We start from the raw sequence: 72,089 nt of genomic DNA, 5'->3' as shown, positions 1-72,089 counted from the left end.
CATGCAAATGCATGCAGCTAATAGACTATTATTGATGTTTGTGGCTGTAGAGTATTTGCATTTGTATGCGTTAATTCCTCACCCATATGCTTGCCTGTTTATAGTGCAGTGCTGGGTGATTTAATACAAGAGGAGCAACTTTGAAATGCCTAAGGTATGCTAGACCATCCTTTGTTTGCTGCCCATTATAACAGTCGTGCTTCCCGCTTGAGAAAGGTCAAGCCATATGTCTGACATCCAGCCGAGGATGTGCGGCGCTGTAACTCACACAACACACAACTTGTGACATTTTCTCATGACATATTAGAAAAGCATTAATACCTGTTTTTTTTTTTTTTTCATGAAAGCAAGCCTTCTTCAGTTCTGTCATGCACCTGCTCATTGCTAGGTTCGGCTTTAATATGTGCATTAACAAATATTTTTATTTGTTTAGATATTCAGAAATGTTTTACAGTTGGATTCAGTGAAATGAGCAGTTTAAATGTTCATTCAGACCTATGCTGGCAATTGCTATGAATGTTACAAGTGTGGGTGCACTACCTTACTGAGAGTGTGAAAAATCTCTTGGCTCTAATTAGGATATGACAGATTGTACTGCAATCCAGGTTCAATCTTGAAATAGTTTTTTTTTTTTTTGTAATATTCAATTTCTAGTGTTATTTTCATCAATAAATAAAAGCGGGTAAGAGGATTGATTCAGCCTTTCCTTATCAAAATCTCAGCTGATACACTTTTAAGGCCTGTTTAATCCTTTAATGCATGATGTTCAATACGGTAGAGGATCTTTAAAAGGCATTTTAGCCATTCAGAGTGTGATTATGTTATATCTAAATCTCACGGGTGAGATTACCTTGACCATTAATCATAATTCCATGTGTCTGTCCTCATTATGTGTTTTTTGTTTATGACATTTACAATGGCTAAGGAGAATGGTGGTGATGTGCCAGATCTTTACAGCAGTACTCTATGGCGGTGAGATGCGTAATTCTCTCAAGACATATCAAGTGAGCAAAAAATATATAAACAAAAATAAAAGGGGTAATAAAAAAGTTGAATATTTTCATCTTGTTTTTAAACATTACAAGTTTATCCCTTTACAGTTTAATAATTCATGCATGTTTTCCTATCCTAGTTTAATATGCAGAGACAACTACTGTATAAGTGAACCACTTATATTTTGATTTCCCCTGTGGTGCTTTTCACATGCTTTGTTGCACTTTTGAAATGTCCCTTTAACAGTATGACACAGCTACATTTGCTGAACCAGTTTTGTTGTTTCTGTAGCTCAACTGGTAATGTTTTAGCAGTGCAACTGTCATAGTTCAATCCAGCACTGTCAGAAAAAAAAAGGTTAAAATATCTACCACAGCTGTCACTGTCTCAATACCTTTAAGCTTTGTACCTAAAGAGTATTAATTAGTACCACGGAGCTACATATTGGTACCAAATGTATACACATCTACCTATGGTAAATATTAAGGCCTTTTGTACTGTGGGAACCTTTTCATAGTACTGAAATTATTTGTGGAACAACCTGATTTTATGAAAATCCATGTTACAGTAACAGAAAATTGTATGACTTTATTCAGCTTTTTTCCGTGACGGGGACCACGGATGTCTTTTCCGTGTCACTCCCACGGATTTCTAGTGTCGTTCTCATAGTTTTTCCCTACTTTCTTACCATTGTCACTTGGGGTTAGGGTTGGAATCACTTTCTGTTACATTTTTAGACATCCTTACCCAAACCCAAAGTGGAAGAAAGACATGTAGAAACCAATACATAAAAGTACATCCTAACGCAAATCCCACATCTAACCCTAACTCCAAGCGACAATGATTTGAAAATAGGAAAAAACAATGAGAAAACAATACATAAAATAACATCTGTGGTCCTGTCATGGAAAAAAGCTGAATCAAATTTTCCGTGACTATTATATACAGATTTCCATGAGATCATGTTGTTGTGGAATTATCTGCTTTTTATTATGTTTGCACCACATGAAAAATGTTTAACATTGTACTGTTGTATTATGGTAAATAAATAAATAATATAATATAATATAAATATTAAATAAAATTAAAATAAAATATTTGGGATTGGCCAATTGCATAAATGGTACGGCACTGAGTATGTCACTTCAGAGTCCCGACTGGTGGTGCAAATGCGCTGAAAGCGCCTTTTAGGACCTTTTTAAAAGGGTACTGCCCTAGTGACAGCTGGGGTACATATTTTGACCATTTTTATTTTATTTTATTTTGACCAACAGTGCAGCTATGCGTATGAATAAAAATGCATAGATTGTGTAAGTCGTTTTATAGTCAAGAAAATTTTGATTCATTGCTTTGTGTCCTAGCACGAAATTCTTTTTTTCATGTCTTGAGCACAAATTTATTTTTCGTGTCAATCGCATACATTTTTATAAATACCTTTTCATGTGCATTGCACAAGTTTTTTTTTTCCGTGTAATTTTATGTATTGTTTTCTTATAGTTTTTTCCTATTTTCTTATCATTATCGCTTGGGGTTGAGGTTAGAATCACTTCCTGTTACATTTTTAGACATCCTAACCCAAACCCCAACTCAAACCTCAACTCCAGGTGAAAATATTTTTAAAAGCGGAAGAAAAACATGTAGAAACTAATACATAAAAGAACATCCTAACCCAAACTCCAAATCTTACCCCAACCCCAAGCGACAATGATTAAAAAATAGAATAAAACATTTAGAAAACAATACGTAAAATGACACGAAAAAGAAAGTCAACTATTTTTAGAAATTTGTGCGAGTGACACGACAAATACATTTGTGCTCAATGCATGGAAAATGCTGAATTTCGTCAAATTAATCAAATTTTTCGTGACTATAACACAACTTTCCATGAGATCATGTTGGTCACTTTGTATAAAAGCATCTGGGAAATGTGTAAAAGTAAAATAAATGTCAAACAAAGGTATTTGGGGGACGGGATAAATCTTTATACAACCAGCGTAAAATCAAGGACTGTTTGAAAACAATCACTATTTATGCTAATGATGATGCAAGTAGTGCTAGCGCTATGCTAAAGTTTCTGACTGAGATAAATGACTTGTTGTCAAACTAAAGCCGCTTTGATGTATTTGACGAACACAAAGGTGAAACTTTATTGCAGCCCTCATTAGTGTTAGTAACCCTTAGCTAAATGGGCTAAGGTCAAAACCCTTTTAGTTTCTGAAAATGTATTGAGGGTGTGGCCTCGCCATCAGCCATACTTGGTGATTGAAGAGAAGAAAGAGAACTTGCTTAATTAGTTTCATCTGAGGAATTATTAAGCTCTAAAATAATGGCGTGATTCATCTCTCTCACCATCTGGTCCATGAGAAGTACTCCGCTGGTGCTGATTGCTTTCTCTGGTTGCTGTGTGGAGGTAATAGGCTGTTCAAAGCCACTCCACTGTGGACAGCTGAATAGAGGTGGGGCTCGAGCATCTGGGCTTTAGGTTGTCAACAGCTGCACGTTATGCAAGTTCCTACTAGCAAGATGATATCTATCAATATAAAACAATCATTACGTCTTTAGAGGAGTGTCGGATAGAAAGTAAGACGGATGGCTTCAAGATACTGATCCCTTTTCTTGTAGTTTCTGAATATTCGTTTTTAACCCGCTATGATTCAATCTAAGCACTTTGTATGTTTTACCTATTTGGGAATATGCTTTATTTTTGCACTGTCAGTCATGTCCTCTTCCAAGTTTTTTGACAAGGAGCTACTTTGTGTCAAAGAGATGTTTAGAAGAAATCCCATCAACTGTTCATCAGTGTCTGACAGCAGAGTCAGAGTAATAACAAGAATGACTCAAAGGGCAGCGAGTTTTATGTTCTTGCCCGATGAGCCCTTATTTCCCGATGCTTGTCATGAGAATCTTGATGTCTAATTTTAGAGCTCAAAATAATTATAGAGTCTGGATGACATTTTGTGGATGACGTGTGGTCTCGGCCAACTCACCTCTTTGGCTCAGGCTGTCCCCTTCACAATTATATGAAGTGCGGTTCACGAACAGTGTCTGTCTTCATGCAAACAAAATATCTAACGCGAGTCTTGTTCTTTTAAACTTGTGATGCATGGAAAGCATTACCTTGCAGTCTCAATTTAAAGTCCCAATTAAAACTGAACAGGGCTTGATCTTCATTACTGGACTCCAGGCGATGTTCGGGTCATTAAGCTCTACCTGTATCTGTGGAAATGTTTTAGAGGTGAACATTTGGAGGATATGAGACGGACCATAAAATGAAATGCTTCTGCGTTTTGTCTTTGCACCTTTGTCCAGAATGGCGAAAGATAATGAAAGTAATGTCATGTGATTAGGATCTTGCCTGCATTTTTGCTTATCAAACAGATGCACACAATTCATCATCTTTTAGTTTAATGTTAATAGCATAAGGAGGCTTCCTTTAAATGCCCTTAAATTTTTGCACATCCTGTGATATTACCTTATATAGATGTTACCTTATATACCTGTAAGTATTCTTTAAATATAATATTTAAAAGACATCCCAAGCAGTCGCTTTAACATAAAGCCTTTATATATGACTTCCTCTGAGTCTATGACACAAGGTAAAACATATTTTATCAAACAAAGAAAATATTATTTTTAAGCATTCATCTGTAACTTTTTAATCCTGTGTAGGATATGATTCACAATAAGAAATTCCCATGAATTTTTTAAGACTGTGTAAAGATAATGACGTAAGCAGTTAATGTGGGCAGAGTTTGTTTTATGAATATTTGTAACAGGTTGTGTGGGAGGGGTTTGACGTTTGAAAATGTTATTGTAAATGTGAAACGTTTCAGCAGTGACTGCGATACATTTCTACAGGTCTTACATAGCTTCAAGGACTGTATAAATGTATGTCTTTAATTCATGTTGTTTGAATAATTTAGGGGTTCAACAATGTTAAATGTCCTTATACTAGTAGATCCAGTTGCTGTTAAAGTTCCCCTCAGGCTGACTTTAAGGAGCTTTCATTGATCAATATTTTTTTAAGCAGAGGTAGAGACAAAATGTGTATTAATTATTAATTCAGCACTTTCTAAAACTACTGAGGCAGAATTAGAAGTAAATTGAAAAATTAATAAATATTAACTTGGGTCAGACTTTATCCTTGCCAGCAGTTTTTAATCCTGAGAGCTGAAACTGCATGCATAAAAAGACACTCTTTTATGATTTATGGAAGCTCATGTAGTCAATCATTTAATATTCACTTTCACTTTTTCAAAGCAATTTAGATTAATATTCAATATAATATAGGAAAGAATATGTAGAATTGCTTTTAGTTCAGATCATTATGGCTGATAATCGAGTTATCTGTCCTAGAGATGTGGTCACATTCCACTTTTTTGCTTTGACACAGCATCTTAATAAAGGAATGCTTTGTGTTGTTTAATGGAATAACTGGCTGCATAAAGTACACATGAAAAGGACCAACACCAAAATCATTCTCAACAGTGAAAAATAAAATCCCAGAGTTCTTTAGACGCCGGCAGCCTATTGGAGACTAACCTAATAACAGCAACAAGATGAGTCAAGGTTGCCATCTTGTGGAAGGCTGATATCCAGTGACAAGATCAACTTACTTATGAAAGATCTTGCAGTTATTTATAGAAATCTGAACAAATAAATATATCTATTTAAACACAGTAAATGTGAGAAGCAACCCACTCATGATTAGCAAGATTGACAGAATGTATAACAAAGTCATTTGTGTAATTATAAACAAATGTTTAGGGGAGTTTTACACATTATGACAAGATTCAAAACATACTGCATAATCTACATTATATATATAAACTGTACAAAATTACTTATAAACTATAAATGAGTGCTGTCCCTAGCAACCTGTTTTCTTCATGGCTGTTCATAGTCTTATGTATGACATGATCTGCTCCTCTTTGTCTTTAATAATCTGAATTTAAATTTACATTTCATGTCTATTTATTTACTTGTTTGTGAAAGAACTATATAATTATTTTTATAATATATTTTCAGTCTCAACATTATCGCAAAATAACCTTACTCGGGGTGATACGAGACCCCATTTGCAGCAGGGTTGCGATCACCCCGTTTGGGTTCATTTCTCAATACTGATCAGCTGACTGCACATTATCACTTACTTAAAGGGGTCCTTGATTATGATTTTACTTTTTTAACTTCAGTTAGTCTGTAATGTTTGAGCATAAACAACATCTGCAAAGTTACAACGCTCAAAGTTAAAATGCAATGGGAGATATTTTCTTAAACAGAAATCAGTTAGTGACATCACAAACCCTGCACCAGGAACACATAACAAAGGGGGTGAGGCCATGTCAGACTGCTTTTTATGTTGTAACAAGGATGTAAACGAATGCTGTTTGGCTCTGCTAGCCAGTTAGCTAAATGCTAATTCATACTAATTCATACTTGCAAACTTATTTTTAAATCCACCAGCGAACTTTAAATGTTGCCATTCGTGTGATTAGTGTAAATTATAATTTTTTTAGTGTTTAATTACATACTTCTATAGTTATAGGCACGCTAAACATGGTTCTGTGTTTTGTTTGGCCTGTGTAGTGAAGCCATGTAGTGGCTTTGTTTGGCCTTGTAGTGTTTGCGACATACAATCACCTAAAGGATTATTAGGAACACCATACTAATACTGTGTTTAACCCCTTTTCACCTTCAGAACTGCCTTAATTCTACGTGGCATTAATTCAACAAGGTGCAGAAAGCATTCTTTAGAAATGTTGGCCCATATTGATACGATAGCATCTTGCAGTTGATGGAGATTTGTGGGATGCACATCCAGGGAACGAAGCTCCTGTTCCACCACATCCCAAAGATGCTCTATTGGGTTGAGATCTGGTGACTGTGGGGGCAATTTTAGTACAGTGAACTCATTGTCATGTTCAAGAAACCAATTTGAAATTATTCGAGCTTTGTGACATGGTGCATTATCCTGCTGGACGTATCCATCAGAGGATGGGTACATGGTGGTCATAAAGGGATGGACATGGTCAGAAACAATGCTCAGGTAGGCCATGGCATTTAAATGATGCCCAATTGGCACTTAAGGGCCTAAACTGTGCCAAGAAAACATCCCTCACACCATTACACCACCAGCCTGCACAGTGGTAACAAGGCATGTTCTCATTCTGTTTACAAAACGAGACTCATCAGACCAGGCAACATTTAGTGAGCTTGTGCAAATTGTAGCCTCTTTTTCCTTTTTGAAGTGGAGATGAGTGGTACCCGGTGGGGTCTTCTGCTGTTGTAGCCCATCCGCCTCAAGGTTGTGCGTGTTGTGGCTTCACAAATGCTTTGCTGCATACCTCGGTTGTAACGAGTGGTTATTTCAGTCAAAGTTGCTCTTCTATTAGCTTAAATCAGTCGGTCCATTCTCCTCTATCCTCTAGCACCAACAAGGCATTCTTGCCCACAGGATTGCCACATACTGGATTTTCTTCCCTTTTGTGAATTTTTTTGTGAAATACTCAGGCCCTTGTGGCACCAACAACCATGCCACGCTCAAAATTGCTTAAATCACCTTTCTTTCCCATTCTGACATTTAGTTTGGAGTTCAGGAGATTGTCTTGACCAGGACCACACCCCTAAATGCACTGAAGCAACTCCCATGCGATTGGCTTAGATAATTGCATTAATGAGAAAATACCAACAAAAATAAACAACATTTTGAAACGTCCCGTAAGTTCCATGATTGCACAGGTTTTGCCCAATACTCTTCACTATTCATTGTGTTTGATTCGGGCTCAAATTTATATGACAATATAAATGCCACTGTTTACAATACACCAGAGCACATGCAACTACCCATAATGGTAAGGGGCGTGATGTTTCCGGACAATGTGTTAGCAAATCACAACGAATCTGAGCATATTGCGTATTTCTGAGCAATAGGCTTCATAGAACCAGACACTCAACTGCCTGTTTTAGAAGAATGGAAACAGCGAAGAATAAAGATAAAATATGTAAAAAATAATGCAAAACTTCAAAAACAGCCGGTTTCCCACCCCTTCAAACAGCATGAGAAACTCCAGTCTTGACTGCTAAAGTAAAAAATAAACTTTCAGCACATCCAATTGCCTTTGGTTTGCCTTATGGAGCTGCTGTAATGATCACACTCACTGCTGTTGTAAGTCTGCAGCACGGAGAGTTTTTAAAGCCTCTCTTGTTTCTGTGACCATCGTCAAACACTATTTAGAGTCTCGCTAGAGATTTGGATGGTGCTTGTTGCATTCAAGATCATCCACAGTAATCAGCTCCTTTGAGTCTGTCCTTCTAAGCCGAAGTGCGTCTTGCTCTGTCTTTATGTTACATCATTCTCCACATGGCACATTATTAAGCTTATGGGAGCCTGTTGGAAGAAAGCCTTGCTCTCAGATTTGTCGTTGCATTGAGACTCAGCTGTTGCAGCTCGCCGGCAGATGGATCGCCCGCCGTCTGACTCGGCGCAAGCAGTTGATGTAATTTATGCGCATTACTGGAGGACGTTTTCAACGTTGACATGACTCACGTCGCTGCGATGCCTTTGAATATGATATTAATGACACGATTTGGCATGATTTCTAACCAAAGGAGATGGTGTGTCACTGCTTTGCACCTATTATAATATACTTATAAATCCAACCAGCTGCAGGGTCATAATGATGACTTGATATGCAGCTGTGTGTTTTGTTTGTGCTATGGCAGATTATCAGAGCTTAACGTGCCATACTGCACATTCACCTTTCATGCAGTATATTCTCCTAGTGGCTATGTTCTAGGTTTTTCTGGAAATAGCATGAAGGACATGTTTTGCGAGAGCATTAGAGCTTGAAACACAATAAAAGTGAGGTTTTTGTTGGTTGCTTTTTGCTCAACTCCCTGCGATTGGACGGTAACTGCAAAGCTCAAAGGCTTTGGCAGGAAATCCCCCATTGGCAGGCACAACTTGCCTTTGAAATCGTCCCTCTGTACTCTACATCATACCTAATAATTCTCTTTTAAATTAATTGCATCTTCTAATGCCTTTCTTTTTTATTGCAGGCATGGTTTTCAGTGGATTATACACCACTTGGATTAGTAAGTTAAAGGGGCCCTTGAGTCAAACTTTTCTATTATACTGATGTGTGTAAAATCTCTTTCATTTTCCAAAATGATTCACTTTAGAGCAACTTTTCTTTTAACTGTAATTGACCATCTTAAACATACTGATATTACAGATGCAGAGGAAGGTAAAGTGAAATTCCTTATCATGCCAAAATTATTTCACATAGCCTCATTCAAAATCCAACACAAGTGGATACAGCAAGCTGACAAAATAATTTTTTTTCCAGTATAAGTCTGTGGACATTTATTATGAAATATTAGCACACACCCTAGGGTTTCTGTAGGTCTTAAATAGTCTTAATTCACCTTGACATCTGCCCAACATTGGGTATTGACTTGAAAATCCATGAAAAACAATCTGATGTCAAGAGACAACGTTGGCCTGACTTCAAGGACAAACCTTGGCCTGACGTCAAAATCCAATGTTGATCTGATGTCAAGACCAAACGCTGATCTGATGTCAGAATCCAACGTTGATCCGTCGTTGTGATTCGACGTTGATCCGAGGCCAGGGTCTGCCATTGATCCGACGTCGGATCAACGTCGAAAACTGATTTCTGATCAATGTTGGATCAACGTCGGATCATGACGTTGAATCAAAGTCGGATTTTGATGTCTGATCAAGGTCAGATCCTGACGTCGGATCAACGTCGAATTTTGTCGTCGTAATACGACGTTGATTTGACATCAGGATTTGATGTTGATCCAGCGTAAGGATTTGACATTGATCTGACGTCAAAATTCGACATTTGTTGCATTCACAGGTATATTCATTACATTACCTCAGTTTTTGATTTGATCAGCTGAATTAGTAATTTGGTAGTTTGCTTTTGTATTTCGGTGGGTAATGATTTGCTCTCTGTCTTCTAAAATTACCAACAATTTAACAAGCAAACAGGTACGTCTGTTAGATGTCTGCTAAAGAGCTGTTTAACATACATTGTAAATCAAAGACTTCTTCAATATGTCCATATGACATCTTTTAGGAGACGTCTCAGAGACGTATTGCAGATGAGCAAAGAATCGAAAAACAACATCTTGCAGACATCAAATGGAGATATCGAATAGATATCTCAGAGTTGTATGTGTGCTATCAGTAACAACTAAATATTCACATTCTTAGAATTGAAATGCTTGTCTTATCAAATTAAAATACCCAATCATAAATATCACCAAATTTGTGATTGTTGGCACACTTTTTAGACAAAAAAAAATTGCCTTCACAAATAAGAAGACAGAGTGGAAAGGGAGGCTACTAAAGGCAGTTCAACATTGCAAACATGGATTCAAAGCTCCAGCAAGCCAGCAGGTAAATCATATTGAATATTTAGCAGTTTGTCATACTTTAATTCTTGTTATTAAGTATATTATAATCACAAATCTTAGTTGCTACTAGTAATCTATAATAATAATAATATTTGATTAAAATCATATTAATAGTACTACCCCCCCTAGTGCCCCTTTTTTTTAGTTTGGGCCACTGCTCCACAAAATGTCTGTGGACGGCCTTTTTAATGACTGAATATACAATGTAAGACCCAGATGTAACATTTTTGTTGTTTTGATGAAGGTTCTACAGACTTTGCCCTATTCAAAGAGTTTTTCTCAGTCTGTTATAGGGCTACCAGAAAGGGTATTTTGTGTGGGGCGAAAGATTAATGTGTGTACATGTTTGCGTTTTGCCAAGGGCAATGAATGGGTTAAGGTTGGGGGAGACTCAAGCAGTGAGATGTTTTATCAAGGTCATGTGGGAACCATGCAGGGGAGTTCACATTCAAGGACGTACCTGTATGAAGTTACAACATGTTAAGAAAACATTGGAACACCCTGTACATGAAATACATAGATATTGTGTGTTAACATAAGTGTCATTATTATACCGTATTTTTGTTGTGTTGAGATTTGCTTTATTTTCTTATGTTTGGGGGTCCCAGAGACCAATAGAATCTCATGACAATTTGTACATATTGTACGAGGTGGCTAATTTGTAACTTGCTTTCGCTCCTGCATTGTTTTGTTTTTTTAAATAATCATATATTTAGATGTATTTTCATTCTTTAAATATGCATCTTGGTCCTTATCAAGAGAAATATATTATTGAAACATCTAAAATGGAATATGTAGGAGTAAAACATTGCTTTTGTTTAGGGTTGGTTTAGGAAAAATGCAATAAAACAAATTTAAATAGACTATCTGCAGGAATTAAATACCATAGATTGTAACGGGTGGTTATGGTGAACTGGATAAGACACACGCAGATTATACATTATGGGGCAGTTTCCTAGACAGGGTTTGGATTTACCCAGGACTAGGCCTTAGTTATATGAGAACATTTAAGTCGTTTTTACAAACATACCTTACAAAAACATGGTGTGCATCTTGAGACAAAACAGTGACACTCACATATGTTAATATATGTCAGTGCAAGATGTTTTTTTACCCTCAAGCAATCCAACATACATATGTCCATCCTCTTTCAGACAAACACATTTGGAGTTATTTCAGTAAATGTCCTTCCAAGGTTTATATTGGTAGAAAACAAGGATCAGGGAACAACGTCTGACTTTAAACCCCAAAAATGTGCATCTATCCTTCACATGAGTAATCCAGATGACTCCAAGGGGTTAATAAAGGTCTTCTGCTGGAAATCGATGTAATTTTTGTAAGGAAATATCCATATTTCAAACTTTATATAAACTATAACACGCTTTTGGTAACGATGCCATATTGTTAAACGTCATTTCATAACGTTCCCATGGCAACAGGGGACATGGCTGCTCTTGTGTGAGGTTAATGCAAAATTTTTCAACTTTCTGCTAACATATATGTGATTTTTGCTAGGAAAATGCAGGGATTAAGAAATCATGCAAGGCCAGCATATTTTGCGCACGAAAATCTGCAATTTATGATGGAAAAGTGCAGCGTATTTGAAAAAAATGCGTCCCCCACATAAATATGCAGACTTTGGCTGATTATGCGTTAAATCATGTGAACGGATAATCGCGTTATTCTGGAAGGACTGCCATGACAACAAACGCTTACTTCGCTAAAACTCTCTCAGGAATCATGTTAGTCCAAGATGTCATTGTTATTGGATTGTTATTGCAGTGATTTTTGTTTGTTTGTTTGAAATATGGATATTTTTCTTACAAAATCACATTGATTACCCACAAAAGACCTTTATTAACTCTTTCACCGACAGTGACAAGTTAACTCGTCAATTTAGAGAAAATGCTTCTCTGCCAATGACCCAACTTATAATGACCCTTAGGAATACTTTCATTTGTTATATTGTATGTTTATATATTTAAAGAAGAACATTTTCTGGAAGCCATACATTTTTTGAAAATCATAAAAAATGCTGGTGCTAGCTAGCAATAAAAAAAAATGCTGGCGGGGAAGAGTTAACCCATTAAAGCCATGTGGATTACTTCTGGGAAGAATGGATGAACTTTTTGGGGTGGTTTAAAGTCAGAAGTTGTTCCCTGATCTCTGTTTTGGAAAAGCAAGGACATTTTTTTTAAATAACTCAAAATGTGTTTGTTTGAAAGAATATGGACATATGTATCTCGGATTGGTTGAGGGTGAGTAAATCAAAGGGTAATATTTAATTTAGCTGGAGTATTCCTTTAACTGTAGTAATTCTGACGATTCAAAGAGATGATAACTGCTTTCGCTAAACTACATATATTGAACAAAATGGGAAAACAGGAAAGCTTGAGAAACCACAGAAAGCTGGAAGCCACTGAATAGGATGCATGGATTTAAACAAAATTATAATTACAATTTCTAGCTTTGAATATCCACGCGATGGCTTGCTTCTCCAAAAAAATGTAAAGCTTGTTATACACATTAAAAAAGACAAGTTTGGAAAGACTCTCTAGGGCTGAAATGAAAAAGAATCTGCCTTCTAAAATTCTCAAGCTGAAGGCAATACTATGTTAACTTATGCAAAACACAGCGGCGCTTGTGAAATGCACGGTAAGATCAAATTAATCTTTTGAAGTTGTTAACAGCATAGGCTCAAATCCAGAGTCAAAACCCTGGATCAGGCAGGTGCAGTATGTGCAGCCGAGGGCAGACCTTCTAGCAGTGTGTGTGAGGTTTGGCCATACATAATGTGAATCCGAGGTCCCACACGGTAAAGCCACCTACACAATGCTCCAAAAGTGATTAAATTAACTCAGTGTGCTTCACTGTGCGTCCCCTGGCTTGCAGCTATAGATCATGACCCTAAGTTTAAGCTCTGCCACCTCTGCCCTGGTTTCTGTGTTTATCGTTGGAATACTTTGGGACATTAGCTGATGTGAATGTAAGTAGCTGATGTGAATGTAAGTGGCCTGCTGTGAACTTAACCATGGAAGTGTACAGTACTCATGAGAGCACTGGATAAGACTCTACTGAGATTGCACCACATACACTCACCTAAAGGATTATTAGGAACACCATACTCATTCTGTGTTTGACCCCCTTTCACCTTCAGAACTGCCTTAATTCTGTTCCATTGATTCAACAAGGTCCTGAAAGCATTCTTTAAAAATTTTGGCCCATATTGATAGGATAGCATCTTGCAGTTGATAGAGATTTGTGGGATGCACATCCAGGGCACGAAGCTCCTGTATCACCACATCCCAAAGATGCTCTATTGGGTTGAGATCTGGTGACTGTGGGGGCCATTTTAGTACAGTGAACTCATTGTCATGTCCAAGAAACCAATTTGAAATGATTCGAGCTTTGTGACATGGTGCATTATCCTGCTAGACGTAGCCATCAGAGGATGGGTACATGGTGGTCATAAAGGGATGGACATGGTCAGAAACAATGCTCAGGTAGGCCGTGGCATTAAAAGGAGGGGCCTAAAGTGTGCCAAGAAAACATCCCTCACACCATTACACCACCACCAGCAGCCTGCACAGTGGTAACAAGGCATGACAGATCCATGTTCTCATTCTGTTTACGCCAAATTCTGACTCTAAGATCTGAATGTCTCAACAGAAATTGAGACTCATCAGACCAGGCAACATTTTTCCAGTCTTCAACTGTCCAATTTTGGTGAGCTCGTGCAAATTATAGCCTCTTTTTCCTATTTGTAGGGGATATGAGTGGTACCCGGTGGGGTCTTCTGCTGCTGTAGCCCATCCACCTCAAGGTTGTGCATGTTGTGGCTTCACAAATGCTTTGCTGCATACCTCGGTTGTAACGAGTGGTTATTTTAGTCAAAGTTGCTCTTCTATCAGCTTGAATCAGTCGGCTCATTCTCCTCTGACCTCTAGCATCAACAAGGCATTTTCACCCACAGGACTGCCACATACTGGATGTTTTCCCCTTTCACACCATTCTTTGTAAACACTAGAAATTGTTGTGCGTGAAAATCCCAGTAACTGAGCAGATCGTGAAATACTCAGACCGGCCTGCTGGCACCAACAACCATGCCACGCTCAAAATTGCTTAAAATGCTTTCCATTTCTGACATTCAGTTTGGAGTTCAGGAGATTGTCTTGACCAGGACCACACCCCTAAATGCACTGAAGCAACTGCCATGTGATTGGTTGGTTAGATAATTGAATTAATGAGAAATTGAACAGGTGTTCCTAATAATCCTTTAGGTGAGTGTTAGTGGTGTTCATTTATACTTTTTCCTTTATAATGTTTGCATCACTTTTTTAGATAAACCTGCCACTAAACAGCATTTAATATGACTTTAGTTGGTTCTTGACCAGAATGAACTCACTGTACTAAACCAACAACATGAACAAACTGGGCCAGACTTCGTGCAAATAGTCTGGCTAAACGTAACTTAGAGGAGAATAACTCCAGAATATCTTTGGGAATTGACGAGGGACTCGATTTACTCAGCCGGAGGTTATTTAGTGCGGTTAGGCATTGCGGGTAACCATTTATTCAAGCAAAGTAATGGCCTGGAACTTTAATTGTCATGGGTTGTTCATCTTCAGCAACAAAAACAACCAACAATGAGGTCTCGGTAGAGTGCCTATGATCACCTACACTGCTGATTAAGCTCTCTCTTAACATGTTGATCCATCAACTCGTTAAATAATTGATAAGCTAATATTTAATTAATACTTTATGTGATTCTAGCATTGCTTATCCTTCAGTGTCCTTGATTCATAAGTCATTATATTTGTCTTGAGACGCCAGCTCATTAAATGTGTTTAATTGTAAAACTTGCGCAACGTGTTCTAGTTTTCTTTTTACCTTAGACTTTGACCTGATGGCGGAAAATAGATTTTGTTTGCTTGTCTCTTTTTTGAGTTATGTATATTTTTAGTTGCTGTGAAAGCATGAGGTTGAGACGTATTATCCTTGAACACTGCTCTTTACTGTGTCTAAAACTGGAGCAAAATCCAGAAATAGATGATTTCAAAAGACGTTCAATTAATAATAGCCGTTTCATGACTCATTCTCAGCTTGAGGATCAATGCTGTTGCCACTGCAGCCATTCTTAATGATATTAATCAAAGCTGTTAGTGTTTTTAGTGTTAGGGATTTTTTTAGGGATGCACCAATACAAGATTTTTGTGCCGATACCGATATTCGCTTGGTACTTAAGGGCTTGTTATAGTTGTGCGTAGGTCGACGTTGGTTTTTATTTTTACTTTTGCGTCGTCATCCGCGTTGAGGTGCAAATACACGCGCAGACCGCTGGTAGGCAGTATTCACGCATGTAGCCATAGTAGCAGGGCAACGTCAATGAAAAAGCAGCTTGCCAAGTTAAACCCCAAATGAAGAAGAAACAGCAACTTGTTGTGTATGATTTGAGAAGACCAGCAATGATGGAAGTAAATAAACAGCGACTTCTGTTGGAACAGTTTGAAGTTAATCGTTCCTCAACTTGGCCCATCGTTGTTTTCACCTTCGCAAACGGAAATACCCATGACGCAGTTTTTTTACCTGACGGGAGGGGTTCTGGTGGACCAATCACAATGCTTGCGGTCCGCGTAGAACTGACGCGCTGTTAAAAATTTTGTGAGGTGCACGTCAGCCTACGCATGGCTACGCACAGGCTATGGTTAACCTATGGCAGAGCTATGGCGTAGAGCTTTAAATCGGGCTTTAGAATGACATCTACTGATACTGGTTGTTAGTTTTGCTTTTAGTAGAGATGCACGGTTTTAATAATCGGTATCGGACGATAAAAGCAATTTTTTACAAAAGGGGCCAATAAAAACTGTTGATAATCAGGGCTAATATATAGCCTGTCAATCAAAAGAGAACAGGAAAATGCAATGATTTTGAAATCTGTGTATGAAACATCTAAAGAAACTTCACTAATTTAATGTTCAATATTAATGGTCATAATATAAATGAACAACATTTAAAAAAATGTAATCTTCGGAATTTAGTTAATGCAACTTAATATAACCACCAAACTATCAGAATCGACATTGCTATCGGCAGATATCAGTCTGAATATTTGACTATCGGTATCTGTGGATTTTTTTATATTGGTGCATTTCCACTTTTTAGTCCTTGTTTCAAAGTATTATGCCATTAAATCCTAGAAGTGCACAACATTGAGATTGTAATTCGCCCCTCTTGGTTGCCAGTATATAATCTTCCCTGTTTTTAAACTATCAGCCGATCTCATTCAGCCAAGGTTTTTTCACTCATAGCTGAAGTGTGATTGTGCTTTTCCATAAATGCATGAAAACCCTGGTTTGCTGTGATTTATAGATACTGTATGTGAAGTTTCCTGCAAGTGCGCTGTCATTAATATACCTCTGTTAAAAGTTCAGTTGCCAGTGTGCCTTGGAAATTGGCATTCATTTTTGAGGAGGTTGAGTTTTTGTTGTGTTGGTTACAGTGACTCAGTGCATGTCATCGCTGGAAGTTGAAGCCCATTAAAATGATAGATTGCGTTGTGTCGTAGTTTATGCTTAGGGACAGTTTACACCCACAAAGCAGTTTAATTGCATTCATTCCGGAGGAAAATCCACAAACGTCGAAGCTCGGCTCTCGGGCGAGTTGGCAACAGTCTACCTGACAACTTCCTCCGAGGGAGAATGCGAATGTAAATTTTGACAGAAGACAGGGTCTATAACATCTGCAGTCAGTGGACAAGCCTGGCATGCATAATTTCAAATACAGCACAGACTAACAATGAACGGGTTCGTTTCTTCTGTAATAACGCTTGTTGATCTGCACGTTCCTTCTGTCGTCTTGTTAAAGTGAATGACAGAACCGTCATTTCAGCCTCCAAGACAACGTTACTATTTCTCATTTCTGCCTTAAAAACTGATGAACGTTGCAAGCCTGCGGTTTCCTGTAATGTAGCGTGTTGTTTTTTGGCACTGCATCTGAGAAAATGTTTAAAAAGCAATTAAGATATTTTTAAATGATGCACTATTGACAAGGAAATTATTTTTCCTGTTTTTTTTTCTCTAATGTGTACACTTTATCTTTTATGTATTGCAGACAAAATGGTTAAAAAATGGTTCCAAGTGTCCAAGGTACTAAGGCAGTACCCTTTAAAGATGTCCTTATATGTTCTATTTAGGTACAGAGATGTACGTCTGGGGTACCAATATGAACTTTTAAAAGGGTACTGCCACAGTGACATCTAGAGACCATTGTTTTACTTTTTCTTTTTACTAGTAGTACAATCTTACAATACTCTGACAAAAAAAATATGAAAATGTGGTTATTATAGACTCACATTTATATCATGCCAAACTGTGTGTTGTAATACTTCCAATGGAACGCAGAAATTGAAATGTTTCACAGCCACAAGGATGTTATGTGTCAAACACAAAATAATAATAATAATAATAATAATAATAACATTGCAAAACCAATGTTTAACCTGACCACACTTTACGGATCATTGGAAAAAATGACATCATTATTCATTATGATTATTCCTTATTTGAGCAAATCTGCACTATGGATGCCTAAAAAATCCAAAATAGTCAAGCTGTAAACCTAGGTGTTTTTATTCTTTCAAAAAAAAAAATGTAACATGAGTTGTCAGGTGAGAAGCAGGGGGTGGAAACGTTTATTTATGTATATGTATAATTTCCTTATATTTCATCAGCCTGCATCAATAATTATGCAGCATTATTCTAATTATTTGTCCTTGACCCAGTTGATGCAGGTTGACATTCATTGTTCATAGCAGGAATGGGGAGCAGGCCTTTCATTTTTTTATTTTTATTAACAGGTAACAGGACTAGTAGTGCAACAGCACCATCTGCTGTAAATACATATTATGCATGCACATCAAAATGTAAAGCCGTGTTTAGTATTCAATCCATCTCACTGTAAGGTATGGGGCAGATATATCTGGATGTAGTCCAGGCTGTTTTGCATATGTTGAATTCTTATTGGAACTCGGCAATCATTTTTAGTAAAGTAATATGATGGGTGATATCAACAGGGATGTATGCGTATAGAATTCCAAAGGAAAAATGACATAGGTTGTTTTATAACAACATCTTGTGAGTAACTACTATCAGTTGTATTTTAGTAAAATGATAAAACGTTTTGTGCTTGTAAATTTTAATAAACTATAGAAAATCATCAAGAAGAAGTCTTTAATAAAATAGCTTTAATGTTAAATATTTTGTGTGCGTGTGTGTGTATGTGTGTGTTATATAAATCCTCACTTTAAGGTATATTGATTTCTTAGTTGTAGGTTGGACGTAGACACAGCTTTCCTTGAAGGCCCGTAGGTCAGGTAATTTCAGATGTCTTTTCAGATATTGCCATTTTCAACATCTGGAGGGACTAAAACAACACCTGCACTCCTCTTGCCCTTTTGTACAGGCTCTCCACTCCCCTTCTGATGTGCTGCATCAATTGTGTTGCATTATAATCAATTTTTATTCCCTTTGAAATGTTCAGTCTTTGTTTTGTTTTTTCTCATGCTCTGAACACAGAATATAATTGCAATCTATCAGATTTATCAAAAACAATCTAACTTGCTTTGGACATCAACTCTGTCCTTTCACATATCTTTCATCTCGTGACATTTTAAAGTATCAAAAGGCATTTTTTTAAAGGTTACACTTTTTGTAGACTTGAGCCTGCTAGGTGAACTAAAGTCTCTGGATCTACTAATTGAAGTAATGCTGCTTTTAATTTTTCAATGATTTTAATTTAGAATAGTCTGTTTAGTCAGACAATAGATTGAATATTGCACTGCTCTTACTTTTTAAACTAATCTATAATGTTTAGTATTGTGCTGTAATAATACAGTACTGTATTTGGTAATTTTTGAAAAAGTAAATCAGACTTCTCTGTAAACTAATCAAAGTCGGGTGTTTTCTTAAAAGAGATCAGATGTACCCTGTGAATGAAAAAAATCCATAAAGTTTAATGTGAGCTCATGTTGCTATCATAATATGAGTCTGAATGTTTGCTTATAAGTAATGAAAGATGAAGATAATTTTAATAGTCGTCAGTCAATGCAAAAACACAAGCTATTACAGCCACAAACTTCCTCTTAAAGGGATAGTTCAGCCCAAAATTACGCAATTATTTACTCACCCTTAGGTTTTTACAAATCTGTATAAATGTCTTTGTTCTTCTAAACACAAAGAAATATATTTGTAATTAAGCATTGACTGCCATTGTAGGAAAAACAAATACTATGGAAGTCAATGGTGCTCAGAGTTTTTTTTTTTTTTAACAAACCTTTGTTCAGCAGAACAAAGAAATGTATACAGGTCTGTAACAACTCGAAGGTAAGTTAATAAAGACAGTATTTTCATTTTTGCTTAAACTATCACTTTAACCCCTTCAGATCCTGTGTCCACTGGAATGGACATCACATATTCTGTGGTTCAAACCAATACAAATGCTGATCAACCAATCAAACAAGGCACAGTTCACTGTCAGAAATAAAGGTACCTTTTCTGTCACTGGGCTGTAACCTTTCAAAAAGTACAGCTTTGCACCTAAGGATTTAATTTCAGTACCTCAGAGATACATACTGAGCCCAAAGAGAGCTTACAGTATTAGTACCTCAAAAATACATATTAGTATCTTAAAGGTGCATATTGGTACTAAATGTTTACATATCTGTACCTAATGGTCCATACAATTACCATTTAAAAGGGTGCTGCGGCTGCCCCACTGACAACTAGGGTACATATTTTGACTTTTTTCTAGGTCCTTAAGGTACAGTAATCTACCCAAAATCGTTTTCTGTTTTGTTTTCCTGTAAAGGTACCAAACGGAAAGTGTGATAGTGTAGTTAAACACCTGAAAAATCAGGTCTGAAGGGGTTAAGGTCTGTTTATTAAGACCTGCTATACAAATAGCAACCACTAGAGCCCAGTAAAGAGCACCGTTTCATATTTACCTAAATTAAGAATCTTAAAATCCATAAACAGAACATGCAATGCCTACATAGTAAAAAAACGAAAAACACGTAATGAGAAAAAAATCTTTTTATTTCTTTGTTGCCTTCTGCATGCCATATAAAACAATGAAAAATGTTTCAGTGAACGCATTTCTGTGTTACAAATGTGTCACTCTAGTAAACATATACTTGATTAGTGTTACATTCCAGTAAGTCAGGTGATAAGACTCTTCAATAAACCATTTTTTGGTTATTGCGTTGTCAGAATTGAGCATGAATGTCAGTGCATCACAAAAGCAAGAATTATAACATTTAAAGGGGCTGACTTTGACATCATGATGAAAATACTGAATATGGCATTCAAACATATTAAGGAAGCATGCCCAAAAGATATGACCTTAAATTATATTGGAGCAGGAGTTATATACAATAAAAATTACAAAATCTTTACATAATGGTGAAATATCAATATGATATAATAGTAAATGTTCTACTGTAAACCGTATTACAATTATAAGTCTTTACTTACCAACACGTGCTAATTGCTTTGGCTTTTTCGTTTTTTTCTACCTCAAAGACAACTTACAAAAGTAGATTCGTGCTAAACCTAGTCTCAAACAAAATGTGTATTCAGGGAATTGTGCATGACAGTGTCCACAAACATTTTGGGTGAACTGGTTTCCAGTGTTTTGTTGCAAGCTCACGACATATTCACAGTGTCTTTTAAAATCGTTTATCTAAGATCAAAATACATTTTTTTCACAAAATGTCACAAGTAAACAAGTATGCTGCTGTTTTAAAATACAGTTGATATTCATACAGTTAAAAGATATGTCAAAATGTATGATGAGGTTAACAAGATGCAAATATTAAAACTCAAAAAAGTCTGTATAGATAAATTTTAAAAAGCTGCTTCTCTCAATACAAAATGTGAAATTTTCTCATATAATTTCACTACAGTTAACTCTTCTCTTTTCCAGTCTGAAATAATGCTAAAATATCTAAGCAAATGACTCTATTTCAATAAATCCAGTGTTGTAAGCTGTGTATTACAATATGCTATTGCATTCAATTGTCAAAATCATAGGTCATATTTAGCACTGCCGTGAGTGCTTGAAGAGGCGTTCAGTTCGGGGAATGGGAGCCTTCAAGGCAGTTTCACGACCACCACGCACGCCCCAGCCCGCCCAATGTTAAGTGGGACCTCCTGGAATAACAAGAGATATAGAAGGTAATGATCAGTGTCCTACCATAGCAAATTCAATCCTCTGTACCGCTCCCAGTCACATTCAGTATGTAGCACCTGTTTACAAGGCTGTAAACAGATAGACTGCATCACTGCAAGTTATAAAAGAGCCAGTATAGACTTTAAAAGTGTGTGTAACCCGGACTGGCTGAGGAAAGAGTTGTTAACCTTTGCCATTGTGAAACATTGGAACAGAGATGAATGGAGGGAAATGCTTGTGCTTCCTGCCACACTCGTATATCATCCAAGCATTTCAAAGAAAAAATATAACATACTTAAAGGGATAGTTAACCCAAAAAGGAAATTATGTCATCGTTTACTCGCTCAAACATTTTTCGGAATGATGAAAACGAAGGAAGATATTTTGAAAAAAACAAAATCATCAGAGGCCCCATTGACTTCCATAGTGGAAAAAATAATACTCTGGAAGTCAATGGGCCCTGAGTAAATGATTACTTTTTGTATTTGTATTTTTGGGTGAATTATCCCTTTAATTCTTAAATAACATTCCTAAATTGGTGTATCTAATTTCAGTCTAGATTATGTGTGAAATATGTTGAAATCCTGATGTTTTTCTCTGTTCATGATAGACATAAGCAGTCTCTCTCATTTATTGTGCACAGCAGCACACACTTACGTTGTTACTATAGCAACCGATACACTGGATATTAACTACACTCTCTGAACAAACCGATCAGATTTCCTCACCTGTAAAATTACAGTCTGGACAAAGATTGTGTTCAGTGTGTGAACAAAGACAGCCTGATCTGAACATAATGCACTCACCTCAGTCCATTCATTATTCTGTGCATCATAGGACTCAACAGTGTTTAAGTAGGTCTGGCCGTCGTATCCTCCGACCGCATATAATCTGTCACCCAGCAGACACACTCCCACTGCATCCCGAGGGACGCTCAGGGAAGACACTGTGGTCCACGTGTCTGTTTTTGGGTCGTACCTTTAAATAGAGCACAGGGGATGCATTTCAATTCAACACAAACCTACTTAAATCAACAGAAAGACACATTATGCAAACATAATGCTACTTAATAGGGCTCTTGGGCTATGAAAGCCTTAAAAAGCGAGACTATTGCAAAGTATTAATTATTGAGTAATTAATTTGTTAATTTTTTTATCGTGATTCTGTTGCTATTGTTGATGGATTTTTTTTAGGATGTGTCTTAAACATAAATCAGTTTTTTGTTAATTTTTTATTTTGTTCGTTATTTATGTGGCCACTTACAGTACATCTCTCTTAAATGAATGCATTTAATTGCATTAGATAATCAAATTAATTACATTTGCAAATAAATTATTTAATTATTATTTACAAGGAAATGCCAAGTTTTGAAAGGTCATTAAAGTATCCAAATCCCTGATTGTCCAGTGGTCAATGAGGTGTTTACCTTTCAAAAAATAGACCTTTGCAGCTAAAGTGTTCAAATTAGGACCTTTATAAGGGGCACTGCCCCGGTGACAGCTTGGGATATTATCAGTTTAATTTTGCTATATGTGCTAACATTTTACAACTCAACTAGTTACTTTCCTAGTATTTATTAAATTATATTCAGAGGCAAATTTGTTGGTTCACTCATGATTTAATCTGACGTTTGCTGTAGTTCCAGTCATCACCAGTAGGAGGCATCTTACACCAGCTTTCAGCTACAGTAAATTCCTTAATAACAACTCAACAATGGTTTCACAATATAAGGTGTGTCCAGATTAGCAAAAAACAATGTACGCATTACAGCACTTGGCATGCACCTTCTATCCGCCCTTACAGTGTGTTTTTGTGGCCTGTTGTTGTTATGATCGCACACATAATAAGGTGTTGTGTTTGTTTCTTCCCAAAATGGTGTGCGGTGGTAACTCACCTCTCCACACAGTCAGAGAGACGTGAGCAATGGTTTGAAGCTGGTGCATCATGACCTCCCACTGCATACAAGAAACTGTTGTAAGTGGCCACACCCACTCCTCCTCTTCTCTTTGTCATGGGTGCACACATACTCCATTTATTGGTGTGGGGATCAAAAGATTCCATCGATCTCAAACAGGAGCTTCCGTCACGACCGCCCACCGCAAACAACCTGTAGGATTTTATTTACAGTCAACGTGAAAGAGAATTTGCAATTCTATTTTCTTCTGTAATGTGATAGGTTTCAGTTTTATCCATCGGGATTTGACAGTTTCCCATTTAAGTTAATATGACCTACTGTATACCCATTAACAGTAGCTTCAAATAATACTTAAATAACTATTACCTAAATATTAATCAGCAGCTTGGGGTCTATAATAACACACATCAGTGTCAAAAATGATGGAGTTAACCAATCAAATAAAAGAACTTGGGAGTTACTGGCAAATCAAATAAAATAAGGCAGGCTTCGCTTTTTACCTTTGAGAACCCACAGGGTCAAATTTGGCCGCTGTCTACTGCTGCTACACAAAATCTTCTTGGGTACTCCAGGGTTAATAAAAGCCAAGCGACACCTTCAGTTTAATGGTCAAAGAGTGCAAGGTAAGATGTAAGCCAAGTAGCTAAACTTTAATAGCTGACAACTGTTTTACGATAGGGGTGTTTAACACCCGACCTAAATATTCAGTATTGTAAACATTTATGGGATTTGTGCAATGTAATGCGTTATTGTCAAGTTGTTTTCACCATAACAGGCATAAGATTTAAAATGAATCTGCATGTTGTGAATGAATTTATTGGTTACCTGGCTTTCCTGGTAGCCTTTTAGTTTAGTGAATTTAATTGTAAACAATTCCATTCTAAACTGAAATATCTTTCTAATAGAATATAATATTTTTTTATGCTAAATCTATTTCTGTAGCCTCTTATGGAACGGCTGAAAATCCACAAGGGGGCGCATTTGTTCCTCAGACGTTGCACAATAAACATGACATCCGAATATATTCATTATAAATCATGAATGAAAAGTGAGATTCGAACGAATGTCTGTTAGTGAACTTATTGTATACACTATTTATATCGTAATTCGGTCAGAAACTTCAAGATTGTGAGATGAACAAATCGTTTTGGATTAAAAGGCTTGGATATTCCATTTCCTTGGACTTTTGGGGATTTATGAACAATTTGTTTTGGACAATTTCACCGAAGCGGATAAAGGAAAGATTTTGAAGGTAAGTAAATATCCTAAATCGGCGCCGCCCGGTTCAGGTAACTAACAACTAGATTACAGTTTTATGACTGCTAAAAATCATATTATGCTTTCTGTGTGCGCTTAATGGAATCCCGAAAGTCTAAGCTTTACAACGATGTGCCGCATGACCGCATATTTTGAAGATTTAATGCTTCAAAGTTACAATGACGTAATGCAGCCTCACGTGCAAGGGAGGGGGTGTGCCGTGTACGGCACAGTGTTCCTTATCAGGTTAAAGGTGTTTTTAGGACTTTTAGGGGGATCTCTTGACCGAAATGCAATATAATATACACAATTATATTATCAGTGGTGAATAAAGACACAATTAACTGTATTGTTTTCATTACCTTAATTACCCATTTTTATCTACATACACTGTGAGTCTCCTTACATGGAAATCACCGCATGTTTCTACAGTAGCCCTAAATGTACAAGTTATGTCACTACATTGTCTCAGACAACAAAGTGTTTGTCCTGTGGCGGTTAACTCGGCTTGAAAATGATTTCAAAAGGGAGGGGTGAGCTATGGAGCCGTTGGTTGCAATCTTCTCACCACTAGATGCCGCTAAAAATACACAGTGGACTTTTAAAGGGCACCTATTTCATTGCTTAAAACAATGTTATTTCGTGTATTTGCTATAATACAGTGTGTTTGTGTGGTTTATGGTTAAAAAACACATCATTTTCCACATACTGCACATTTTTAGCTCCAGATTTCCCTGTCTTCCTGAAATGCACGGATTCATGTACAAAAACCCATTGACTTAAAAAGCAATTTAACCCTGATTGGCCAGCTAATCTGTAAGTTGTGATTGGCCTAAATACCTCTGACATCAGCCGGAAAAGTGAGGCTCCTTACTATGTTTGAAAGATTCGATCACAATGCAATGCTAGCAGGAGTTAACTTACAGGCTGCGTCCAAAGCAGGAGGAACTATGATAATGTTGGTCGTGTCTGCATCAGCAATCCCAGGAAGTAAACTGTTGCCTACAATCCGTGTGTTTGTTGTAGTTCAAGAAAAGAGATTTACATTGGAACAAACTTGCATCATCGTTTAGTTCGGGGTTTGTACTTTTTACATATTGTTAAAGGGGTGGTTCAATGGTATTTCAAGCATTCTGACTTATTAACACAGTTAAAGAGTTGTTTCCTCATGCTAAACGTAGGCAAAGTGTCAAAAAAGCAGTTGGGCTGAGTATTTCTGTGCCGAATGCACTTCGCCAGGGTTGGTACAAGTTTCAAAAAGTTTTTTTCGATTACAGGTCCAGCTGACGTTTCAGGGGTTTTCTATACGTATCACTTCTTTATATGGGCACTTCCCCCGGAAAACCCCGCCCACCCATCAATCAGCGGGAGATGCTAGAACTTGCAAACATCTTATCATGCGACACAGCTTTGGTTAATTTCAAAACTCAACAATGGCGCAAAAGAAATAGTGTGTTTTTGGATGTAAGGAGAAGAAATCCAGCCTGATGAAAACAATGGATATAGTTTATTATCCGGGGTAATAGCGGAATTTTGCGTGTGTTTGATGCGCTGGATTTTCCCAACCGTGTCATGAGTTGCATGGTAAGTAAGATTTCTGTCTTATGTTGGAAATAGTCGTGTGCATATTATATAAATGACACAAACATGTAGTGAATCATAAGTTAAACAGTGTTTTATACTGTTGCATGACTCATTTTATTGTACATTATCAGAAAGATTCGGTAAAGCTAATCTTTCTTTTATAAATCTGATTAAACTAAAGACTCTTCGGAGATATACTGTAAAGGATGTAATACTGCTCTATACACCAGATTAACATCAGAAATGTAGAAACAGTGTGTGTTACGTGAGCTTTAAAATGTACTTATAAACACTTGCACACTAAAAGAAATGTAAAAATATGAATGGGATATTTAGTGCTCTTTAACCATGTTTTTCATTTCTTTAATTCTCTTTTTTGGGCTAAAACGGTGGCTCTGTGACACACTTGAACCTCCATGCATGGCCCCACCCCTAACACAATCGCAAGCATCCATTTAAATTGTAGCAGTAATTGAAAGTTGAGAGAGATTGCAGATTTCATGGGAGTGGGCGTGGTTTCAGCGTGACAGCAGACATGCCCCCATCGCCACCCAAGTTTTCCAAGATTTGATAACTTATTTTTTTTTTACTTGCTGTTTGGTTGGGCGGTTAATAGCACATTTTTCTGCATTGTGAAAAATTTAGAACACATTTAATATCTGACTTTACTTGGACTTTAATGAATATATTGAAACAGTATAAATATTTCGGTTCCCCCAATGTTCAAGACATGGTTACGGCCTTGCTTTCAAATAACATGTCTTGATGAATTGTGCACAAAAAGAAACGTGTATCGAAATTTTTCATTTTGACTCTATATATATCTATGATATGTCCTTTTACAAGACTGATCAATTAATCACTTTGAAAAGTAGGGCATTGGGCTCTAGATCTAGCCCAGGTTTGTCTTTGACCTGGTTACAGAAGAACCACATGAGTCATCAGTCAATGTCCTGTTTGATTCAAAACTAACCTCTTTATCATGGACAGAATTTTTACAAGCTCACCTGTCACGCAAGTAAACCTAATGTAAACGACACCAGAGAGTCTTTGGTCTCAGAGCTTATTAACTCCAGTCAGGCAGTACAGTACACTAGCTGTGTCTCGTTACAGTAGGCTGCGTCCTCCAGAGGTCGCATTCGAAGACTGCATGCATCATAAGGCTACTTTAGAAAAGCAAGGAGGACAATCCGAATGCAAACTTTGAGTGAGACCTTTCTTCACAGGAATTCAGAGGATGCATGAGATACAATTTCTTGCGTCGCCACGAACAGCGTCACGTCTTAACATCATTCTACACACCAAAGGTGTAAAAGCGATGTGGTGTTTAAATGTAAAAGTAGTTTTAAGTTTTTAAATAGTTTAACCTTAGTCCATAAGGTACATTTTGTATTACCTTACACTCATAAATGAATCATATATCAAGTAGGCCTAATATAAAACTATTAAAACGGTTTAGCCTATTAATGAAATATCCTAATGCAAGTTTTTCATTAAAAAATAATAAACAACAATCTTTCTCTAACCTCTATGTGTTGTATGTACGCCACAGCTTCTCAAACACTGCACATATAAAAAACATACCGGTAAGCTATAAACACCTTTCATTTTCAAATTACTCCAAATTTAGAAACCTGTTTCCTTTTTCTTAACTGGTGTGACACGCAACAGAGCTGTAAAAGTTTTTAGCACAGCAAGGTGCAACTTCCTGTTTCCTTTTCTGTGCGTATGTTCTACGAAAGATGTTTCGTATAATTCTAGATTGAGGACCCTCCATATACCGCATCCTTCAGAGGATGCAAACTCTGAAGGACGTGAAGGATGTAGTCTTCTGAAATGAGACACAGCTACTGTGTTATACTGTGTTTTCGATACAGTACCTATAGTATTTCAGACCTTTTCATGACTGGAAATACCTTTTAGTTGTCAGAAATTAGGAATTTCAAAAAGTATACGCAAAGTTTTAAGCTGAAGGGGTGTGAGAGGCAGTATTAAATTGTGATTATTTAACTATATTTACATGGCACAGCCTTACTACTTTGTTTTTAAATATTCATTTTACCAACAGCTTTATAAAGGCATGTTGGGTAACACTTTATATTACATTATCCTTGTTACACTTTATGTAAACCTACTATAGTAATAACATGGAACTAACCTTAAAATCTTAATCCTAAAACAACACTCTTAAAATAAATGTCCCTAAAACATCAGGTTGTGTAGTTCCATTAAGAACCTTTAACATCTGCAGAAACTTTCTGTTGATTCTTCAGATTATCAAAAGATAAGAAATAAATCATTTATCTAAGAACCTTTGACTAAAAGGTCTTTTGTGGAACCAAAAGTGGTTCTCCTATGGCATCGCTGCAGAAAACCTTTTGTAGCCCATTTATTTTTAGGACTGTAACACTAACCCTATATTAAGTGCATGGTGATGCATGGTGATAATTCATATTACTCAGCACTCAACAGTATAATTACAATGTAATAAAAACTGTGTAACTGTTTGTTGCCATGCAACATCCATACAAATAATAACAACCCTACTGAAAAATCCAGCAAAAACCAGCATAAGATGGAAGCTGGTTTTAGCTGGTTTTTAGCAGCCTGACCAGCAAAGTCCAGCTAGACCAGCTTAAAAAGTGACCAAAACACAGCTAGACCAGCTTGCTATACCAGTAAAACCAGCTTAAACCAAGCTGGGAGATCAGCTAAAACCAGCATAAGCTGGTGAGCTGGATTTAGCTGGTCTCCCAGCTTTGTTTTAGCTGGTTTTGCTGGTATAGCAAGCTGGTCTAGCTGTGTTTTGGACACTTTTTCAGATTTTCCAGTAGGGAATAGCTGGGTGTTTCACATGCAAACAGTCAAGCTTTGTTAGGGGCCGTTTACATTTTGCGTCTAAAACCGTGCGGAAAACGCGACCTTCGGTTGGTTCTTGTCACATGACCTGCGGTGCGCTTGCGGCATTCTGAAAAGTTGGAATGTTTTTAACTCGATGCAGTACAGAGGCACCTGGAAAAAACCTATATTTGAAATAACAAACTTGAGCGCGCAAAAGACACGAAATGTGTATCGCCCCTAAAGATGTCATATATGTGCTTTGTGCTTTATAAACATTGCATACTGCATTATAATATCACATATATATCGTCGCTGTCCGATGAAAACCACGTATGTCCATTTTGCCGATTTTGAGATTTTTCGACGGATTGAATGTACAGGTTCATTTCTGTATACAGTATGCTTCACATATCTAAATGGCCAATGAAAAGTTGTGAAATCATGTCATCTGATTTTCACGTATATCCATTTGGTGTCAAAGCTGTCAATCACGCCGTGTATCTCCCGTCCTGTGGAAGCATCTCGCCGGTCTCGTGAAGTTTCATCGAAGCTCAGCACTGGATAGCCGAATAAACATAGCCTGGTGAGACAATGACTTTCCTTCATCGAGGTAAACGTTTCCCCCCTGACGCCAGACATATGTCTAGGAGTGACAAAATTACGGTAGGACTGTGCAAACAAAGTATCTGTCTAGCATTTCCATGTCAGTGTATTGATTCATTGTCCCTTCATAGTTTGCAAGAGACATTTAATAAATTTATAATTAATATTAAATAAACTAAGCATATTTAATAAACTAAGACGTAGGCTATTTAATAAACTAAGCTTATTCATCTGTCAATATGAAATGCGACTTGGCCATTCTAATTAACTCTTTCCCCGCCATTGAGGAGATATCTCGTCAATTAAGAGAAAACGCTTCCCCGCCAATGACGAGATTTCCCGTCTTTCCGCAATACCACTATTATCCACCAGGTGGCGCCCTTCCGCAACTTTTTAAAACCGGAAGTATTGTCCTATGGCAAGCTGCTGCATGTCCGTGTCTGTTTTAAAGATCGCTCTGAATGGGATCTCTATGAAAAGTCAGTCATAAATATGGAATTATCTCTGCTTTATGCTCAAAATATGGTGTTTTTGCAAAAACCTACCCATATTCAAAAGCTGATTGCAAAAGAACCACTAAAGGTAGGATGAAACGGTTTTTTTTTTTGTTTGAAAGCAGAGGGTCTGTTCTTTCATTTGGTATATTGTATGTTTATTTATTTAAAGAAGAACATTTTCTGGAAGGCATTAAACTTTGTTGAAAATCATGAAAAACGCTGGCGCTGGCTGGCAACTTTTTTTAAAAACGCTGGCAGTGAAAGAGTTAATGATCGGAAGAGCGCGTATCGACAACCGTTACTGTAAAATATGCACGTATGTCCATTAAAACTCAATTTTGGTCAAATGTGGAATATATCATTACACTGGCAAGAATATGGTTACATGTAAAGATGCCGTACCAAGTATGACAAAGCTACATTCATCTGCTTTTGAAATATGATGTTTTTTCACTTCCTGAAAAGTAACCGTTTTGGACATACTTGAGTTTCGACAATATGACCCTGGACCACAAACCCAGTCATAAGTAGCCAACATTAGATTTTATGAGTCAAAATTATCATTTTTTGGCCAAAAATCATTAGGAAGTAAAGATTATGTTCCATAAAGATATTAAGTAAATTTCCTACAGTTAATGTATCAAACATGTATTTATCACTAGTAATATGTGTTGCTAAGGACTTAATCTGGACAACTTTAAAGGCAATTTTCTCAACATTATTATTTTTTGCACCCTCAAATTCCAGATTTTCAAGTAGTTGTACCCCAAATAATATCATATCCTAACAAACCATACATCAATGGAAAGCTTATTTATTCAGCTTCAGATGATAAAAATAAATGTATCTGGAGCAATAGTAGCCCAACAAAATGAAAAGCCTTACTTTCCGTTGAGAGCAGTGACACCAACAGTGCTGCGCGGAGTGGCCATACTGGCCACATAATTCCACTGCCTCGCCTGCGGGTCCCACCTTTCCACAGTGTTTAAATAGCTCCATCCGTCATGACCTCCCACTGCATACATTGGCCCCTCCAGCACGGCAATTCCTTCTCAGACAACAGACAAAATAAATAAATAAAAGACCCTGGGTTTAAGAGATACAAACCAAGAAAAGGCACAATCCTATAGCTAATTATCTATCTGCATCCTAATGTGGCAGTGAAATGTCAAAATTTAAATGGTATAACATGGAATTAATTTTGATTAACATCAAAGGGGTTTTTCTCAGAAATTTTTCGTCTGGTCAGACCCGCGGCACAGTGGCCTTGAAACACTGTGGAAAGCATTAAGAATTCATGGCGCATCTCTTTGCGCCCTTCGCAAAAAGGCTCTTGACATATAAATCGTCTCTTGACCGGCATTTTGATTCTGATATTGCATTGACTTTACAGACCTCAATGAGCAACTTTGAGTGTCAGTTTTATGGGGTTATTGTACAGTGCATTCTCACTTTTGGGAGTTTAAATTACCTGCCATATATTTTATACAACTTCTTTTATGGCTGGCCAAGATTGCTTTTGTTGATTTACACACTGGAGGTTTAATGTGAGGGCACGGTTACTTGGGACTTAATGCTATATAACACATAGTTATTTCTTCAGGCAGTGATGTTAAGGCAAACTATTCTGCATCTACTTACTGAAATACATGCAGTAATAAATTGTTACTTATTTTAATAACACGAAATGCAATTTCTCATCATCTGTCAGCTGAGGTTAGTGTGAATTCTACACTACAACTTTAAAGGGGATGTCCTTCAAGAATGACTGAACGGGGTATTTATCCTTGTTCTGTGATGTGACATGTAGACAAAAATGTTTTGTTTGGGTCTGTAATGCCTTAGAAGCTTCCTAAAAACCTCTCTCAGATAGCTCTATTAGGGTGGGGGATTTTAAACAAGTGGTTTTGCACCCATTTGGCTCCACCTACTGGCTTAACTTGCAATCTCATTACTGATTGGCTGACTATGCTGCCACTCAAAAAATATAGCCAATTATTTTAAAGTGGAGGGGCAGTGAGATGCCGTGATGTCATAAGCATCAGTTTTTCAGATTGGGCCGTTTTCTGGCTGACATTTCTAAAAGAGGAATTTCTATGAGACTGAGATGTTTAGCACTTTTTGTATGTTCGTGATTGCGGGTAGACTACCATTATTCAACAAAGACAAGGTAAAAATGGTTTTTCATTCTCTGTCCCCTTTAAAGAAAATGGTCGCTAGCTTCGTATCACTGAGGCGGTACCCTTTCAAAAGGTATACCTTTGCACCTAAAGAGTTCATATTAGTTACATATTGGTACAGAATAGTGCAGTTTAGTACTTCAAAGGTACATATTAGTACCTCAAATGTATTAGGACCTTTACAAAGTGACAGCTTGAGAACATTTATCCTGAAATTGTATATCTTAATGCTTTACATGGATTGCATTTTATTAAACAAATATATTTAAAGAAATATCCAGCAAGATTTTTTGCTAGCGATCTTTTGTTTTGTTAAAGACTAGACAATCTTTGCAGAAAAAACATTTTACCCACCTAATCCATGTCTGTGCGTTGACATTGGAGGCATGGTGGACCAGACTTTAGTGATAGGGTTGTAGCACTCGACCATGTTTGAAGTCTTAAGGCCATCCCTTCCTCCTACCACATAGAGTTTGTTATCAATCACCGCCACCCCAAACTGAAGCCTTCGACCATTCATGATGCCAACCTGGATCCATCTGTTTGTGCGGAGGTCGTATTTCTCTATCGTTGTGGATCCTGAAGGCAGACAGAAGCTCTGTTTATTGTTAGCTGAGCAGTCTGTTGCATGCTGCTAGGGTAATAGCTGACAAACTGTCTCTCTGGGGTAAAATCAAATATGATAATGACTTGCATTCTGGTGAACACATTTTGTTCTGTGAGAAACTGTATGAAACTGACACTTGTGGAAATTAGAGATTTTGAGAGAAGCAACAGAAAAAAAATCTAAATATTGTCCACCTTTTGAGGCATCCATCCCTCCAACGGCATAGAGAGATCCAACGGTGGATTTGCGTGGTTTGGTTCTTGGGCTTTGCAACATAGGACGGCGCTCGGGTAAAAGATGGTACTTCATTGCTTCCATCAGGAGCTTTTGGCATTCGAGGTCCTCCGAAAACATCTTATTGTTTTCCAGATCAGCAAGAAGCTGAAACAAAACAAAAACTGCATTTAACCCTAACAGGGCACATTTTGAGTAAATAACATACATTTTTAGTGTTTATGTTATAGACATTTAATAAATGGATGTTTTGAAGTGATCATATTAAATGCTATAATACCAGGAACCAATTGAATGGATGTCTGATATGAACGTCATTGGCAAACCTGAGGTGGTAAAAGAGGGAGTCGGATGTACGCCAGCAACACTCCCAGATCCTGCTGCCTGTGCTGTATGTCATAGCGAACCCACATCATCAACGCTTGGAAAATAGTTTCTTCATCTGGAACATTGATGTCATCGCTGGCCAACAGCTTGACAATTTCTGTTGTTGGTAGCAATAGAAACTCCTGGTTTTGGATGACTTCTAAAAAGTGTTCCTGCAAATTTAACATAATGTATCGTGCGTACTGAATTAGATGAAGTACCTACTTATCAACAGTTAAAACAGTACTTTCTATATAGTATGAATGAAATGTGTACACACTACATATGCCATGTGATATACGTCGTCATAACAAATGGGCCGTTGACTTGGTTTTTAACACAAGGAACAGCTGGTTTCCTTATGTATTTACATTTGAATAGAGGCGTGTTACCGCTTTCCGACATTTTTTAATATGACAATGGGCAAATTCCAATTGGAAGTAATCATCCCTATGCCCTATTCCCTTTGAAGATCAAAGCCTTTGATCTGTAAACTCTAGTCATTTTGAGGATGGTAAAAATACACTTGGCGAATAGAGCAATGAAAACAATGTCATTTTCTCTTTATCTTGAGCGACTGTTTATGCAGCGCCTCCTTCCCAAAATGCCTCTCCTTCTTCTTTGGGTGACTCATCTCCCGGTGACTCACAGGATAGTGAAGTGTCCATTGAATGAACACAATTGGCCCTGTCCCAAATGGCACGATCCGGACTTTCTCAGAGTCTACACTTTGATGACATCATGTAATGCAGACCTTAAGATGCATTCAGACTAGCAGACAAGAGCTACAGTGACCTTTGGCATCTGGATGGGGCGTGTCCAGTTGCGCGACAAAGTGGAGAAATGTTTAACTTTATGCGAATTATAAGCGAGTTTCAGAGCGACCACCAATTAAAATGAAGCATTGGACTTCATGTTATCCGTCTCTTGTCAGTTACTGGAGTGGACAGTACTCATTTGTTTATGACAACCAGGCCTGGGGTGGGTAATCGGGAGAACCGGGAGAATTCCCGGTGGGCTGTCATAGACTTTGCAAATATTATGCAATTTAATATTGATAACAAAACTCAAGCTTGATCTGTGTATGCAGTAAAATTACTTTTTATTATTATTTTAATACTAATTAATACTTTTAATTACTAATTATTTTTGTAGTGAATAAGTGAATTATTATAAATTTTTTATTTAACCTTTACATTATTTGTTGAACAATGGTATTAATAAAAAATACACAATACTAAGAGCTGAACTGATGCTTAATTTATCCAATTTTGAAAAAGTGCTAATTTGGAATTTCACCATGGAAAAAGTGGGCTGGTCTTGGGCCTGAAACTCCCGGGCTGAAAAGTGGCCCCACTCTGGCCCTGATGAGAGCCAAATTTAGAAACGGCTTTTTTGAAAGAGACGAGCATCACACAGTGACAAATTCGCTTATAATGTGAATGTAGCGTTAGGGACCCTCAAAGCGAGTCCATGAGGGCACACCAGAGTCGTATTTTAGGACAAACTCAAGCGTCACGCCGGAAATAGGAAGAGTCGTTGCCCATCAGTGGGAACTCCTTCATCCGTTGTCTGATTGCTCTTTCGCAAGGACTTCTGGGTAGATAAAATGCATGGAGCCTGCAGCAGTGCGGGCTTCGGCGAAGAGCGCATCAAGGTTGCAAAGAGGGCGCTGATGAGCAGACTTCAGAGCATAAAAATTACAGATGGGACACCCTACGGACTCGTAGACAAAGCGAGCAGGCACAATTTAAGGCCACGAGACCAAAAGTCATCATGAAATGCACAATTTGGGACAGGCCCAAGATGTAGTATGTATAAATAGGTCATCCAGGTTCTTTTTGCCATCTGTTTTTCAAATACTATGAATTCGGAGTTACTACCCTGCTGCAAAAACCAGAATACCATGAACAGCATATGTTGTGTTTTGGTGCTGGTTTGCTAGTGAACACCAGCTAAACCAGCACCAAACTAGCATCAGCACAAGATAAACCAGCTCCAAACCAGTACTAGCACCAGCGTCCTATGCTGGTCATACCAGCAAGACCAGCATATGTTGTGTTTTGGTGCTGGTCTTGCTAGTGAACACCAGCTAAACCAGCACCAAACCAGCATCAGCACCAGCTAAACCAGCACTAGCACCAGCATCCTATGCTTGTCATACCAGCAAGACCAGCATATGTTGTGTTTTGGTGCTGGTATGGTGGTGGTAAGCTTATTAGTATCTGAAAGGAACATATAAGGGCTTTTCACACTGCGCTTAACCCTGGGTTATCTTCTTTCTAAACCCCGTGGTTAAAGATCGTTTCACAATTTAGAAACAGGCTTATCCCTAAAATTAACCCAGGGCAATGAAACAGCCTGCTTTTGTGGGGTTAACCCCACATTGCGGTGCCAAACGCATGCATTGTGAAACGAAGTAGGGTTATAATGTTATGACCCCAGTTAAAAACCTTAAACAGCTAATCAAGGTTCAGGATTGCTTGATAATTACACACATTTGTGTGGGAGCAGGGTAATATCCACACTGTGAAACGTCTCATTATGAATACCCAGGGTTATCGCTTAACCAGTGTAAAACATGAAACAGATAATGCAGGATTCCGTTAACCCAGGCTTTGGAATAACATAGGGTTAACTATTTACAATGTTAAAAGCCCTATTGATACCAAATGTATACATCTGTACCTAATGGTACATATAAGTACCTTAATAAAGTGTACTGCCCAGTGACAGCTGGTGTACATCTTTTGGCCATTTTTTTTTAAATAATGCTTTACTTGACACTGAAATATCATACAATTTTCAATTTTCTATTTGTACCATAAGAACACAGGGGACAAGAAGGAAAGTCGAAGGAAGCAATATCCACAAATATTTTCCGTGTCCATGTTTTACTTTTCTCAGCACTGCATGCCCATTTTAAGTGCAAGAATGAGTTCTGTGATTTGACTAAAGTTGACTAAAGTGTAATATATTTTATTTTGGTTTAGAATATAAGTTTGAAGCATGAGTTATTTATTAATCTTAAATATTTAACAGATATTTCCTCCCTGCGGCCATTTCAACAATGGCACTGACATAGCATATGACAGAGACATCCTAACATCTTGTTTTGTTATGGAAAATTTAATCAATCTAACGAAAAAGCCTTTCACATTTTTCACCATTCGTCCGACAAATATAATGATCTGCTAGAATGCGTCCGCTAGAACGCCCGAGGTTGACTGATAACACAGTTTGCACCGTTCTTCTTAAGGCATATGAAGAGGATGCTGGAAATCTCTCTAACAAGCTTGTTCATTACTCACGGCACTTCCCGAGTTTCCTCTGTGCAACAGAAGTAATCTTCATTGATTTTCTTGCAAATAAGAGTAGTAAACATCTTACTGATCATTAATCAGATCTAAACAGTCTCTCTCTAGTAAACTTGTGCCTGTGCTCTCAATGCTTAACTCAGACATTTGCATTGATTTTCAGCCCCTCCTCCATATAGATTTAAAGTCAGCTTCTTCTGGTGACATTGATGTGGATTCATTATTCACAATTACCATCACAAGAACCCTGGCCATTAATTGAATACATTAATTCTGTTTCACTGCTAACATTCATTTAAAAGCCTCTCGCGGGCATATGTTTTAGTTGAGGGCATCAAACCGAACAGTGAGTAACAGGTCCTGCAGCGACATAAGGGTGAGAAATAAAGGCGTTGCGTAACCTAAATTAATTATATTGGAAAGAATGGTGTGAGAATTTAATGGATTGTACCGAATGTAATGTGTTTGTTAACGGGGAATTTGATCTTAAGCAGTGTCCTCTCAAATGCTTTTTGTCTGGCAATTGTACAGTAAACTAATATAAAGCATGCTAAAGCGCAATGATATCTTGAATTAAGATATCAATTAGGTCTGGGCCTCTCACAAAAGAACAGAATTTCAGGATGAGTCTGAAACAACACAAGGAGAAACAAGCCTATCAAACCATAACTTTTTAATCTAAACACCACAGCCAATGAACCAGGAAGCTCTGTTGAGGCCATGTTTATTACCAAAGTGATTGAAGGGGAAATTGTCCTGCTTGTGTTCTCTGATTAGATTAACCTCTCTGCTCTAGAAAGCCTTTTGTAAACAGTCTGTGCAGATGTCCTTTAGGAGATAACCGCTATCTTCCTGTGTTGTTTCCGCACTTGGGTAGAGAAGTGCCCATCAAAACAAATCCACTTTGTGGATCTTTGGGATCCTGAGAATAGCTTATGCATTTGAATTATATAAAAATGTGTGTGGGTCCAAAACATTTACTGCTGTAGATGCTGTCATTTTCATTTTAATGGCCTAAAAGCTTTGTTTGCCTTGTGTCACGGAGTGCATTTGGCGAAAGTAGTAAAAGTATAAAATATATGAGCCAACTCTAAATGAGCCAAGTAGAATGGATTTGAGAATGCAGCGGCGTGAAAGTCAAGGCTGTAGCTAAAATGCGGAACGGAGTTTAATTTATTAGGGCATTTCTCAAGTGGCATGGATTTGACTGACAGCGCTCTGACAAGTGAACAGCCATATGCACAAAATTAGTGGAAAAGGGATTGGGTCCAAATTCATTGGTCTTGTCCCACCCACATATAATGGTTCTGACGCCCATGATCCAAAGCCACTTTTATCATACATCAAAAAAGTTTGCAGACCCTTTAAAGGTGCCAAAGAATGCATAGAAATAATCTGATAAATTGTTCTGTAACTTTATTAAGTGCAAAAATTATCCAGAAACATTTTGTCATGTCCATTTAATTACAACCCTAGGATTTGTCTTTTGAATGAAATTGTCTAATAGTTTTGTTTTTGTTTTTTGCTCAAAGAACCATACAAAAAACCAAACAATATTCAAGATACAAATCTTAATAGTTTACAAGTCCAAATAGCAGCATAAAATATAAGTAAACATCATAAACAAAGGTAACACAAAGAAAATAAATACAAAATAAATAATAATAATAAAAAAAACGCTAGTATATAGTATTAATTAGCATGTAGCGCTAACTCAACAGTCACAACTTACACTTAAAAAATGATTCATTCAATTTACTCAATTTTTTAATGTACGTGGTTGCAATCAATTTAATTAAAGCTACATTTAAAAAAAAACATTTTTACAACACAAAACAAAAAACTTTTGTTTAAATGTAGCTTAAATAAATTGATTGCAACCACTTACCTTAAAAAAAATTATTAAATTGAATGAATCATTTTTTTTCAGTGTAGTTTTTAGCATTTAAACAACTTTTTAATTAATTTAATGTGTAATTTAATGTTGGGGCGTACATCTCGACTGTGATGTCACAGTCAGTGTTATGTTGTGATTGGCCGGTTTTCCAGCACACGCCTGTTTTTGCGTGCACAAGGTTTACATAAAAAATGAGAAAACAGACTCAGGATATGTCATTATCATGTACAGAGCTCTTTTTATTCATCTATGCAGATTTTTATTTTATGGCATCCTTAAAACCATGCTGAAGTATAAAATAGGTGCAAAAATAAGTCCGATCTTTGCCGATCTTGTGAACCCATCTTTCTGTTTACTTTTGTCATCATAGGGATCCTGAATGCGGCTGAAGTTAGAGAGCATTTTTTACGTAGTGCAAGAATTTTTATAACCCGTTGCTCATGTGCGACATGCAGATTTGGATTTCTCTCTTTGCCTTTACAGAGATAATGTGTATTTTAGATGAGGACAAGCTCCGGTTGACAGCGCGACCCGTCTTCACATCACCATCAAGCAGTTTTTACAACACATATCTATCGCGGACAATTGATTCCTCATTCCAAAAGTTTATTATTTGCATGCGTTTTAAAGTTTTGAGGGTTTAAACTTTCATTTTCCTCACAGTTGCTCTTGTCTGCGTATACCCGCCATGGGTACACATAATTGCAGTCATCAGTGCATGTGAACAGAGCAATCTCTCTCACATCTTAAAGCTACAGTAACCTCATTAATCTCTGAATAAAATCTCTCTCTCTGCTCTTGACTTACGAACTGTTACTGTATACTTCATACAAATGCGTGTATATTTAATTTATACAGTAAAGACTGTAAAGGATTTAATTGTCATTACTTTTAACAGACATAAACCTTTTTAAAGAGATATTAAATATCTCTTTGCAGAAGAAATATCTGTTGTGCTTATTTATTTGATTCTCTATTAACACAATAATATACTTAAAGGGGACATATTATGAAAATCTGACTTTTTCCATGTTTAAGTGCTATAATTGTGTCCCCAGTGCTTCTATCAACCTAGAAAATGTTAAAAAGATCAACCCAATAACTTAGTTTTGGTAAACCATTTTCTGCAAGCATGTGAAAAATAGGTCATTGTAATTTGGCCCTTATTGTGATGTCAGAATAAGGTAATACCGCCCCCTTTATCTGCACTATCCAACCACAGCACAACCATTTAGTATGGAGAGAAAGAGAGAGATAAAATAATTCACAGCACAATTGAGTTTCAATTGCAACAAACCACCATCATTGTGATCAGTGGTTGCACTTCATCCGCTCATTTGCATTTTAAATGACACACCCAAAACGGCACACTTTTGCTCAGACCTATTTTAGACTTAGTTTTCATCTTTAAAAAAATCTCATAATATGTCCCCTTTAATTACTGCAGGTAATATAACAAAGGCAAAATCTGTGGTATTACTTTATCTAGAAAAAAAAATGTTAATAGTTACAGCCATTAAACAGATCGCATATCAGCTTGAAAAAAAATCAGCCGATCACGAAGATAACAAATCGGTAATCGGTATCGGCTGCAAAAATCCTGATCCGTGCATCCCTAATTATAATTTAATAATTTTAAAAACAGTTTTCTCCAAGACCCAATTAATGCTTCCACTGGATACAGTATTTGTGATTATGACTGTATAAGATATTCAGGGTCCTACCGTAGTGTAGTTGTGAGCAACATTCAAAAGATCCACGCATCCCTGAGCATCAGCAAATGAACGGATTCCCAGGCAGTTGGACGGGTGCAGTTGTTTCATCAAAAAGTTACAGCAAACTTGAATGACTTGTGGAAGCTGGAGGAGACAAGCAGCAGCTAAAAGACTTTCAATTGTCTCTTCTTTCAGCTCCAGGACTCCTGTAGATTCAGAAAAAAATCAGAATATGCATGAAACCTTTTTAATTAGCAAAGTTGTAAAGGGTTATTAAAATTCATTTAGAAATGTAATGGTTGTGATTTTATCTGTAACCTCAGTAGAAACAATTAGGCTTATTAAAGAAATAATGAATGAAAAAAAGTCATGAATATGAATGAATATATATAATAGTCATAATTTTTAAGATATTTCATCCAATTTCAATCAACTGCACTTGTGTTGTGTAATGCAAAAACTTTTTAGTTACAAATGTGATTTTTGAAATAGTGCCGCCCCGGGCAGTGCAGGCTTTGTACCTTTATTTTTGAGAGTGTACTGAATTACATTTTCCTATGCTGCAAAAAATTTCATGAAAACGTATGAAAATTATGTATGGCACCACTTACTTAAATGTGAGCCATTCTTTAGGCTTTTTGCAAGATTCAGTTCCATCATTCGAAGTGTTTTATGGCATGAGCATACATTTCATCTTACAGTAGATGGGACAAATATAAAACTGCTCCAGTGCAATTTTTTGAAGAGGATACAAATAATACAGCCAAATTGTACTCATAAGGATATGTGTACACAGAGAAAAGCCTAATATTCTTCTTCAAAGCAATTGTTTGCAATGCTTTTGAAGTTGTTTACAATTAAGCCACCAATGAAATGTAAACTTTAAATATTTTTTTTTATGATTCATTTAAAAATGAAGCAGCATATTCTGTATTAAAGTGTAAAGAATCACTTCATCAGATGTTTGAAGTGAATAAAATAGCTTTGACAGTCGCCTTACTGGACTTTCACAACAACTTCGCTCTCTCTGGACTCAGATACTCAGATAACCCCTCCCATACTCTACATTACAGAGCCCTGTTTGTTTGCCGCAGTTCTTTAAATGGTTAAACATTTCTCTGATGGATTATGGGTATACTTATTATGTTAAATAACATACATGTGTAACTTCAACGATTAAAAAAAATACAACTTACCCGTAATCATTAAAGATGCAAAACATTTTGGATATTTACTTTGAAAATGCTTTTAAGTAGTTATAGTTTATTAAATATTGGGTTGTTTTGTAACTATTGGACAGAACACATTTCTGGGTTAAAATTATCCAAATAATGGGTTGTTTTAACATGGTTGATTAACAACAAACCAGCTTTTATTGGTAAAAACCCATTATTTGGGTCATTTTAACCCAGAAAGGTGTTCTGTCCAATAGTTACCCAGCCCTGGGTTAAAAACAACCCAACATTTGAGTGTACACTGTACATCTAAATAGCCCTATATCGTGAAATACTTACTGACATACCAGTATATGCGAAAAGAACCAGTGCTCTCAATGCTTCGGGATCAACACCCTCCATTTTAATTTCCTCTTGTTTTGCCTCCCTCACATCATTGGTGAACATTGCAGCAAAGTAGTCTGACACTGCACTCAGGACAATTCTGAAAAAAAAAATGTGCAAAGCATTTTTATATGTACACTGCATACTTCACAATGTACCCACACAATTTCTAGGAGGTTGTCTAAGCAGAACATTCCTTCCCTTCACATCATTTATTTTAGCACAGTGTAAGCACCGCAGCTATTTTCACCAGGTCGTTTCATTCGGCTCTAGGGTGATGTTGATGGAGCTCAGTGTCAAACTGGGACGTGCAATAGAGCTTTGGCTACAGAGAGGCTAAATGGTTTTTTAAACTATTTCTTTAAATAAACAGTGTTTAATAGTCCTCTAAGCAGTTGTTTGAACCACTACTACTACTGTTGTTTTGACACAGATGTTGCCACTGCAAATTTTAAGAAATAATTTTTAAGAAATTCTGTTAAATCCCATGCAATGTTGTGAAAAATGTGAATATTTTTTTAAAGAAAGGAAGAAGCACAGTACAGAAAAGTAGAAATGGGCTATCAAATACCTAAGGCACTCTTTTCTGACTCACGCATCAGCTTTTTGCAGAACCACAAATGGTAGATTTCAAAGATGACATGAATCAATAAAGGCTCACCTGTGTGCTGGGATCTTGTGATCTCCAGCTATCAAAAGTACATCACACAGCTGCTTGTGCTGAAGATAGGTCTCCATCTTTCGAAAGGTCTGTTCTGCATGGTTTGTGGCCTGGAAAAATTCATCTGAGCAGTTGGAGCTCATTCTAGCGAAATTGCTCAAAACCAACCTGTGGACAAGAGGAAAAGTCAGGAGTTGAGTTGGGACTCCACTGTCAGTTTGATATGGCTATTTGATCTTCACAAGCTTCACACCTGCTGTGTCTGCCTGCTAGTTTATCATTTATTTTCTCCTCTACTGACCCGTCAGTTTTGAAGATCCACAAACATCACAAAGATCAGGTGGGAGAAAATATTTTTAAATATTAGAGGTATTGGACATGTCTGTTGGAGAACTGGACATTTCAATATGTGATTTTAGAGAGCACTTCACCTAAACTAGCTGTTTACTATATGTGAGGAATATATGTATTATTTGCACATGCAGAGGCAAATTATTCTTTTGCTATCGCCATTTGATGAGGTGTGCAAAAGTTATGAAAACACAATCTTTCCTCATGCACCCTGGTTGAACATTAGTGATTCTCTGTATATCTGTCTCCACACTTGAATTGAAACCATTAAAGTTAAACTCCGTAAATAAGGGGATTGAAAGTTTTCCAAGGGGGCAGATTACCATTCGCATAAACTTTAGGGTTTTATTTATATTTTATTTGGATGCGTGGGACTTTGTGGGGATCTGGTCTCTTCACAGAGCTTTGATAATGTAAATTCGGAGCAGCTGTCCCCACAGACCGGTAGATTACAAGCCATTGTGCTGCATCTGAATAATCCTTCTGATTTACTGTAAACAATCTAAACCCTTTATTTTGTTGTCCTTCACGGGACACATCCAAAGCTGACATTTTACCAGTATGCAACACTGCTCATAAAGTCTCTTTGCCAGAGGGAAGTACAGTAAAGCTGTGCATTTTGATTACATTTGTAATGAAGTGCATTGCCGTGGAGAACAGCATTTTCAAAAACCTGAATCCAAAACTATGCATCGATTATTTATGACTCGGGTTAAAGTCATCATCAACCAAGTCTGAAAGTTAAGATACTTTATATTAACGACACATTCTATTTTATGCTTTATCTTTTAATAAGGGTTGCACAGCCATAAAGACCAGAGGGAAATTAAGCACCTGATAAAATGTTATGATGTCGTAAAACTTTTAATTACTGAATAAATCCCAGTGAAGCCATTGTCATTGGATCAATAGCTTTGTGAACTGTGACTCCATCCTTAGAGGCAACACATAAAGTAAAATTTCACCCACATGTCCTTAAGTTTAAAGGAGGACACGCTTCATCATTATTAGAAGTGAGACCTTCTACATACCACAGCACAAATAATTAAAAAATATAACGGTTACACTTTATAATAAGGTTTTGTTTTTACCACAAGTAAATGCATTGGCTAACATGAATACACTGTAAAAAAGTTGGTTTAACTAAAAAAGATTTGTTGGTTCAACTTAAAGTTAGTAACCTGGTTGGCTTCAAATTTTGAATTTATTTAACTTAAAAATATAAGTTGACACAACAGTGAACTTAGGCTTAAAGTAGAATGAACTCAACATTTTAAGGCAACCAGGCAACTTACTTTTTTAAGTTGATCCAACAAATCTTCCGTTACAGTGTAACAATAAGCAATGTTGTTTTTCAGACTTCATACATTTTTGTTAATGTTACTTAATGCAAATTCACTACACTTTCGTGTTGTTTGTGGATAAAAACATCCACTAAATTAAACGGCAGTAAAAATGTATCAGATTAATGTCAAATATTTGCCATAATTCTGTCAATCAACCTCAGTTCTGATCAAAACTACCAAATGTTTACAAAAATTCCACGATTTTAACTCTTTAATTGCCAATTTCATGAGTGAAATCCCAGATTTTCAATATAAGTTTTTCTTTTACCTTTTTCACAGTCTTGGGCATGTCAAAGATTAGTAACAACATTGGCTTTGACTCATTTTTTGTTTTTGTGCAGCATCAGATTTCATTTTTTCTCCCTCATTTACTGTTCGTGGCTGTTTTTTCCCAATTGACTTCCATTATAACGACATTTTTGATTGCAAAGCCATGAAGCCATGACATCATATAATCATGCAATCATTTTTTTGATGGTTTTTCCTTTTGCACAGAGGTAAAATTTGTCGTTTTTACTGTTGATCACCATGTGGCACCATTAACCCTTTAGTAGGCCTGTGCAAAACAAAGGTCTCTTTACCTCTTTGCAAAAGGAAAAACCAACAACAATAAAGAATGTATAATTATATGGTGTTTTTACTAATCTTTGACATGCCCAAGACTGTGAAAAAGGTTTTAAAAAATCCACTTTTTATACTGAAAATTTATTTTGTGTGCCCCCCCCCCCAAATATGTAACATTACTTTTGAACTTGGCAATTAAAAAGTTAAAACCGTGGAATTTTTCTCAACTTTTAATAGTTTTGATCGGTACTAAGGTTGATTAACAGATTTATGCAAAAGAATTTGAAAAAAATTATAATCTGGACATTTTTACAGCCGTTAAATTTCGTATCTGTTTTCTTCAACACTAAAGGTTATAGAATTTGAACAATGCATAAGGATTAACGTATTAAAAATAAATGTTAAAAAGCTAGCAGAATGTTGTACAAAACCTTACGCAACCTTTAAATAAATTAGTTTGAGAAACTTTTTTTTTTATTCCCACAACCAAAATATAATGTTTAGAAAACATTTTTAAAACCTAAACTGGGTATAGGCTTATGTTATTGTATTCTTTCTAGCAGAATACATGTGATAAGGAGTGTTTTGATCTATTTAAAGACATAATATTTAACATTGGTGGATTTGTGGTAACTTGCGGTAACTGGCTAATGGATATTCTCTAATATAATACAGGACATGAACACAGAGGGTTTGAATTTGATTTCTTTGTTTCTGTGATTATGGCACTTTATATCAGCTATGTAGTGAAAGCTCGAACAGGCCACTGGAGACACATTTTAATTACTTCATTTTTGCCTCTGTGCGGTCCTTCAATGCAGACAACTCCTAATGATACACAATGCAATCGAGTGTTAAGAAAGACATTAAATCTACATTTCATTCTTTACATCGTGCCAACACGCTCCTGCGAATTACACCGCACACATTCGTGGCTGCAATACATTTAGACATTTATAACAGTGTGTTTATACAGTATTGTGAAAAGCTACTACACTCAAACTCCTTCTGGTCATTATAGGGTAGTTTTTTATGCTAAATAGATGGGCAATTTATCTATCTGACATTATAACTACATTTTGGCACAGGCCTGGGTGTACTGAATAAGAAATAAGGCAACCTAAGAGGGGTTGTAAAACCTAGATGCATTACTTTGCTCAAAGGAATGCTGAGAGGACTTTTATGTCTACCAATATCACACAACCAAATTGCTTCTGTATCACTTTCTGAAAGGTTGTAAATTTACTGAAAATGTTTTCTTTCTCCCTCTGAAATTGGCTTTTTATAAGTAAGGATGTGTCATTACAAGCCATATGCTCGTGAAACATGATGCATAGCAAACAAAAAGCAAACATTTCTCTAAGCCAGGAATGTATTCCTACATATTATTTTAACATACATATGAGTTCATAAACAAATAATAACATTGATTGGCAATCTTAGAATAATAATGATAAATGATGATATATAATAAATGATAGCAAGGAAGATACACCATACTGCATAATATGGCACATCATAACAACCAATACATTTTATGACGTTTCATCAGTAGGTGTTTTATCCATTGTAATCTATTTGTTATTGTAAAAAAAACATTACAATACTACTCGTGGCTTAATATTCTGTGTATTGTTATGCACTCCGACCAGGCGAAATAAACGGCTCCATATTTTTGAACACTATGACATTTTTATTCTGTTTACTCACAGATCTGTTGCTTACAGGATAGAGCTATTTGTTGTCTTGTGGTCTATTACACAGGCAATCATATCTCCTTATCGGTACAGTGTCTGAACAGTTATTGGACTTGATCTCAGGCACTTGGATCAATAACCAGTGGGCAGTTAGAAGAGACTGCCGCCAGACTCTCTAAATGACATTTTAGACACAGAAAGCATGTAAAACATCATCCAGAATGTTTAAAGCTGTTTTTCCTGTGCAACCTGCACCAGCCCTGTGTAAAAAAAAAATACTTAATGCGCCCATAACACACGCAGTGTCTGCGTATCTGACGTTAATCTGGAGTACCTGTAGAGTAGTATTACATCCTTCATATCTCCGAAGAGTTTTTAGTTTTATCAGATTTATAAAAGACAGATTAGCTTTACCGATTCTTTCTGATAAAGTATGAAAAAATTCGGAATGAGTAGTTACGAACGGCGGGAGGAGCGAGTCAAAACTTTATACAACACTGACTGGATAACTTATCATTACATGTTCATGTCGTTTATTTAATATGCACTTACGCACCTATTTCCAACATAACACAGAAGTCTTTCTTACCGCATGCAACTCATGACCCAGTTGGGACTTTTCAATGAAATCCAGGGTTAAACAAACACACACGCAAAATTCCGCTGCCACCCCGGATAAACAAATTATTCAATTGTTTCCATAATACTGGCTTTCTTCTCCTTCCATCCAAAAACACATTTATTCCTTCATGCCATTGAGTGCGTTTACATGCACAGAATAAGCGGATAACTATTAAAAATCTTATATCTTGTTTTCATGCGTTTACATGCAAATCAATAAACCGGCTATGCAGACAACTGCGTTTACATGGGACTTGAAGAATTATCAGTTTTCTCGCAGTTAGTGACGTCACCACCTATAGTACACAATAGTCGATCAAAAAGTCAACGATCTGTCTTAAGCTGTACTGTTGTATCTCTCCTCGTGTCTGCAGAACCTGTAAATGTAACATGAGCTTTTATTTTCACAGTTTCTCTGCCAACTGCGGGTTAAGGTGTTTACATGCCACGCGAAATCGGCGTAATGAGCAAAAAACTACCTGTGCCGATTGTTTTTTGCTTACGCTGTTTATGGGCTTTCCCCGATTAAAGAAAACCGCTTTACGCGTTTACATGACCCCACGTGTTATCAGTTTATTAAGCATAATCGGCGTAAGACTGTGCATGTAAACGCACTCATTGTTGAGTCTTGATATAAAACAAAGCTGTCGCGCAAAGTGTCGCCTGTAAGTTATGCTGCGTTCCAGGCAGGTTTATGAGCCCGTGAATCACGACTTCAAAACCACGACTTACGACTTTGAACTGGGAGTACCCGTTCCATGCTGTAACCCGTGTTTTTTTTAACCTTCTATCCATAAGAGTGCACTGGAATGGCAGTCAAACTCGTGACTTCCCACCCGTGAACTCGTAGGTCGATGTACTCCCAGTTCAGAGTCGTAAGTCGTGGATTTGAAATCGTGATTTATGGGTTACAGGTGCCTCTCGCCTCTCGGCTCTCGCTCTCCCGCTAATTGACGTGTGGGCATGGTTTTCCGGGGAAGTGCCCATAAAAAGAAGTGATACGTATAGTGTACCCCTGAAACTTCAGCTGGACCTGTAATCGCAAAACTTTCCGAAAATTGTACGAACTCTGGCTGAGTGCATTCGCCACAGAAATAGGCTACTTTGTTACTGCTTTTTCAGAAGTCAGAAGGCATGAAATACCATTGAACACCTTAAGTGTTTTAATAAATATTTCAATAGATGTTAGCATATTGTAATAAATATTCCTAATGTTACAAATAATAAAAAACATATTTTCCAGTTTGAGAAGGTTGGAGTGTTGCTCGAAATTATTCTTTAAATCAGAATTTTGCTAGGAGGCAGGTATGAAACGATTTTTTTAGGGATCTTAGTATTAAAATATGTGTCAGCATCTCTGCCCACATCTGCTCTGTGCATGTATATCATCGACCTTTCAAGAAATAGCTGCTGCTGGTTGCAAACACTCTGAAGCAGCCCTAAGCGTTTTTATTTGGCAGGATCTTTTTCCTCAGAGAACAGCAAGTCAATGCCTCTTTCCAATTTTTAAGCAGTGCATCTTTATTCAATGATGTTGTGGTGAACCAGTCTGACAGAATTACAGTTGTTTTTCTACTTATAGCCATTACATTTATTGCCATTTTTGGCAGACACTTTTATGCAAATCAACTTACACATTACAAGGTATACATTTTTTATCAGTATGTTTGTTCCCTGGCTTCAAACCAATGACCTCTGATTGGCCAATGCAATGCACTAAGCTATACAGGATTTACTGTCTTGATTTCCGGTTAAATGAATGTAGTCTACATATAATTTAATCTAATGACATTTTTTGCCAAATTGAGTATATACTGTAAATATTAAAGACAAAATAGATAAAACGGTTAATAGCAACACAACTGCAGCTAAACACGAGCATTCGACGAAACAAAATTCCTTATTTTCTGCCATTGCATATCTACTAAAGCAACACGTTTTGCCCGGCATAGGTCGTAGTAAAAAGTATAATGCTTATAATATGCCTCGCAGACAACTCCATAACAACAAACTATAATGAATGAAGCTGACTTCTAAAAGAGGATTACAGCTATCTGTGCTCCCTCGCAGCCGTTTGTAGAAATCATCTTTATCACCCAGACAGCTTAACTGAGGCTTCATTCCTCCAGCAATTTCTCCCACTGTCCTTTAAGTCTGATGTAGTGAGAACAGTGGAGGCTCAACCTTATTTTAGCTGGATCTGTATTCATGTAAGCCCCAGGATTTGGGTTTTCATTCAGCACAATTCTTTTATTACAGCAATCGAGGAAATATCTGTTTAAAAGATAAATATCTATTTTAAAACATGTTTGTATTCCTTCAGCCATTTATCATATGGCCATTTGTCAAAATGGGAATGAATAAACAGATTTCAGAGACATAAACCTATTAAGTCCCTATGCCAGAAATGTGGCTTTTAGCCATAGAAGCCTCTTTAACAAGAAAACTATGTACGGTGGATCTAGAGTACAAAACAGATACAGCTCTTTGCAATTGTATTTAAGAATAGGTGTGTTGCTGGAAAGCAGTATAATTTCTCTATATGCAATTTACTGGTGTTCATGCATTACTGCAGATTCTTAATGTAATGTCAATACCCCATTTGTTTCTTATTTTAAAGGAAAACACCACAGTTTTTCAATATTTTACTATGTTCTTACCTTAACATAGATGAATTAATACATCCCTATCTTTTTTCAATGGGTGCACTTAATCTTTGTACAGTGTGTCGTGAATGTGTAAGCATTTAGCCTAGCGCCATTCATTCCTTAGGATCCAAACAGGGATGCATTTAGAAGCCACCAAACACGTCCATGTTTTCCCTATTTAAAGACTGTTACATGAGTAGTTACACCAGTAAGTGTGGTGGCACAAAATAAAACATGGTGTTTTTTGTTAACATCTCCCCCTTTCGCTCAAACTTTCGTCAATATTACTGCACCCGAGCTCGAAGTGCTGCAAACTAAGTGCTCTTCTGTCAAAAAATATTGTTGTAAAAGATAGGTAAAAGTATGTATTAATTAGTCTAAGTTGAGGTATGAACATAGTAAATTATTGAAAAACAGTGGTGTTTTCCTTTAAGAGCCATTGCCATGTAAGATGAACATATGCATGTTTAGTTTATTATGGTGATTTTTATTCATCATATTACTTTACTAAATGTCAAAGATATCAAGAGTCAAACATTAAAGTAACACTTTATGAGGACAACAAGATTTGTAATAATATGCATCTATTCGATATATATTTAATATTTTTCATATTTTCTGTGATTTCTTTTCTTCTTCTTTCATGTAAAGCTGACTTGAAACAATGAGACTATGTAAAAAGTGCTATATGGATACATTTCAAATGACTTGGAAAATTTTTATTAAGGTTAAAAAGTTTGCCTCGTTCATCCAGGGCTTGTAAATGTGTTCCCTTTCAGTCGGTCACTACGACGTCACGTCGTGACCGACGAATTGGGAACTCGCTTAGAGAGACCAATCTGCTTCGAATACTACTAAAACGCCAATGAACTTGGCATTGAGATATTTGCATAATGCTGGCGCCGCCCCGCCAGGTGCGTATATAAGCCACAGGTGCAAATATGGAAATTAGCTTTTTTCGCTTCGAAAGCCGGCATTATCTGCTACTGAGAAGCTACTCTCTGCTCTTCTGGGAACGGTTGCTGAAGTTGATTGACAAGCAGTACTGACACAGCGGACGCTCGCAGTATTCCACTGCTCTGCATCTTTTTTGTTTTGAGTTTAGTGTGTGCGTTGCCTCTCCCTGTGCGCATCATCAGCTGAGCACCTAAGAGTGATTTCCCTAAAGAGTGATACGTGAGAGCTCTGTGTCTTTTTAAAGACAGCCACTCTCTCGTATATTCGGAGATCAGCGTCCTTTTCAGGATAGCTTTTCCTCCGTGCGATCTTGGATGCGAGAAGTACAGGGATTCCAGTGACGGTCACGAGCGCTGTCTTCGTGCTATGGCATCGAGCACTCCGAGGCTGCGTTCGTGGAGAGCTTTTGCTCTCTCTGTGAGAGCATAACCCTCTTGGATTGCGGAGACGACTGTCGTTTCTACGGGAACGGCGTCCGCGCCTTTGCAGTGCTGAACGCCGCCATGGTGCGGCTGTCAAGCGCTCGCAGGACGCTCTTCGCATCACTACGCTGAGTAGGACGGAGGATGCGTCCTTCACCTACCGGCCTTCTCATCCTCAGCCGGTTGAGGCTCCGGTGGAGACTGCAGAGTCGTGTTCTGCGATTTCTGCCGAATCCACTGGACCTCCTTCTGGTCCCGTCACTTCTACAGCATCAGAGGGGTGCCCATTTTTTTCCCTCCGAGGCGGAGTCTTCCCGGAGATGGCGGCCGTGCCCGCTCGAGCGGCGGAAACGGTAGAGTTGGAGGGGTTAATCCCTCTCCGCCCGAACCGTCCCGCCCACATGATTGGTACTTCGGAGCTGCCCGGGCCTCTACGGTCCTCACCTCCTGTGCCTGCCTTTCCCGACGGCACGAAGAGCTGACGTGATTTGCGGCCGTCTCGGCCGTTCAGCTTCACCCCTCATCTCCCTCACTAACGGAGCCGCTAAGGGGGGGATCCCTTCAGTTGAGCGGGGGGTTGCGATGCAGCTGCGTTCCTGGAGGGACCTCCCAACCCTTCCCTCCCGTGTTTGTATAGACAGTCGTCCGGTTACGGGCGCTGCCCATCAGGCATGCGGAGACGCGGCTTCAGCCCTGCACGCATTAACGTACTGCAGGTTCACCAAACGAGGCTTTAGAGATATACGAGGGAAGCCGCGACCTTCAGTCGTGCGATGTCCACCACAGTGTTCAAGATCGCCACCCTTGGCTATGTCTGACTTATATGACGGAACAACTTCATGAATGCTCCTGTCTCACAGACCGGCCTCTTCGGCGAGCCCGGGGAGTCGTACAGCTCCGCTGCGCAGACTGAGGCGATCTCCTAGGTCGTGCCCCGGCGGATGAGAGCTGCCCTGGTCCACCTACGCCGGCTCCTCAGTCTGCCTCTCGCCGTCCGCGTCCTGCGGCGGCCACCTCCGTTCCCCTCCTCGGACCCCATCTCGGCAGCGCAGGGGAACCGGTCGTCAGCAGCTCGCCCCGCCCGCTTAGCCGCTTCCCGTGAAAATCGGGAGTTTAAGTGGCCAGAGACGGGCGACCCGGAGTGGCAGAGGATCACTCTTCAGGAGACAGTGATTCGCTCCTTCCCCCGGTAGAGGGTCGGGTGGAAAATCCTTGGTTTGCATATGTTCCACCGGCTGTCCAGCCGGTACCCACTTAACCACACATAAGAGTGCATTCCTCTTTCCTCTCCAGGTCTCCGGAGGATCGAGAGAGCCGTGAGCGTACACCTGCTCACCCTACCTCTCCTCTATCGCCAGCGGGTGTCCTGAGGAGTCCGAGCTCTCCACTGAGCAGACCGGACCACCAGCACCCTCATCGGAGTCTGCGCTCTCCGCAGAGGAGACCAGACGACCGTCACCCTCAGCGGGCTCAGGTCAGTGTCTCACACACACATACTGTAGATGTTTATGCTGTCACAGCAGACGCACCGGCAGTATCACCTGTCTCGCTTCGCTGCCCCACCGCGGGTACTTCGGTAGTGTCGTTAATTCTCCTCGTACGGTCCCGGGATGCTTCGCTTCAGTTCCCAGCCCGTCTCGTTGGGTTTTACGCACTATCCGCCTCGGTTACGTAATACAATTACCGGCACTCCCCCAAATTCTCGGGCATTCGTTTCACTATTGTGAAGCGTCCGATGCACATGTACTGCGTGCAAAAGTCGATGTCCTGCTGGCGAAGGACGTTTCGAGCCGGTCCCTCTTACCGAGAATGATGATAGGGTTTTTCCAGCCTTTATCTCATAGTACCCAAAAATACGCGGTGGGTTACGACCGATTTATTTACGCACCGGCTCTACAAATCTGATCCTTTAGGATGATACGCCGAGGCTCGTATTTCAATATTCAGATCGGGTTGCAGCATAGACCTGTAGACGTGTACTTCATGTTTCCATCTCCCCTCGCCTTAGACCGTTTTTCGCTCTGCGTTCATGGAGTGGACATACTAATACTAAGTACACCATTCGAGCTGTCTCTCTCTCCCCGTGTCTCCATGTGCTAATCACGGCATTTAAATCTCCGAGAGAGAGAGCGTTGTTCGCATTCTGCTTATATTTACGTCAACTATAATGGCTCGTTCTTGGCAAACGTGCGCGAACACAGAGATTTAATGCTTCAGCATCTCGCTCGTTTAAGTCATCAGGTCAGCTGGGAAAAGAGCAACTTTGCCCCGTGCAGAGGATCCTTTTCTCAGTATGGAAATAGACTCGATCGATTTATTGGCGTGTTTTACAAGAGCGCGCAACCAGTCAGTTCTGACTTGCCTCGGTTTAATTCGAGGAAGTACGCGGTCCCTCTGAAACAATTTCAGAAGCTCCTGGACATATGGCAGCAGCTGCGGCGTGACATCTGCTCGAGCTGCTTCATATGAGACCGCTTCAGCATTGGTTCTACGATCGAGTCTCGAGGAGAGCGTGGCGCAATGGCATACACCGTGTACCATTACACCTGCGTGTCATTTCTATTTTACCCCGTGGTCAGACCCAGCATTTCTGATAGCAATATATGCCTCTGAGTCGGGTCTCCTGGCATTCTGTAGCATGCGATGCCCCCAGCACGGGATGAGCAGCCACGTATGACGGGCTTGCAGTCTCAGGGGTGTGCATAGCACCCCAACTGCCGCGAGCGGTGCGCTGTATATCTGGGACTTGTACGCTCCGCTATGGAGATGCGAGGGAAGGATGTATTAGCCGACACCGACAACATTGCGACTGTTGCGTTATTTACCGTTAAGGCGGTTTTTGCGCTCTCGTCACCTGTCGCATCTCGCTCGTCATCTCCTCCTTTGGAGTCAGAAGCATCTGAGGTCCCTTCGTGCCATTCACTTTCCGGGGACGCTCAAATACAGCGGCGGACGCGCTTTCCCGAGCTGCGCGCCCCGGAGAATGGCGACTCCACCCCCAGACGGTCCAGCTAATTTGGAATAAGTTCGGTCGTGCGCAGATAGATCTATTTGCGTCACCGGACGATACCCACTGTCGCCTGTTTTATTAACTAACCGAGGACAGCCTCGGCGTGGATGTGCTGACACACTGCTGGCCGCGGGGGATGCGCAAATACGCATTCACTCCAGTGAGCTTAATCGCACAGACACTGTGCAAAGTCAGGCAGGACGAGGAGAGCCTTTTATTAGTCGCCCCGTACTGGACGACCAGGAATTGGTTTTCAGAGTTAATGCTCCTCGCGACAGCCCCTCCCTGGCGAATTCCCCTGAGGAAGGACTTTCTTTCTCAAGGAAGGGGCACATTTTGGCACCCGCGCCCCGACCTGTGCGATTTCCATGTATGGTCGTTGAGCGCGCGCAAGGTTTAGGTGATTTATCGCAAGCGGTATCTAACACCATCGACGCGGTACGAGCACCGTCCACAAGACGGGCTTACGCGCTTAAATGAAACCCTTTTTCGTCACCTGGTGCTCTTCGCAACGCGAGGACCCCAGAGAATGCTTAACATTGTGCTTTTATATATCTTCAACACAGGTTAGATGGTAGGCTGTCACCCTCCACCATTAAAGTTGATATCGCCGCTATTTCTGCTCATCACTCGCTTATTAACGGCAGATCAGTTGGCAGCATGATTTGGTTATTAGATTTTAAGAGGCGCTCGCAGGCTAAACCCCTCGCGCCCTCCCTCTATTCCTCCTGAGACCTGTCCATGGTGCTGAAGCCCTACTACAGGTTCCGCGTTCGAGCCTTTGCAGTCTGCGAGTCTGAAGTTTTTGTCAATGAAAACTCTGACCCTGCTAGCATTGGTCTCCGTAAGAGAGTAAGGAATTTACATGCATTCTCTGTTGACGATTCGTGCCTTCAGTTTGGTCCTGCTGTCTCACTGAGACCCAGACCAGGCTACGTGCCCAAAGTTCCCACCACTCCCTTCAGAGATAAGGTGGTGAGCTTGCAAGCGCTGCTCCCCGGAGGAGGGCAGACCCAACCATGGCTTTATTATGCCCCGTACGAGCGTTACGCAGCTACGTGGATCGCACACAAAGCCTCAGGACCTCAGACCAGCTCTTGTTTGTTATGGTGGCCAGCAGAGAGGGAAAGCTGTCACTAAGCAGAGGATGTCTCATTGGATAGTTGATACTATCGCCCTTGCTTATAATCTGCAGGGCATTCCTTGTCCATTTAATTTGAGAGCTCACTCTACTAGAAGTGTAGCCTCATTTTGGGCATTCGCTCGTGGTTCCTCGCTAACAGACATCTGCAGAGCTGCTGGTTGGGCGACACCTAATACGTTCATTAGATTTTACAGTGTTCGTGTCGAGCCTGTCTCCTCTCGTGTTCTTTCCTCGTTAGGGGAAGCACAGAGAACAGGCTCGCAGGTCGGCTTGCAGCCTCCGACTGCTGCTCCAAACTGAGCTCAGTATGGAAGGCCTTCGAGTCAAAAACGCGTAATAAATTGTTTTGCCTTCCTCCGCTGCCTTGGCAGCCTGATGTTGCGGAGCATCCGCTGCCAGCCTCTCACTAGCTGCATCCTCGCGAACCTGTGTTTGGCTCGGGCATCCACATTGCGTCCCACCGGGTTCCTTTGTGAGTATTTTTCCGTGGGGTTAATCCTACTAGCCCACGTTTCCCTCAGCAGAGAACTGCTTTGCTTACACAGCCACGGCTGTCATTTATACCTCAACTACGGTTGACTTTCGCCCACCAATAGCCCTTAACGGGGCGGTGGCTTCCGCAGCGTCCCTATACCGCTCAGATAGGGCGCTTCCCAGTCGCTGGCACTACTGTGGGGTTAAAGGAACATCTAGTGCCCGGCCTTCTGCCTTAAAACCTAATTCTCCTTATCCTTAAGTGGAACCGGAGGGCTTTACGCAGACACTGGAAGAGGTCAGCCCTCAGTGGCGTTTTGGTAGGGATTCCCAATTCGTCGGTCACGACGTGACGTCGTAGTGACCGACTGAAAGGGAACGTCTCGGTTACGTATGTAACCCTCGTTCCCTGAAGGAGGGAACGGAGACGTCACGTCCCGTCGCCACAGGGCTGCTCCCTGCTGTTTATTGGCCGGTCACACTTTCCGGCTTTCTCAGCGAAAAAGAAGCTAATTTCCATATTTGCACCTGTGGCTTATATACGCACCTGGCGGGGTGGCGCCAGCATTATGCAAATATCTCAATGCCAAGTTCATTGGCGTTTTAGTAGTATTCGAAGCAGATTGGTCTCTCTAAGCGAGTTCCCAATTCGTCGGTCACGACGTGACGTCTCCGTTCCCTCCTTCAGGGAACGAGGGTTACATACGTAACCGAGACGTTTTGTTTGTTTTGTTTTGATACACTTTTTTAAACACGTTTATTTTCGGTTTTATATTGTGCTGTACCCGTTTAATACCATCCACATATAAACAGATGATATAATATGTTGTAAGATAAAAGGTAATTGACTTTAATAATACACACAGCGTGAACAGCTTCTATAAATACATTATTAATGATGAGAAAGCATAAAAACATTATGAGTAGCAATGCAGGCCACCAGAGATCTTCAGCACCTTAATATTACATTGTCAAAAATAAACACACCAAAAACAGCAAGAATAAGCAATACCTATCTGCAACAAGATGACAATACTCTGCCCTTAAATCTCTCCTCAATGTCAACTTAGTACATTAAAGATAAGAAATCCACTTTGATTCGTTGTTTTATCCCTTTTGTGGAGCTCCAGACCTATTCGCAACAACACAGTACGATCAGATATGTCTGTTACTGTCTCTCTTTGGGATTGTTTCTTTGTTTTACAGTGCACATGTGGCCATTTGAGCTGCACTTTAAAGGAAAGTTACTGAGCACAGAGGCTGAATAAGTGCAAAGATGAAAGCATGTTTTTCAAAGTGCTATAGAACCCCCAGGTCAGGGCCCTTTCCTATTATCATAAGCATTGGACTTGTGCTTTTATCCTAAGACTATGTGGCTCTTTCGATGTGGAGTGTCTCATACAACACATATACATCACATACATTGGTTAACCATCAGCAAAAGTGTTAAATAGTGCACAACTCAAAGTATTCAGGAAATGTCAGAAGCAATTGTGGTTTAGAACACCAGTGTGACATTTTTGTAACCTCAAAGGAAGAGCTAAGGATCAGCAGGGAAGTCACATCCCATTAAGAATGTTCTGGCAGGCCTTTCCTGTGCTCAGTAGGCTATATCATTCAAGGAAAGGCTATATCATTCAAACTAAAACTACAATTATATAAAAATAAAAAAGTTACTAGACTGTAAACTTAATCTGATTTTTTCCATTTATACACCAAAGAAAATGATGCCAGATGTTTGCAAAGCATGCTCTTTTTTTGATAACCCTTTCACAGCAGATGCAAATTACTGCTCAGGCTAATAGACATGTTGAAAACATATATTATAGTTTGATTTAATGTGGACACTTAGCATCAGTTCTAGGATAATTTATTGCCTGCTTTTAATGTGTTGATCTCAAATTACAATGAATATTCATGTATCAATAACTGTGGTAAGCTGCATATTAAACACATGCAGTGCATTCAGTGATAAATTACTGTATTTATTTTGACTATGAGATATATATATTGTATTTTTAAGCAACAGTGCCATTGCACTTACGGTGAAGAGTGTGTAGCCTCTTTAAAGTCTATTGAATGTATCATGACCCCTCTATTGTGATAAGTGGGTTAAATCTGTAAAACTATGCATTATGTTTTACTCTATAAAGTAGGTACATTATTGTACATATGGCATGAAATATGACGTTGATGTAATTCAGTCTAATGAGATTTTTATGTTATCCAATGTTGGCGTCCTTTCAGAAGAACAAAATTATTTCCATTCACTAATTGAAAGCTTTTGTGAAGTTTGGATATTTACAGGGTTGTGTGTGATGTTTTAATTTGAATGCATACAAATCTAATTTTCTGAATAATTAATAATCCACAAAAACCGAGCTTCAAGCCAAAGTCTAATAAAAAAACTATAAAACAAATTTTTATGCCCTTTATACAATTTAACTCATGTTTATATTTTAATTAATCAAACTTGATAAAAACATGACTGTGATGCTAATAAAGATTTGATGTGGAAAAATTCAACTTTGGATTATCCTGTCTGGTTAGGGTTCTCATACTGCTTTTCTTGTCTCCTAACCTGTCGATGCTTTATAAAGATAATATAAATCTCTCCATTAAATGAAGCTCTCTAGGACAAGATGGTATCATTATTTTCCAAGGCAATTTAGAGGAAATTGAGATATCATTCAACATAACAGCTGCTGACTCAAGCCTCTGCTGTTTCCTTATTAAAGGGTCAGGGCCAAAATGTCATTCATTAAAATCAAGAGATGTTCATTTTAACAAGGATTTTTCAAATGATCATGCAATGAAAATATTTTTATACCCTCTTTGTTAGACAAATACTGTGGAAACAGTATTTAATCCCAGTAATATGATAGACTGCTATATATAATAGTATAAGTAAAATGCATAAGTAAGTCTCTCTCTGTTCCAATATGTCTAGCTATTTTCTTTGATTTTCATTTTAGCTTTTTTGTTTAACCCTTTATATACATTAAATACTACAGTACAGTATATTTACCATTTCTTAGCCTTTTTTTAGTTCTTTGTTGTGTGCTGTCTGTATCACCATGGTTTACTGTTTCATAGGCTAAAGACACTGAATCTGATAAAAATTTGTTAAGAGCTGTACAGGATTGTTTGTGTCACTGTCTGATGTAAAGTTGTGATTATGTACAAAATTTCATTAACAGTTATGTTAAAAAATAATGCTGAATACAACAGTTATATTTATAGTTAGTAAATATAACATTCCATAACTTAGGTAAGGTATATAGTGTACCTGTGCTAGCTATATGGACCCTGCAATGGTTTTATAGAAAATTATGACTCAAATCATTTCTTTCTCTCTTTTTTGGCTTTTGAAAATAATGACATTCCACAAAAATATTAAATCAAAACATAATCTTTAGATCAGTGGTTCTCTAACTGATGTTGCCACGTGTTAAGAAATTTAACAAAAATACATTAATTTATAATAAATTCTGTGTAATTAAACCTCAAATAAAGCTACTAACCAACAGCACCATATTGTATCATGTAATATGTTTTGTTAAAAAGTTTGAGATTGTTTTATGTCATGAACTGAGAACCACTGCCATAGACAATTATAGATTTCTGCTAGAATATCATAGCTTGCTAAGACAGTACTTCTTTTGACCTTTCTTTGCCTTTTGAGCTGATGAAATAGCTGTTATAGTTCTGCCATTGCTGTTACGTTAGTACACCTTATAAACCTTCGTAAGCCAACATGAGACACGGCCCTAAGCCCTTCATGCCTGCAGGGAAATTTAGTACACCAAATATATTTTTCTCTTGGCTTAGATTTTTGAAAAGATCTTAAACTGACATTTCACATTACTAATACAGCAAATTAACCTTAATCTTTCAACTTTAATCATATAAAGACTACAAGTTACTAGAAGTTAACTCCCTCAGTTGCCTCTGTGATGTCAGAGCTGCAGATTTACAAGAAGCATAAGACAATATATTATTGTTTTTCTAAACAGCCATGAATAGACAAATGTCAATAATTATACATAATATATTTCTATTAGTTAGGCAATGGGTTTAAGGTTTCTGTGCCTTTAGGTCCCAAAAAATGTAACAAAAACACCAACATGATAGTAAGTTACAAAGTCCATTACTAGAAAATTACCATGACCTTTGCGATTTCAGCAAATATGTTTCTTTTTCATCTATATTTCTGTTTGAAAATATAATATTTAATAGATGGACTTGTTATCAATCTCTCTGAATTATTTATGATGAGCAACTCTGTTACAGAATATCGACTCAAATGTTTTAAACATAGTATTCAGCATTTTTCAGCCATTCCTATAGTGAGAGAGCTTCCAGGCTGAATCTTGATTAATTTCTTACCAAAATATTTTATTAATTACCGACTTGGCTGCTTTGCAAGATTTCGACATCCTACTGCTTGCAAAAGATCAAATCTACTTTAGGTGCTGAGAATAGCTCAGATTTCAGATAGCAGAATCTCAATTTTAGAGATAGGCATGATAATTTTTGCAAACTAAAAAAGACAAATAAGTAATTCTTGCTCATTTTATAATCACCATGATCTCATTCTGTGAATACATTACTCCCTTTTTGTCAATTAGCTTCCCCCTGTTGATAAACGGCATATAGGACAATAACATTTATAAAAAGTCTTTTTTATTTGGCTAAAACTGTGCTGTAGGGAACTTGATCTGATTGTTAACTCACACACAGCGATGCGCAACCAAATCTTTAGTCTAGAGGAAAATAAAAGGTCTCATTTCCATCACATTGTGCCTGCGAGGCAAATTTATGCTTTATTTATGCATACTAAATGGAAAGTGATAAAAGAACAGGGAAGAAAAATCCAGAATAACAAATAAATGTAACCGCAGATCTGTACATAGGGGCTCTGAGCTATGATAATGTAATGCACAGGATGGGAGAATCTTAAGGGATCAAATCTAATTCTCTGATAAAATATTCATAACACAATCTATATACAATAGTCTCACCACGCGGCTCATAAAAACATTGCACTTAATTATCATGGGTACAGAATAACGTTCTTTTGTGTGTATTGTGAGTAAATCTGTTTGTTGGAAAGTTGTAGCTAATGTCATTTCATAAAAAGCATATACTGTAAGTCCATAACCCGAAGAATGACGTACTGGTGCTTAGGTAGTGCTAAGACAGGTCTATTAACACTAAGCATGCTTTTAGACCAGCAAAGTACTTAACATGTGCTTTTAAAGGGTCAAGACTTCATGTTTAAGAGCTCGTGCCCTGTCTATAAGCAATGTGTATAATTAAGGTAACACAAGGATGACTCAATACAGAGTAATCTTGCCAAGTTTACCCGTTTCATTTGTTAAGTTCGACCTGAATTGACACTATACTATTAACATCCTTTTGTAAAAGGCCAAACTCCTTAAATGCAACACTGCATACTGAAATATTGATAGACTCGTAAATATCAATAGGACACGTGTCTATTCCACACCGCATCAGTACTCCAAAAAACGAAATGGAGAATATGTAACCTAGTCTGTGAAAACAACTGTTTTCTACAAAACATCATCATATGTAATAAAAAAAATCTTTAATACTGAGTGAGGCCATGTCAAAGATTGAAATCAATGTGAAATCAAACTTTGATGCTCCTAATCTATAGATTATGAGACCTTAATCTGGATTTTACACATATGTGGTCACATATGGAAACATACATGACATTATGTACATTAAAGACTATTTACTATCATTTGTTAAACATACATGACTATAACTGACTATCATTAGTTTCTGTTTGGACAGATTTTCCAAACATAATAAATAAAAATAAAATTTCTGTCATCTTCTGGCTCCTGTGTTATTCAAACTCATGACTTTTTTTCGTGAAACCCAAAACAAGATGTTAGGCAGACACATCTGCCTAACAGTCCCCATTTACTTAAAGCAGCAGTACTGACATTCCTTAAAAATTCTTTTGCATTTTTTCTTTGTAAAACTAAAGCCACGTGGATTTATAATGACATGAAAGTGTAAATTATTTCCATTTTCGCCTGAACCATCATATCTCTGTACATATTAAAGGTTTACTAAATTGTGATGCAATCATTGTGTGAGCACATTTGCTGGAATGAGGATCATCTTTTAGTTTAGGTCAGTCATGACACTGCCTTATCTGAGAACATGTTTGTGTCCTGCTTTACTGTGCAATGTTAAATTAGGTTATATATATGCCATGGAAAAAATACAAGGTCTGTCTGTGATGCGGCACTTTAGATGGCAAGAGAAAACATCTGTCCAAGCAGGGCTTTATAATCTCATAAATTTCCATCGATCTAAGCAAGCAAATGAAACGTCCACTTTCTCTTAACCGCACTGACGTGTAAACATCATTCCCACTAAAGATAATTCATCCAGTCGCCCATCATCCCAAATTTATTGCCCTTGCGCCAGCGGTCTCTGATGTAATGGTGTTCTCTCTTTAACATTTATAACTCGGGACGCAAGCGTGAAACATTCCCGCTTAAGGTTACGAAAATGCAGGCTGCTAAAACAAAGGTACGTTTCTCTCTGAACCACCTCACGGCTTACAGAACGTTATATATGGAGGCGCCTCTGTGTTTTCCTCTGTGTTCTGCGAGATGTCTGCTTGATGAATAATTTATCTGGGGGTATTTCAGAGAGCTGTGCTTCTACAACCCGTATGCCATGTGAATGAAGTATTCCCAGGTGCGCTGTGGTGCCAGATGCAGTTGATTGAAAAATGATATTCTCTGAAGACCTAATCGACGTGTAAGCGGCAGTCCTGAGCACTGGGAACCCGAATAAAGCGAACTGTCATTTTTGAGGGAATTTCACTGATGTGTAATGAACTTGACAGTTAAATACTGTACTTGCACTCAATCATGACACTCCCCGGGGCTTACTGCTAATCCAGTCTGTGCCAAAACACAGTCTGTTCATTACAACACAGAAGGTAAAAATAGGATTTACCTCTAAAACCCTGCATGTATCTTTCATGTATGCATAACGTTTCCACCCTGAATGTTTTAGCTGGAATCTTTTCACAAATCTTGATTTATTTCTGCACACAGCTTTTTACCTGTCTGTAGTTTCCTCTTCAGATGGATTCTCTGTATTGCTCGTCACATCCTCGTGGCCGCTCTTCGCCTCCTCTTTCCTGGCACTGCAAGGTGAGTCGCTCTTGGGAAGCTCCTCGCAAGCTTGGAGGTTCTGGATGATGTTTTGTTGCTGCCATGATTGATTGCCCGTCCTGACATAAACAGGCGTGGGTCCAGGGTTGGGAGCGAGAATGTTGTGCACGGGGCTGTTGCTCTTGCGAAGTCCTCCCCTGTCCCGAGAGTGACCCTTCAGGCGGACCGGTGTTCCCCGGTGGTCAAAACCTTCCTGCTGGAAATAGCCGCCATTCCCAGCCGGGCTCTGGGTGTTGTGACTAAACCAGCGCCAGCGGAGCCTGAGGATCTGCTTTACATCAAACTCCTTTTTTCCAGCCACGGACATCCTATTCGCCCTTGATGCGATGCCACTGGCACATGGAATCGGAGTAAAAATACGATGCAGAACACCTGAGTCTCAGCTTCAGAGGCTTTTGTCTTTGTTGCCGGTTCTGGATAATAAAGGAACAATGTCTGCAGCTTCTGCTTTATTTCTCCTCTTCTCCAGCTGCTTCTTGTCCTCAGTTAAAGCAAACACATGGTAGCCTCTGCCTGTACCACCCTGTTCCCTCTTCTTTGTCGTCCTGTCTCTCTCTACACATACGGCACACAGACAGAAAATAAACCAAAATGAGAAACCCTCACAGCAACCTGCTCGGTTTCTGGTGGCGAACCGTAAACAGCTCTTACCGGAGTAAATGAGGTGCGTGACTGACAGGACGTAGAGGTCAATGCTTAGCGAAGGAAATCTTGTAGCACAGGAAAGAAAGCCAAAACCAGCACCATCTCCCCCAACGCACAGCATCATCTGCGTTCGCTCTCACACTCTGCCCCTTGCCTTTATGTGTGCAAAGACTCTCTCTCTCTCTCTCTCTCTCTCTCTCTCTCTCTCTCTCTCTCTCTCACATAGACATGGTTTCTCACACACGCCGCAGAGTCCCCCCCATCTGACGGGGGATCCCGAGGGAGCCAGTCTCAGCCTCTCAGTAAAGGGAATCATGCAGAAAAATTATTCTCTCCCTGTCTGTCTTAAGCCACGGTGACAGGCAAACACCAATGAAACTCCAATGAGAATCATTGTTTTGACTTTTAAATGGCACCACTCTGTGAACATGTTTACGGGTGACTATGCAACCTGTTCTAATAAAACAATTAAACAATTCAGATATGAGTATATATGAACTTTCCTCTTGAACCTTATATTACATTTACTGTATTGGCATTTTGCTTTTATCGAACTACAGTACTTTATTCAAAGAATTTAATTATGTGTAATCCATGGAAATCAAAACCATAACCTTTGCAATGCAATTCAATGACAGGAACACTACGGGCGGTTTTCTTGACAGGGTTTAGATTAATCCAGGGCAGATATATTAGGACATTTAAGTAGTTTTTACAAACAATCCTTGCAAAAAAAAATAAAAAAATCTGGTGTGCATCTTGAGACAAAACAATACTGATATATGTTAAGATATGTCATTGCAAGGAGTTTTAAAATTAATGCAGCTCAAGCATGCATTTAAGTCTGGGAATAGGATAACTGCGTCTATAAGTATTGTATATAATGCAAAATTTGATTTCATAATGATATTAATGCTGATGTTTGTACATTGGAAGGAGGTAACGTTAACTTATTTTCTGCAGATAAGAGGTTTTGCTGAGGCTATCGATTCTTGAAAAAAGTCGATTTCTTGTAGTCTCCAGCTGTATGTGCGTGCGTCTTGACAAACCTGAGCTTTAGATATTACCAGTGTGAAAAAACAAACCCAGTCTATTAACCAATTACACTGTGCTCTGGAATACTTGATTCTGATTGGACAGTGGAAACATTCAGAGGTTTGTTATTCTCAGATAACAACTTTAACTGAAAAGTAAAGGGATAGTTCACCAAAAAATTCTGTCATAATTTTCTTACTGTTATGTTGTTACAAACCTGTTAGGGCTGTGCAAAAAAATCGACTGCGATTATCATGCGCGTGTCATCAGTAAAGCCGGTTCCGTGATTAGAAGTAAATCGCCATCGGTTGCTTTCAGATGGAGCGGCATTTATTACACAGACCCCCTATTTCACCGAGAAGCTAGGCAAAATCGCATTGATAATCGGAATCGATTTTCCTCGATTATGAACCCGATTTTGCCTAGCTTCTCGGTGAACTACGGGTCTTTGTAATAAATGCCGCTCCATCTGAAAGCAGCTGATGGCAATTTAATACTAATCACCGAACCAGCTTTACTGATGACACGCGCATGATAATCGCAGTCGATTTTTTACACAGCCCTAAAACCTGTATAAATTTCTTTGTTCTGATGAAAACAAAGGAAGATATTTTGAAAACTTTTTGTAAGCAAACCGTTCATGGGCCCAATTAACTTCCATAGTATTCTTTTTCCTACTATGGAAAAGAATGGGGCTCGTGAATGGTTTGGTTACAAACATTCCTCAAAATATTTTCCTTCATGTTCATCAGAATAAAAAAGTGAGTAAATGATGCCAGAATTTTCATTTTTGGGCAAACTATCCCTTTAATGCTGCTTTCAAGGGAAGTCAAAAGTATTGTAATATGATATTGTGTTTACATGTGGGTAATGCAGGATAGATGAGTCAAATTTTAATACATTTTAATGAACAATTGCACAACAACGTTTTACTTGCATTTCAGTCATTATAAATATATGCATGGAACACCTTACAAAAAAGAAATTTTTTTATTCAATACTAATGTAAACATAATCAGAAATTATGCTACAATACTATGTTACTTTATGTTGAAGATGTGTTACAAGTCATAATAACAAATGAATGACTTGAAAGTTTGAGTTACCAAGCACTTATAAGCAGAGCAGCATGGTCTTAACTGGGTTTTGCGTTGTCTTGAGAGGTAAAGTTTAATATTTATACATAAATTAAATATAAATATGCATTATACTAACACATATTGGGTGGTTTCCTGGACAGGGATTAGACTAGTTCTAGACTAAAATAAATGCAAGAGCTGTCCAAACTGAAAACAACTTGCCCTGACATATCTTTAAATACATCAGTGCCCTTTGTTTTGCCTCAAAATGTAACTAGTTATATTTCCTAATTAAACTAAGGTCTAGACCTGGCTTAAGCTAATCCCTGTCCGGGAAACCACCCCATAGGGTTAAACATTAAAGATGCTAGTAAAAAATTTTTCTTGCAGAAGCTAAAATATATATCAAAACAATTTATGTCCATGTATTCACACATGCAGCAAGTAGCCGTATAAAAAGCGGGAAAGTGTACAACCAGCTGGTTATTGCGAAATACAGATTCTATGAGCACACATCTACAGTAACTTGAAGCTGTGCAATGCATAAAATTCAGACCAAATCAGATTAATTAGTTTGATTCTTAAAATAATTTTTTTTAACACCCTTCACGTCAACATATGACGAATGGTCAAGTGTCGTCAAATATTGACGAAATGGGGTGAGACTGTGTTACAATGTCTTAACCTTGGTGCATTATGCAAGCATTATACAGCAGGGGGTGAAGAACACATGTAGGACCCCCTTTAGATGCACAAACTAGTTCCTTTTGGAGATATACTAGTCATTTGATGGTTTTAAAAAAAAAAAAAAAACATGTGCGTGTCTGTTTAAATCTTACATGAAGGCTAAGATTAGTCAGTGTTCAGAAAAATTATGCCATTGATAATCATGTTTGTGTGTTAATGTGCGTGCTAGCAAGTTCTGCTTTAAATGGCCGTTCACTATATTATCCACAAACTTCTAATCAAATAAAGTGACATGTTTTCTCTTACCTGCACGTCATATCTCAAAATAAACATTTATAGGAAATAAAAAATGCTTTTTCACCTCACAATATACTTTCAGACTACAAAAATCAATTTAGAAAACATAGGCAGTTGGCAAAAAGAGAAGCCTGCACCATTCAATAAATTTTTAATTTTTAAAAACTCCAATTATTCAAGTTATTTTTACTAACACAGAAGTTTAGTTTTATTTTATTCCTTCTAAAATTTTACAACTTGGTTGATTAAACGGTGACCAGTAATCACACCAACACGTTAAAAAGATAGAATTTAAAAAACAAAATGAATATAAACTGTAAATAATACTGCTTAAAATCTAAATAAACCCATCATGTACAAAATGAAAAACTGACAATGTAAAGTAAGTAATGCCTTACCTTTTAAACCGAAAAATATTTATGGGTGTTTGTCTGTAATGTATCCCCCCGCATTAAGGATTTGAAGTGAACTACAATATGTTCTCCCTATTTTCTCATCCCAGTTCTACAGTCCATTTGCATACAAAGTGTACCAGCTTTCCGCTCTCAGGAAAAGAAATTTCCTGATCATTTTCCTTCCTTAGCACTGGACTGTTCAAGGAACAAAAAGATTGACTTCCTGTTTTCTTTCAAAATATTCATAGAAAGCTAAAAGCAATAGCAACAATGTAAAAAATTGTTCACCCAAAATTGTAAAGCACTCTAAGAGAGATTTTATTGTGTTCTGTGTACATTTAGTGATTTGGGGGCAAACTGATGTCCTGGGGCTCCTATGCCCCCTTTATCTTATGCTTGAATGCTACCCATACATTTTTTGTTAACCTTAAGGCACTACCTCGTTGTATTAAAAAGATGTGTATAACATTTGTGTACTTTCTATTTTCTTTTTATATAATTTCTTTAATATATTTCCATTTAATGCCACATCCACAATATATTTTAAATTAAAATGAATTCATTAATGGATGTATAGAACTCTATCGCTGGAAAAAACAAGGGGTAAACACTTGACTTACAGTGGATGGTAAAGCGTCATGTTTTGCTCCTGCATTACATTATGTAAACTGTTTTAATATTAATGAACTGTCATCTATCAGTTAATAATCTACATATCTTGAACGTTGACGTTCGCTTTGCTCTGTGCAGTTGCTGCGGAATCTGAATGAATTTAATGAGCTTAATAACGTCATAAAATACAGCGCAGAGCCGAAGCATGGCACCGTTTTTCATATAAGAATAAAATGAGACTAAAGCGATCAAGATTTCGTGTACAGATTGGAGAATAAATGACCATCTTTAGTGGGGATGAGCAGAAATTGCGGCGGACTAAAGTCTACCTGAAGGGCTACTGCACCTGAGATTACACTCTGATATTATACCAACTGTGCAACCTGTATTATTTGCGGAGAATACTCACCGGCACACTATCACTGTCGTGGCCGAGAGAGAGAGAGGGAGAGCTGTGTCTGGCAGGAGAGAGGTTGCTGAGAGCACCGCAGACAGACAGTGGTGGTGTTTGTGTGGAGAAAAGCGGAGACTTTGGCTAAATTTTTGTGTGAATCATCGTTTCTGCTTCACTGGTGTAGCTCGTTTTAATGTTAGTTTATTTCCTTTTTTCCTTCGCTCGTTTGTTAACGTACCAAACTCACTGGTGGCAACTCTGAATTTGCTTGCTAAAACTTTCAGTGTTGAGCTATACGCGCGCATATGCGGTGATGCATGGAATGATCCACTCTAAACCATAATGGGGGCCCATTCATGCAGATGTAATAATAACGTTACATTTTTTATGGGAATATACTAATAAACACAAAAGATGATTAAAAAGAAACCGAATTAAACAAAATTTAAATAGTTTTCTAGAAATATTGATGATTACCAGGAGCAAAAAGTGACAGCTCACCAAGTACACCCCTGCGTAATATTTCGTCATTCCGTGCATTAACATAATTTTAATCCCAAAGCTATTTCTACCTATTTATTAAAAATTTGTTCTTTACACTTAACTAATTAATTAACTTTAATGTTTATTTAAGGGCAACAGTTAACACTATAGTATTTTTTGGAAATTGTTATTTATTTGGATGAATTTGCTAACATAAGATACGTTAAAGTTGAATGAACTTTGATGATTTTCAACTTATCTTTGTAAATCCATGTAACTTTAAACAAAAAGTTGGGTCAATTATTTAAGTTGAATGAATTTGAATTTTAGTACAGACAGACAACTTAATGTCAGTTAATGATTTTCAACTAACTAGTACTTGTGAGTCCAGGCAGGGGCCAGATATACTAAACGGGGCAAATTAGCATGCAAGCGCAATTCCAAAAATGTGCCGATGGTAGTGGTAATATATGCTGGTTATTTACTTAAAAAAGCGCAAATTAAATAACACATGCACAACAGCTGATTTCCATAATGACCAACTCAATCTACTAAGAGCAGCGCAAATTAATGCAGAGTCGCAAATAAGCAGAGCTGATGAGCTTACGCGTGATGCACTTGAGTTCAGCACCACGGACATCACAGCTAACAAAGCCATGGATAATGAAAAGTGAAGGTTTACAAGAAGTTTTAAAAACACATGGGGCCTCATTATAAAACTGTGCGTAGGATCCTTACTAAAAGTACGCACAAAAGCCAAAAATGGCATACGGCAAAAAATATTAAGACTTATAAAACAAAGCAACGTTCCCTTTATAAATCACATATCACCTGCAAGTGTGCGTACTTGAATTATCCTCAGATCCCACCCTGCACAGCCATTCTTCCATGAAGTTTTTTTTATAAATCACAACCTTTGCGTGGAAACTGGCTTACGCACATTTCCTGCCCCGTTTTGTGCTTACGCCCACTTTATAAATGAGGCCCCTGGGGCCTGATGTATAAACGTTGCGTACACAAAAAATGGGCATAGAAATATGCATACGCAATTTCCACGCACATATCGGGATTTATAAAAAAATAAACTTGCCGTAAACAAATGCGCACCGTACGGATGCTCTCGACCATGCGTAAGCACTCTTTTTGAGCGGAGTAATTAGAACACAAACTCTGTTCTTGTTTTATACACATTTATTTTCAATATTAATGTTTTATTCATGAAGATAAGCACTCTTGCATCTAGGAGTTGCATCTGCCTATGAGTAGCGAATATTTAACAGATGAAAAGTATTGAAAAGACGAAGTCTCTATAGTGTATGGAGTGCTGCATACATCTGTCATGGTCGAGCGTGTCTTCGTGTTTGAATATATCAAACCACTTTATGAATATGTAAAAAGTATTTTCTTTACTCAACAAACACTAAAGTCTAATGTTTCATGTATTCGAAAAATGATGAGAAGTTTATCAGTCGTTTTCATCTAATCATAGATAAACTGTAAAAAAAAAATGATTAGCTTAAATTTAGTGAAGCAAAATGACAGAAAAAAACTGAGTGCCTACATCGCTACAATAGACTTTATAACCTGTAAAATGATGAAAAATAATGGGATGTACTAGGACATTTAAAGTTTACCTTTATATAAAGAGACGTTTTACAATGCGGGTTTAGCTGAGAAAAACACTTAAAGATATTTAAACTTGTTGGTTTTTATATCCTGGTCTCAACTACTTACCTGTAAATAGTATGCTTTTTTAAGGTTTCTACTAAGTTTTGTATTTTTTATATATCACCTTCTTAATGATGCACTGTGTAGTACCATTGTCTTTATTTTTTATTATGGGAAACACTTAATAAATGATGAAGAAAATAACTTGATAAATGATGGAAAGCACACAGTTGACGGTTCCCATTAAATTCCATCATATTTTTTCATTCCTACTATGGAAGTCAATGGACACTATATGCTGTATGTCAAGGGCGTAGGTTTGATTCTGGCATTGGTGGGGACATAAATAAAATGGTTGCATTGCAAAAACTGTTTATCACCGTTTACTTGACATAAACAACAGACAACTCAGTATGCACTTTACTCAGTGACATCTGACTCGCCACCCCCGGTGCCATCCCAAATTTAATGTACTATAATAAACAATAACAATTCGTTATGTCCTAGAGCCTAATAAACAGTAACTGTTTAAGTCTTTGTCAAAAAAAAAGAAAATCACATTGTAACATATATGAATCCATATTTACTTTATAACAACGAAGAATATGCATTTAATATTTAATTCTTAATTTAATTTTGCCAAAAAAATCCCAGTGTTGAAGTTGGTATGTATATCATGCTGTTTCCTGGTTTTACCATGTTGGGGTTATTTTCTTTCATGGATTAGGGACCCCCTAAATAACCTTGCTACCCCATTTATAAAAGGTTGACAAAAGTTTGCAACTCCTCAGGTTAACATGGGATTGTCGTGTATTGTTGAAAACACTGTCCTTGAATCATTATGTGACACAACTTGTTCCGTATTTTGTGCATGAAACAGTTACAGTGGGTATAATAATACTTTCTTCCTCACTTACCTGTAGCCCGAATAATCACGCGCGTCTTGTTGAGTGAACTTTGGCGCGTTGTACAAAGTGAAACCATCCTATCACATGTAGCGAGTAAAGACAAGCCCATAAAGTGATGTGATTTAAAGCGGCGGGACTCAAGAAATGCTAATCCAATCATATTAGCAATGTGAGTAGAGAGGCGGGACTAAAGAAATGCAAAGCCAATCATATTAGCGATGTGGGTTACGGAGGCGGGCATTGCAGAGAACGAAAGCTGTTAACCGTTTGTGTACCACATAGAGCGTCATTTTTACAGAATGGGATTGCAAAAGATTTTTAATCTCATTTAAATGATTCCTGAAAATATATATAATTAAAAAAGTAAAGTAAAAAATAGAAAACACAAGAATAAGACGGACAATAGTGGTTATATATAAATACAGATTAATTGTTTGGTCGAAATTATTGCTAGGGACAATTCAGTCTTCCCTGAATATTGCTAGGGACATGTCCCTAGCGTCCCACCCTAAATC

At 38.0% G+C, this 72,089-nt stretch overlaps 1 protein-coding gene across 3 annotated transcripts; it reads right to left on the bottom strand.

Annotated features, from left to right (window-relative positions):
• Positions 1-20,513: 20,513 nt before the first annotated feature.
• klhl4 (kelch-like family member 4) lies at positions 20,514-67,720 on the bottom strand. 3 transcript variants are annotated; one of them, XM_065271711.2, is made up of 12 exons: positions 67,513-67,720; positions 63,260-63,926; positions 42,903-43,070; positions 42,205-42,341; positions 40,692-40,888; positions 33,714-33,926; positions 33,348-33,534; positions 32,901-33,125; positions 31,252-31,414; positions 23,564-23,776; positions 22,476-22,647; positions 20,514-21,650 (listed from the first exon to the last, which is right to left on the bottom strand). In XM_065271711.2, exons 2-12 carry the CDS (start codon positions 63,676-63,678, stop codon positions 21,591-21,593), a joined length of 2,154 nt encoding a protein of 717 aa, XP_065127783.2. In that variant the 5' UTR covers positions 63,679-63,926; positions 67,513-67,720; the 3' UTR covers positions 20,514-21,590. The 3 variants fall into 3 exon arrangements, with proteins under 3 accessions (XP_065127783.2, XP_065127782.2, XP_065127784.1); XM_065271710.2 differs by lacking the exon at positions 67,513-67,720 and adding an exon at positions 64,023-64,156; XM_065271712.2 differs by lacking the exon at positions 63,260-63,926 and having other exon boundaries at positions 67,513-67,646.
• Between the last annotated feature and the right edge of the window lie 4,369 nt (positions 67,721-72,089).

This window comes from Paramisgurnus dabryanus, chromosome 16, assembly GCF_030506205.2.
Source record: "Paramisgurnus dabryanus chromosome 16, PD_genome_1.1, whole genome shotgun sequence".
Lineage (NCBI taxonomy): Eukaryota > Metazoa > Chordata > Actinopteri > Cypriniformes > Cobitidae > Paramisgurnus > Paramisgurnus dabryanus.
Note: the sequence above shows the minus strand (reverse complement) of the source record. Positions and strands in the feature narration are given on the sequence as shown.

Coding starts and splice junctions, on each gene's coding strand:
- klhl4 (XM_065271711.2), bottom strand. CDS start 63,678: ATGTCCGTGGCTGGAAAAAAGGAGTTTGATGTAAAGCAGATCCTCAGG. Junction 42,342..42,902: donor CACAAGATCCCAGCACACAG/GTGAGCCTTTAT, acceptor TTTTTTTTTCAG/AATTGTCCTGAGTGCAGTGT. Junction 33,126..33,347: donor AGGGATGGATGCCTCAAAAG/GTGGACAATATT, acceptor GTCTGCCTTCAG/GATCCACAACGATAGAGAAA.